The 65,248-nt window shown below is 38.7% G+C and overlaps 1 protein-coding gene across 1 annotated transcript; it reads left to right on the top strand.

Moving 5' to 3' along the window:
• Window positions 1-11,196: 11,196 nt before the first annotated feature.
• Window positions 11,197-61,298, top strand: MOSPD2 (motile sperm domain containing 2). Its single transcript, XM_075196994.1, has 14 exons — window positions 11,197-11,249; window positions 12,872-13,027; window positions 16,874-16,960; window positions 19,145-19,299; window positions 24,768-24,828; window positions 25,604-25,642; window positions 31,136-31,260; window positions 33,836-34,012; window positions 47,475-47,587; window positions 47,988-48,084; window positions 49,819-49,915; window positions 51,924-52,053; window positions 57,091-57,190; window positions 58,212-61,298. The coding sequence occupies exons 2-14, from the start codon at window positions 12,982-12,984 to the stop codon at window positions 58,356-58,358; spliced, it is 1,374 nt and encodes a 457-aa protein (XP_075053095.1). The 5' UTR covers window positions 11,197-11,249; window positions 12,872-12,981; the 3' UTR covers window positions 58,359-61,298.
• The last annotated feature ends 3,950 nt before the right edge of the window (window positions 61,299-65,248 follow it).

Genomic DNA, 65,248 nt, shown 5'->3' with positions numbered 1-65,248 from the left:
TGTAGTTTAGCTAAAAATGTTAAAGGATTGTTTTTAATTGCTTTGCATATTAATAATCTGCGGGGACTGATGCTATAGCAATAAAGAACAACATACCAATACAAGAAACCAAAATAGAGCACATGATGTTGATGTTGTTATGAGGATATTGCGGTAAAAGGTTTACAAAGCAATATGCATATATTACATAAACTAGACTTTTTATTTTTTTTTAATCCTTTATTGGGTCTTATTTATATGAAACAGGAAACCGCAACACTCCTTTGATATGTCTTTTGTTCAGTCCCTATGAGTGGCCATAATACTTGTAACCTCACGTGTATTAAAAAGGGTATCCACCTTTTGGGTGCTAATTTGTAGCACACCATTCACTATTACCCTGACTGGTAGTTTGTATTCTCCAGGCTCTGTTAACTTGACCAGTATATTGTAGACATCCAATCAGATGCTGCGTCCTCCAGAACATCGCTCCCCCTTTGAGAATTCCGCTATTTGAATGGAGATGGCCAAAGAAATATTAAATTATTTTTTTTGTCTTTTTATTTATTTTTTTAACGGCAGATTTTGCACATGGCCGATATTCTGCGACTTTGCAGAGGAAATTTAAAATGACAATGTCTTTAAAGGCAAAACTTGCCATTGTAAATTTTCCCTGAAAAGTCGCTGAATGTCGGCCATGTGCAAAATCAACTATCCCTATGCTCCATAAGTCTTTATTAATACCCCAATGTTTGATGTGTTTAAGGTTCAGTGGTAGTTTAATTCCTACATTAAAAAGACTCATTTTTTAAAACAATTTTTTTGATCCATATTTAAAAATGTGTGACCATAGAGAAACTGAGGTTAGCACAATTGGTAGATTTCTCAGATATCCGTTGCTTCATATGCTGTCCTGTGACTTGACCATTTCTGTTTTTTCTGGCTCTGGATATAAATATGCAAAATTGCATTGATGGTCACCTCTGTACTAAGTTAAAAAAAAAAAAAATAGTTTCTCAAAGCCTCCGATATACTGTAGTATGTATATATATATATATATATATATATATATATATATATATATATATATATATATATATATATATATATATATATATGTATATATATGTATGTATGTAGCCCTGGTGACTTTCACCCACAATCACTCGCATGCAATAGCTTGAAAAAAACAAATCCTTAAACCTGGTCCCCTATGGGACAGGCTACACATGCTGTTGTTTACTGTGACTGTTGTATGTAATCACAGTATCCCTTCCAACAGTCACGTGAGACTATAACGTACGGCTGGACACGCTGGTGCTGGCTGTTGCACGCTTCTTATCAGACTGATTGCATGCAAGCAGGTGCAAATCTCCTGTATAGCACAGCCTTAAACATGTTAGCCTCATTTGCCATTTCTCTTGATTGTTTTTTCTTGCCTAAATTGCTAATTTCTACAGATAATTATGTAGCGAGTTACTGTCCAGTTCTGTGTTAATAGCATTTTACATAATTTTGTGCTCTTTGCAAAGATAATCTTCCGAAGCCAGAATAATATGTAAAAAAAATAATAGTAAATGGCCAATGACAATACTGATCCCTGTGTAACTTGTGTCTGAATACTACACATTCCATTTATAACCCTTTCCTTTCTACCGTTTAGTCAGTTTTCCCATGTGCTTACTTTTTCCGACTGTATGTGAAACAGTATCAAATGCCTTTACAAATCATCTCTGGCCCCGTGGACTAACCTGCACTTCTTGGAACAGTATGCAATATGGTTCAGCAAATCTTTAATTAGCAAGGCTTGAGTTTCAAATGCCTTTTTGTGCAGTGGGGCACAGCAAACCTTTTTAAATGTAGCCATTCACCCAAATGGACCCATTATAGCAGCACGGTGGCTAAGTGGTTAGCACTTCTGCCTCACAGCACTGGGGTCATGAGTTCAATTCCCGACCATGGCCTTATCTGTGAGGAGTTTGTATGTTCTCCCTGTGTTTGCGTGTGTTTCCTCCGGGTGCTCCGGTTTCCTCCCACACTCCAAAAACATACTAAAAAAAAAAAGTAGGTTAAGTGGCTGCTATCAAAATTGACCCTAGTCTCTCTGTCTGTGTGTATGTTAGGGAATGTAGACTGTAAGCTATATTACCAATGGGGCAGGGACTGATGTGAATGAGTTCTCTGTACAGCGCTGCGGAATCAGTGGCGCTATGTAAATAAATGGGGCTGATGATGATTATGGTGATTAACCAGGTTTAAGCACCACAAGAGCTACAGAAGACGCACAGGTTAGGCAAGTGCTTCCGGAAGTGTTACTGCAAGTTGTTTTGACTACAAACAGTCTCCTAAATTCAGGATGAGTGATTCATTTTCTGATATATCTGTTGCTACTCCAAATCCATCTCTGCTATTCATTGATGTCAAGCTTTGATAAAGAAGTCATCTATAAACATATTCACATATTCTGGGGAGCGAGATCTGTATTTCCTTAGAGAATTTTTATAGCTTTATTTATATTCTGCTACATTTATTAATAAAAGTATCACTAGAGAGGTTTCAAAGAAACATATTTGTATATTCTGCCTTTATATGGGATGTTTGTTGAATGGCACTGTTATGTAACATTTGGTTTTGGATAGACAAGCTAAGTCAACCTGGCACATTATAGAGTCTTGACAAAACAACAGACTATGGATTAAAAATGTATGTTGTATACACAGGGAGCGTGCTTGTAAATCAAACACATTTGATGTGTACAGTAACTTCTAATATCCAATCACCACCACAATTATTGACCTACACTGATTATTTGGTACTAGCTCTCCAGTAAAAGTGAAATCAGCATGTTCAAGGCTCCTCTCTCTACATTTTAACCATAATGTAATGTCACTAAACTTCTATACTTTGTGTTGACCTCTTTAACTTAAGGTGAAGGAACGTTCCAGTCTCTTCAGGCCTTACATAAGTGGTCTTAATTCTGTTTTTATTTTTAAAGATACATGTAAACAGGAACTCCATCAATGATGCTGGGTATATGAGTGTGGTTCTTTTTATGAGCGACGCTCCAGCCTTCAAGGTGTCGCACAGTGAACTCCCTCCTCTTCCGGGTATGCTGCGTGACCTCCCTGCACTGTGCAGCGGAGGTCATGTGACGCGGAAGTAGTCTGCCCCCGTTCTGATGAGATCTGAAGCCGTATCCTCCACTGATCTAGTAATACATTAGAAAATGATAGGTAGAATCTGATTGGTTGCTGTGGCGAACGCTTTCTCTTTTCGTGATTGAAAACATCAAAAAAGTTTTCTGTGATTTAATATATTCAAAAGCAGAAACAATTAGATAAGAGCACAACGAAGAGAAATTGTAGAAATAACACAAGTTTAAAAACAAACAAAATATCATGTATATTTTTTTTTATTTATTTTTTTAAACTCATGTTTCCATAGTCTTATTCATTTTTCTCAAACCCACCACTCCAGTTACACTGTGGGCTTTGTTCCCCAGGTCACTCGCCGTTCCTGACTTGAGTGCTTCTCCAATTAGCTGCGTTCCATAGACCTGCTTAAGTGTGTTTTAGGCACTGAAGAATAGTGGAGGGTGGTGTGTGGGCAAAACAAAGCGGATACTCTAGTTGTTGTTTAAATATGGATGTTGCCCTTGTAATGTATGTTTTAGTGAATTTCCTGGTTGGTGAAAGCTGTAGTTATAGGCTGTGTTCTGCAGTTGATGTGTGTGGCTTTTTAATGTTTATTCTTATATTCAAACTGATGAAACAGATGTTTGAGGAAAGATAAGTGTATGTAGTATATCTCCACTTCCGAGATACAGATAGCTCCAAGTTGTTTAGTGACTGTATTTGTGTAATTTGTTTCAACCGTGATGTCTTTACTTTTAAGTTAGGTTTCTAGTTAAAATATTTCCCAGGGGACCTGTTGTCTACTCACAGTGAAGGCAGCCATACTAACAAGCTGAGACAATATTTATAACCTTGGTGTCATTTCTGAGGCATGTGATACATAGCTCCTAGAGAATTGATGGGCTAAAGGCCTCTGTATAGGTGACAGATACACTTTACATAGTCTACATAGCTTATGCTGCCAATACTGATGCATTTTATTAACATTTTCCTAGCACATTTGTAAGACAATAAGGTACATTTTATGAAAACTATCTTCGTTTCATTTTCCTTAACCCAGTGCCATGAAACTATGTAAATTTTGAATTGGGTGCGACTTATGTATAAAATGTTGCACCTCTTCTATAAAACGATCCCACCCGTGTCTAAAGGAAAACAAGATGGATGTATGAATGTTGATCATATACATGTATAGTCTACCTATATCCGCTTGTCAGGTGCTTTACACCACTACTCTGTGCTATTGTAGAACCCTGCTCCTTCCTTACCTCCATTCCTCGTTCTCCATCATGAAACTGTCCGTACAACATCTGCAAACTCCTTCTCCTCATTAAGATGATCCGATTGACTAGAGATTGTTTTATCTGCAACCACTTCTAAACTGAGAACATCTCAGACATGCAGGCGATTAAGACCAAATATTTGTTTATTATTATACTTATTTATACAGTACATACATATTTAGTGTTTTTGCAGAGAATAATTTACATTTGTCCCATTGGAATCCACTGGCTAAGTACACACACACACACACACACACACACACACGTACACACACGTACACACACACACACACACATTTTGTATGAAGCCCATTAACCTATGAGTGTGTTTTTGTGTTGTGGGATGAAGCCCACTCAAACACAGGAAGAACATAGACTCCCAGCAGATAGTGCCCTAGTTGAACCGTGTCTCCATCACTTTGAGGCAGCATTGCTAACCACTGTGCCATGCATCCATACAATAATATGATTAGACCCTAGTCTAACATAAAGAAAATTCCCCCAGCACACCTTTAAAACAGCAATCAAGCAAAATAAAGCTCTAGCATGTGTCTGTTGCTAATAATTACTATTGACTTTTGTGAGCCTATTTGTACCATTGGAAATGTTTGCATTTTACTCTACTCTAAATGTTACTAAATTTACATCCAGAATCGATTACAGAGCAGTGAAAATGGGACATCTCCACATATAACTGCAGTCAGGCCCCCATATTACATAACCTGGATTGTACACTTTTTGTTTGCACATAAAATGTTCCCAGATACAATATACTTCACTGTTATAGCGTTGTACACACAGCTATGTGTTTTGTGTTCTTGTGTATAACAGCAGGTTGATGTACCTCAAGTTATCATACCATTTTAGTGTACAAATGTTTTTGGGGTTTTTTCTTTACATTTTGCAATAGACCCTGTTTTCTGTAGTAAATCACCATAATGTGTTTTTCCTTACCTTGAAGTTTGGGTGACTTTAGGCTTTTACCCTCATTTTACAGTTTCCGAACGTTTATACCAAATTTTCCTGGCCTTGAAATATGTGAAATGAGGATTCCCACTATTCTACATGTAGCGTGCATCTGTTTCTATGAATTCTCCTCAGTTAGGTTAGCCAGGTGTTCTATCTATAAATAGGTCGCAGTGCAGATGTGCACAGTCACATATGTTTTATTCATGCAATGTTTATTGGTTTTAAAAGCATGAAGGGCCCTGGTGCACAATCTCCTTCTTTTTTTTTTTTTAGTTTTGGGTATTTTGGAATTAAGCAGGGAGCTCCCATGCACATGTATTCAGTGTAATGGAATCTAGATAAATGTGAGGGAGATTAACACATGGGTTCATTGGTTGCAACAATGCTACTGATATTTACATACTTAGAGATATTAGTAAACCATTTTTTCTTAGATTCTGACTGCTGAAGCCCAAACCAAAAGGTAGCACTATATTTACTACATGCGTAACCGTACATATATGAGCAAATAAGTATTCCAGGTGAACCCATTTACACCATTGTATAAAGTAATCAGCTAGTACATGCTCTCTTGGTTTCTCAGTTCTGGAAAAAAACCAAAAAAACAACAAAGAGCTAAAATAATTTAAAGTTCTTTCCATGTGCTGCAGTTAGACGGTGTCATCTTTGGTTTATTTGCATACTCAACACATAACACTTTACAGTACAAAAACATTTTTCTCTCTTCCGTTCGGCCTGACCGTATCAAATTTAAACCGCTACCCTCTTTTCCTACTCTAAAGAAATCAAACAAACGAAAAAACAGCCCAAGAATATTTATCATAAGCTAAATTATGGATACACTACACAATACACTATGTGAACTTTTTAGGATCACAGTTTAACCCTCCTATTTGGTTAAAGAAGTATTTTGATTCTGTTTTGGTTGGTTTTCAAAGAATTTAAATTAAATCTAAATTTTGCTTACCCGCTCATTTGTTCTTCCGGGGGTAATGGTTCTATGCCGCACTCCTTGTCTGTTCCCACTCAGCCTATATTACTATTAGATGCGTTGGTACACCATTGGTTCTAGCACAGTAATGGGCAAGCTGATATACTGCAAGAACAGCATCACTCCCCAGATGCCCATAAGACCTCCCCTCATGCCCCCTACTTGCCCAAAAGACCAGTGTCCGGTTAAGTGATCGTTCAAAGTAAATATGATAATCTTATGTTAAAGGAAATGTAAACTTTATTCTTTTTATCATTTTGAAGTACTTAAGTTGATGATAGGAGTTGACTAATTGTAATAATTTTACTGCCGTCATGTGATTGAAAAACATTAACGATAGTGCTGGCTTCTATCATAGTAAATAGGCAAGAATGGCTGGTGTTAGAACCTACTGTCTGTACAACGTTATCTGATACTGGTCGGCTGAATTCTCCAGCTAACCAGTAGTTATGTATAAAACAAAGCACAGAAAGTAATATTTACTTTATAATAACAATAGTGTGCAGATCATATATTATTCAATGAGTGATATGAATTTAACGGAGTTCCATTTTATACCTTTTCTACAATAGGGGTCCTACTATTAATGTATTGTAATCCTGTCTTCTCCAGCACAGGGAAAGGAATAAAGTTATCATTATTTAAATAGAACTTGGAGAGGCAGAATAATGGTTTATAACTTGTTATGGATCAGTTGGTTTGAATCTAAATGTAAATGACCTTCATTTATTGTATATCCTATGAAACAACACAATTCTGCCTGCAGTTTTGCAGTTAATCTAGTTACCATGGGAATTAAGCAATGCCCACACTCTCTTGCCAGTTTCAGCTGGCTTTCTGTGCTCATTGATGTCATTAGAGGTTACATGGTACGGAGAGTTACTGCATAATGATGCACATGGTGCCTCACTGTTCACCCCAAACTAAACAAACATTGCTTAGTTCCAGGAATTCCAGATCATATGGGGACAAATAGACTAAAGTATGCATGCCATCATCTGGGTTTATAGAGTTATGTGGGCCAGGGGAGAGCTGAAATCCAATATATAGCTTCCATTGCTGGCCCTATCAAGGAGAGGGTGGCCATAGGGAAAATGGCACCATTGCCAGCCCTCCGTTGATCTGGACTGCATTTAGTAATAGATTAGGAAGTAAGAGTTGAACTAAACTGCAAATACTTTTCAGAGTTCACTTCATTACTTTATAATATCCAAATCCCCTGGGATAAACTTGAAATTGAATATATATTTACAGAGATGCATGTCCTAACCTCTGGAATTTCTCTACACCCTGTTAGAGTAGTTTTTATAACGACTATATAAATACTAATTGACAGTTTGTGTCTTTCTTTCTGTAAATGTTTCTTGTTGTATCATTCTACGTACTGTATAATTGACTGTAATAATGTGTAGTATGTCATTGGTATAAGGGCTGTACTCCCCCACCCATGACATGACCACTGAACATGGTTATAATGTAATTTTACTGTATTGTATTCAGGTCTGTTAAGTAAATATTTTAAGGCCTAAGAGAGAATGGTATTCAGTGTGCAGAACGAGAGTTGGTGCTCTTCCAGAGGCAAAGACTTGGCACATTCGTTGGCAATATATAGAAATAATGTTTCTGGGAAAATTGTTGTTAGTTACGCTGCCTAAAGTATGATTTGGTGAAGAGATCTTGAATTATTTGAAGCATTGTGCTGTTGTCTCTGAGCAGGAAACTTTGCTACATTCGGACTAAAATCTCTCCACTAGTTCTACCCATTTCTATGGTCCACTTTCCCACCATAGATCTTTATAAATGCATCCTGCACTGACTTTCACAAATATCTATTGTCTATATTTAATATATTAATTTGTTATGAGTTTGTGGTAATTGCGGCCTGTACTGTGTAGTACGCTGTCTTACGTGTTAAGTATGTTAATATTGTTATTGTCGCTGATTTGTTACGGGCCAAAGTGCTCTGCAGCGCTAAAAGACAGACATGCATAAAATAGGGACATACAAGGTAGACAAAATATGTACAGACATGAAATCAAAGGTTAGGGGGGCTGTACTTATGAGAGCTTACAATCTAATGAGAACAGGGCACAGCTGAGACCAGAGGAGTAAATGTAGTTTGGAGTAGAGATTGGGATAGTTGTGAGGGTATACCAGTCTGAATTATATAGGATCTAATAAAGTCTTGGGGTTTCAGTGAGCGTATAAGATTTGAAGACTGGGGGATAGTCAGATTGGGTATGACAGAGAATTCTATAGGTGGGTACCAGCATGGATGAAGTTTTGTAGGTGGGAGTATTTGATGCGGAGGAGGTCAGAGGTAGATCTTTGAGTGCATGATGGAGAATATTTAAATAAGAGGTTTGAGGTGTATGAAAGGTTGGTGGTGCTTTTTTTTTGTTTGTTTAAGGGCCATGTGAATTGGCTGAATGATGTGAGGAGTCTGTTTAGGAATTTGCAGAGTGGTTTGATGCATGTGGAGTGGTGAAATAGTAAGATCTTGTATAGAGAGATGGTTGATGGGAATAGCAGACAGGGTGAGCCTTGGCCAAGGTGGGAGGTGAAGAGAGAATGGATACGAGTTTTGGTTCCATCGTAGGTAAGAAAACAGCACGTTTTAGTAATAGTTTGAAGGTGAGGCAGCAGGACTGTGAGAGAGATTAAATGTGAGTAATAAAGAGAAGTCAAGTTTCATATTAAGACAGTGGGCTTGGGAGACTGAGGAATTGTGGTGGTTTTGGCAGTGACCGAGATTTGAGGAAAATCCATGCAGAGGTAGCAGAGAAACTGTTGATCACAAATTTTTTTAGAAAAAGGGAGAGTTCTGGGGAGGAGAGAGAGAGTTTTGGGGATTCTGGTGGCCAAATAAGCAAATTAGTCGACTAATAGAAGGTATGTATATAGGAGACAAGGAGAGGGCAGAAAACAGAACCTTGTGAGACCACAACAGATAGTGGGAGTAAATGGGAAGGTGTGCTAGCTGTAGAGACACTGAGGGAGCAGTTGGATGGTAGGAAGTGAACCAGAAGGCTCCCCTGTCAGGGCTAATGGAAATGACAGGCTCCACAACTTGGACACATGGCCGGGACAATGAGAGCTGAGCTCATTGGGTTCAGCAGCGGAACAGAGATGTCGGCAGCAGTAACAGTTGAGCTGAACGGGTCCAGTAGATCCTGTTAATTATGTGCAGCTATGTTGTGTGTGTTTCTGTCTATTTTAGATGGCTGTGAAAGCTGTATGCTCTTCCTGGTCTTATGACGATAAAACATGCTATGTATACAATACATTTATTTATTTTGGCCCGGTCGGCATGTAGTTTATTGAGGAGTCTATTGTGGCCGGCAGCAAAGGTTCTCAGCAGCCCTGATTGTCTGCTAGCAAGCAGCCCCCCCCCCCCCCACCCACCCCCCCTTCCCTCTTCACTGACAAGTTTTCTAAAGAGCTACATCAACACCATCCTTGATACCTCAAGGACAACTAAATATAAAAGAACACTAATAAAACTCAGAGTGTGGTCAATTGCAGCTCTGATAACAGTTAGTGTATTAGACCCCATTCACTACACGTTTGACAAACCAACTTCCACACAATTCCTGACTTAAAGGCTGCTGGAATCTATGGAAAGCAATACATATTATTCCTGTTTAAATTTTCAGTGGGAAAATGTTTTGTGCTGTGCCTATAAAGAAGTAAATTGGGTCATTAGATAAACAAAAACAAATTTGACATATTGTGGATTCCTCGAATTGTTTTTTATTGTAGCCTTTTTTTGTGCTATAATAAAATTAAAACATTTCTAACTCTTTTTAAACTTTTTATTCATTCAACTCTTCATTTTGTTCCACAGGAAAAGGAGAAGCTGGTTCATGAGACCAGAAAGAGATTTACTCAAGAATATTTACAAGGTTTGCATATATACTGTGTTCATATGAATGTAGTGTTTACCACATGTTCTATTTCTGCACAGAGAAATTGATGCTCGCACTATCTGTACCAGTGGTGCAGAACAGATACAGGGAGACCCAGGACAGAAATACTACTACCTGTTCCGTATTGTACTAGGTTTCACAGTGAAATCAAAAACAGAAAACACAGCGCTAGGAATACATACAGGTGTAGCCAATTAAAATAAGTACAAAGACCAAGGCAGAATAAATGTTAACAATTTATTATAAACATATATAGACATCCAATATAAAATAAGGAGATATGACTCCTAATGTAAAAAGGGTGATTCTGTTGGTTCTATGGCAATTAATTGCAATGTAGACAATAGGGCATAAATAATCACACTAACTCGTCATATTGATTAGCACAGTTGCAGATATGTCCTGGGAGCAAGTATAGAGGTAATGAACACTCGGATATCCCGGTATAGGAAAGTCAATTGTTAAATCCAGCATATAATAGAGAGTGTAGACCATATGTACTCACGGCCCTCTTCTATGTTGTTAATATGCGGCTCTCCGGAATAAGATCCCCTACAGCTATCCGCTGCTAGTGTTGGAATCCTCCTGCAAGTGAGTCCTCCTAGCGGTATAAACCGCAATTCTCCCGTGATTGGGTAGTTGCCAACATGTGACAGAAAACTGTGCATTCAAAAAATCTGCCCAGGCAGAAAACGAAGAGTAGTGTGAAATAGTTCCTCAAACAGTAAGTCCGTTATGCCATATATCGATGTATACTCAGAATCAACAAATAAAATGGATAAGTAGATGACTAGGCGGCGACGCGTTTCGTCTCAGGCATGAGACTTTTTCAAGCCAAAAGATGGATGAAGATGTCATGTCTCGGTTCATTCTTATATATATTCTTATATAGATGAAGGAGGAGGGGAAAAGGAGAAGCTGGTTCATGAGACCAGAAAGAGATTTACTCAAGAATATTTACAAGGTTTGCATATATACTATGTTCATATAAATGCAGTGTTTACCACATGTTCTATTTCTGCACAGAGAAATTGATGCTCGCACTATCTATACCAGTGGTGCACAACAGGCGGCTCGCGGGCAGCAGATCAGATACAGGGAGACCCAGGACAGAAATACTACTACCTGTTCCGTATTGTACTAGGTTTCACAGTGAGACTCTGCATTCGTTAGTGAGGTTCGTCAGGCAGGGAATCGGAATGAAGGGCTTCGCTCTGATTCGCTGGTCAGCTGTGCCTGTATGCTGAGCAGCTTAGTCTTGAAAGAGACACTGAGGAAGACAAATACTAAATGTGCAGGGACTGTGTTGCTACAAGAAATTACGGGGGATCCTCTGCCCCATGGGGACTTTTTAGGTATGTCATAACAGCAAAGAGATTCCTCCTTTTCCTGTAGTAAACCCTACGCATTTTACTTGTTTAAACAAGTTGCATGTTATTGTGGCCCATTCAAATGAATACTATCTAACAATGTAGCCCAAGGCTGGACAAATCCCAGCAAACAAAGCAACTGCGCTAAAATACAATCGAGAGTCAGTAATTATAAAAAAAAATCAAAAACCAGGGCAGAAATAAAAACAATGTATTTATTGCACATAAATTAATTGTATCCAATATTAAACACGGAGACAATATCTCCTAAAAGCAGTGACATATATAAGGAGCTCCTGAGCAAAAACGAAACCTGTCATTCGCACATATAGCGGCAGAAGAACTGATCTTTAGTGTCCGGATTCAAAGTCACATAAACATGCATAAATGGCTAAGAGCATCAATGTGAATGAGTTCTCTGTACAGCGCTGCGGAATTAGTGGCGCTATATAAATAAATTGATGATGATGAAAGGTAATAATGCAGAGTAGGTAGTATCAGAATTAGCAAGCCTGTTATCAGTCCAGAAATAAGTGGGAATGGTGAAAACCAACGATACTCATAATCCCCTCTTTCCTGCTTGTATCACGGCTCTCCGATATAGAGACTAGGTTAGCTGAACAGCTACCCGCTGTTATTAGTGTCCTTAAGAATATGGAGCTGAATCCTCCTAGTGCTCTTGCTCCACAGCTATCCGATAAACCCTCTCCTGCAGCTTACAGCTGTCAGCATATAGCCAGATATGCTGTGTGCAGGAAATCTGCCCGGGCAGAAACATGAAATGGCAATGAATGATTCCTCATAAGATTCTTCCGCTATAGTATTTTGAATGAGTGTCCAGGTCCATAAAGCTAATAGTAAGTAAGTTCAGAAAGACTAGGCGACACATTTTGTCTCTGCAATGAGACTTTTTCAAGCCAAAAGACAAGTATGGGTTCCTTATAGCGATCCATTCTTATATAGGGGAAAAGGAAATTCCAGGTTTCATTAAATAAATGTCCGACTATGAACAGCTTGCAAGGATCTACTAGCAGCAGCATTAGAGCTGCTCTGTGTCATTCCTGCTGAACTTGGACATCTCTCCATATTTCCAATGCAAATTAAATGGGTTTTTTCATGTTGTTTTTTTTTTGTTTTGTTTTTTATTTAACTGGTCCTCTGTCCCCTCATGTGTAATTTAATGGGGTTGATTTGTAAATCATTGTTTCACTTCTAGAGGGTTCTAGTAAATATGATTCCCGTGACGTGGAAAGACTACAGAAGGATGATGCCTGGGTGGAAAGCTATCTGCTGTGGAGGCATAACGTGGTAGAGGAGACTCTGAAGATGATCGATGAGAGCTTCAGGTGGAGAAAAGACATCGCTGTTAACGGTATGAAACCCTTAATGTTTGTAAACAAGTGATTCTGCACTCAGTTCACTTCAGATTTGCCAGTGTGACAAAAAATATTAAGTATTAAAGTAATCATAGTTGGGCAGCACGGTGGTGTTTTGGTTAGCACTTCTGCCTTACAGCACTGGGGTATGAGTTCAATTCCTGACCATGGTCTTATCTGTGGGGAGTTTGTATGTTCTCCCCGTGTTTGCGTGGGTTTCCTCTGGGTGCTCCGGTTTTCTCCCACACTCCAAAAACATACTGCTAGGTTAATTGGCTGCTAACAAATTGACCCTAGTCTCTCTCTGTCTGTCTGTGTGTAGGTGTATATTAGGGAATTTAGACTGTAAGCCCCAACGGGGCAGGGACTGATGTGAAGGAGTTCTCTGTACAGCGCTGCGGAATTAGTGGTGCTATATATGGCGGAGCAACTTCATTCACATTCTAGTGAGTGTCCCAACAGAGCCTGTATTTATATGTACACAGCTGTGTGACTAATGCTGTGTAATATAACATCTGATTTGTAAAGTAATGTGAAGTCAGACTCCATCTCCCTGAAAGCATGTGTACAGTATCTGTAAGAGAGACATTCAGTATTTCACCAGACAGCAAGGCCGCGATTGCTGGGTTATAACATTAAATTCTTCTGATTTGTTCCTCCTGTACTAGGGTGTTCACAAGAGAACCTAATTCCCTGCTGGCATTAATCATTAAACACACATTTTTCTTTTATTCAAAAGGCAACTCTCATTCCACAAGCTGGAATGTTACCTTTCTTTTATTATGTTAGTCATTTTCTTAACCTCCAGTTATCCTTGCACACAAAAGTGCCCTTAGAGAATATATTTGCTCTTGAGAAAGTTGTGGTAACAAATACTAGATTTTTCTTCATCCCTTGAAGTAACATGTTTTACCTTTAGCTCAGACATCCTCCTTCTGTTTATGGATTGGTTACATGAAATTGCTTTATTGCACATTTGGCAAATTTAATATTTTTGTTATTGCCTTTGTGTTGTGCTAACATATTATGCAGTGTTTTAAACCGTTCATTATGCAGTGCATTATGCATGTTATGGATAATAAACATTATGCATGTTATGGATAATGAACATTATGCATGTTATGCAGTACTTTAAATCGTTTAATCATTCACATCAGACCCTTCCCCAGTGGAGCTTACAGTCAAAGCAACAGGTGGCTTTAGAGTCGGCTGCGGCCCACCAAGCCTTCACCTGTGACCCCCCCCCCCTTTCATTCCAGATTTGTCCTCTGGCTTAATCTCTGCTTTATTCCTTGCCAAGCTTCACCGATGGAAGAGCTGGGGCCACAAGTGGCGCTGGGCGGGCCATAAACAGAGAATGAGATTGAATGTGAGTGAAGCAGTAGACAATGCAGGGAGATCTCGCACCACAGCAGGAAGAGAGTGCAGTCTGCACTATGTGGTCTCCCTCCTTCCTCCATGGGAGACAGCTGCTGATGATGTGTTTTCTGGTTACTTAAGGGATTTTTAGGCAGGGTGGTATTAGTAACCATTTAGTCATCAGTAGTGACCTATGGAAGGCCTGGCGGGTAAATGAGTGCCTGATTTGTGGAGATATGATGGTCATCTTGGCCATTGTAGATGTTTTACAGGACAATGAGATGTGCAAATGTGAGAGGTTGCAATAGAAGAGCAGAGTAAGAGTGGAGGTGGGTGTATGGTCCTATTGAAGGTTAGAGGTCCATGAAGTGTATCTGATTGCCCATCATTTGTCTCAATTCTCTAACACACACACACACACACACACACACACACACACACACACACACACACACACACACACACACACACACTGTCTGTTTCATCATAAATCAATGAACCTACCAGTATGACTTTGTACTGTGGGAGGAAACTTTTATTATTTCTTTATATCTTTATTATTGCTTTCTCAGCTCACACAGTGATCATAGCTGCTGTGTCTGACCTCACAAATCTTTTTAGGTGTCTTTTTATGACTTTGTTTGAGATGCTACAAATCTGCACGTCTCTTAAATGAATTGGATGCTCTTACAGAGGAAGTAATATTGTTGAAGCTCGTGCTTAATTTTACTTTAGTTTGCTAAATACCTGAAGAAGCCTCCTCTCCAGGATGTTCCAGCTTGATGTAATAGTCATGTGTTTTTAATTGTTTAACTGGAAGGCATCCAGGAAAAATACAAGAGGTATGTGCAGATTGCCATTTGTGTAGAAACGCAGGTCACAAGAGTATGCTTCTTACCAGGCTGCTTTATATCTGTAACTTGCATTAGTTTGGACCACTCAACTGCTTCCAATTGACTACTCATTTTGAAGCACTATTATATAAAGGAGTTGGCCACAGAAAATAATTTTCCCTATTCTGTCTACCTGCAGAAAATTCCTTATTTTAATAATACATTTCTCTTTAACTAATATCTAAACCAATATACAAAAAACAGAAGCCCCAAAAATAGTGTAGTAAATAAGACAGTAATTGTCCGCTTATAATGTAGATGAATAGCCACGTACCAAAACTATAATAAAATGTAGCTTATCTGTAGTAATTGAACACTTTTTTTTATTGTGCGACCATCTTCTTCAACTCTATAGCAGTGATCCATGTAGGAAACTTTGTTCCATAGGGAGGCGGAGGGGCCGAATAAAATCACAGAAATAAAGAGAATATATTGTAATACATTTTTGAAAAACACAAGCAGGGCAATATACTGTAAGATTGTATGCATACCCCAAATATCACACGTTCAAGCATAAAGTATGAAACCAGATAACTGCCAGTGAAATAATCCCAAAAAACTTTAATACATAATGAAAAGGGGCATCAAAATGCTCATACATTTAAAACAAAAGATCTTACCTGTGATCCATAATAGTAAAGATGTCCATATTTGGAAGAAAACTCACACAAATATTGAAAGAAGATCCACAGGTAGGAACTGACGCGTTTCGTCTCTACCTTCCTCAGGGAGTATAGGGAATGTCCAAGATATGGCAATTTAAATAGTCCTGGTTGCTTAAATGGAGCCATTCAGGTGCCGCACACCCAAACATCAGAGTGCCAAGGTACAGAGTCACTTCCGCCCTCAACATTACTTCACATCTAAACAGAATTGGGTTAGGGAAAACAGCGCTGCTCTGAAATGTGTAAATAGGGCTGCCAATGTGGGGGTGTGGGGGATGAATTCCAGAAAATTCCCCAAAAGACATAAATTAAAACAATATAATACCACGGTGCACGCCACTGAAATAATTTATTCCTATTCAGTCTTCCGTCAGATATTACCTTATTTTAATAACAAACTTTTATATTTAACTGCTTCTGCTGCAAGATCTGTTCCTATACCAGGTTTTTGTTGTAAGTTATACTTAGTGTTTGACGTTCCTAAGTTCATGCACTCCTCACTATATTGTGATGGCACATTCTTATGTGAGCAACACTAACTGGAAAACGTTGGCTCTGTAAAAGTATAATGGCAATGGCAATATTCTTCTTACACTCAGGGTCTCATGCAACTATGATTTAATATTACAAAAGCTTTATGGAAAAACTAATATCTCAGTCCATTGGTCCGTTGTCTACCAGAATCAATAAACTTGATGTGATGTGGGTAGATCACAGGACCATGGCATAGACTTCTCTGTAAGCCTACTCGGGTTGATTGCTGGACATTGGTGTAGTGGATTCTAGAAGTTTGCTTTGTTTCGACCCACTGGTTTAGTTCTATAAACATACTGTATTTTGGTTAATAAAACATGTTCTATTTCGGTTGATCTCTGCTCTCTAGTAAGTGCGATTACTAACATACAGGTTTCTTGTATGTTTTCAGATCTGAGTGAATCTGTTATTCCCAGGTGGTGTTTTGATGTTGGCGCAACCTACCTGCACGGCTACGACAAAGAAGGAAATAAACTCTGTAAGTGTAAAGGCCTCTATGTAATATGTGCCTCTACTAATATCCCACAGTAATTGTAAACTTGCATGTTTGGGCATTGTAATGCAGTAACATAATTTGTATTTGTAAAATTCATGGGGGTAAGAGTTTTGCATAATTACATGAATATTTAATACACTTATACATGTAGATTAGAAGCTGATTCTCTGTCTCATGGCTAACGCATTTCAACATTTGTGTAGCTCAAAATAAGACTCCCCTCAAAGAGGCATGCTTAACTTATAGCTGTCACACCATTATTGTACAGCACTTGCAAGATACATGGATCTCTGTATGACAAGTTTTGCATAGTGCATCAATTTTACACAGACACATCTTTACATCGCACAAATGACAACAACATTGCAGTTCTTTGCAAACATGCTAAATTACTGTCTTTATGGGGCATATTCAATTGACGGTGGGATCGCCGAAAACCGTTAATACGGTAATTTACTCGCTGGTTTTCAGCTCGCAGCTCAGGGAGCTGCGAGCTGAAATCCAGCGAGGTAATACCGTAATAACGGTAATATGTTTTGAGCGCGGGATTTTCGGCAATCCCGTCGTCAATTGAATATGCCCCTATTAGTCTAACTCAGTGGATTCCAAACTTTTTCGGTTCAAGGCACCCTTAGCGTCTCAAAAAAATTTTCAAGGCACCCCTAAGCCAAAATAATTACCAAGTAGTCCCCCGACTTGCTTACCACTGGCCCTGGCTGAGGCACCCCTGTGAGATCTCCAAAGCACCCCAGGGAGCCTAGGCGCACAGTTTGGGAACCACTGGTCTAACTTAATGATACTTGTCCATGTCTGCTTAGTTATTAATAGTTCTATTTCTTTTCGTGTTAATGCCATGAGTGGTAAATGAGGAATGAAGAATGTGAGATGAGTGAAGTGTGATGCTATGTGTTCCATTCAGGTCCAAGGTCTGACGACTGGCTGACACACAGGACAGTGCAATCAGTGGTGTTGTTTTTAATGCTGTTTAAACAGCATGCAGTTTTATAGAGGCATTGCATGCTAATCTTCCACTTGGTACAGAACAAAGGCTGTGTGATATTTCATAACAGCCTTATTTTATCTTGGAATACACAATAGTCTTGTGACTAGGCCTTAGGTCAGGCCCTTGCTCTCCAGGCTGACTAAGTTCTTTGTTGTCCAGCAGTCGGTCACGGGAAAGCTGAGCTTGTATTTTTCAGTTGAAATGTACGTGTTGCAGTTCTGTAAACCTCTCATTACAAACCATAAAATCTATTTAGGGCTAGATTTACTAAGCTGCGGGTTTGAAAAAGTGGGGATGTTGCCTATAGCAACCAATCAGATTCTAGTTGTCATTTTGTAGAAGGTACTAAATAAATGAAAGCTAGAATCTGATTGGTTGCTATAGGCAACATCCCCACTTTTTCAAACCCACAGCTTAGTAAATCTAGCCCTTAGTGTCTTTTCTGAAACTTCTTTCTTTGGCTTGGTATGAAGGAAATCATTATTATGAGGTAAAAATTATTTTGCAGTGTCAACTTTTCAGCTCTATAAGGCCCCATCTCACTGGCTAATCAAACCATGCCAAAGACATTTACTGGCAGGGGATATGATATGGACTACTTGGCCTTTAACTTCTGCTTTTAATTTTCTGAATGAAACCACAGCACATGCTGTATTTCACTTCCACTAATGTTTTGTATTTGACTTCCACTAACGTTTTAGGTCAGCAGTGGCATAAGTTGATTGCAACCTTAAGCCGCCCAACGAATGATGGAGCCCAATGAATGATGGAGCCCATTGTGACATTATTTTTGAGTGGGATCTGGTGTGTTCACAAATGTCGGCTGCTTTGGGCTGTGCCAGAGCTGCTTTTTGGCCCCAGTACAGCCATGATTGTTAAATTTAGTGTATTTCAGAACAGCAGGTGTCCCGGAAAAAGGAACCCAGATGTTCTATTTGGAAACAGGGTTCTTTTATGTTGAAAGTTTCCCCAGGTGTTCTCTATAGTGAGAGCAATTTTCACTAGAAATGATATTTGGTATTTAGTGCTTAGCTCTCCTGTTTGTAAATGACCCTTTGTGTATTTTTCATTTCATGCTTTTTCTTTCGTATTTGTATTACTCTTCTGATTTCAATCCTATTAATGTGCACTAATTGACCTTCTATTTATTTCGTTTTCTGTAGTCTGGTTCAGAGTAAAGTTCCATGTCCGCGATGCCAAAACAAGTGACGACAAGAAGAAATGTGTAGCGTTTTGGTTTGAGCGTTATGCCAGAAGGGAGCCAGGAAAACTCCTGACAGTGGTGTTTGATATGGCCGAGTGCGGACTTAGTAATGTAGTAAGATCTATCATTAGTACATATATTAAACCTGTATTTTTTTGGCAAAAAAACATATCCATCTTTCTTATATTTCAGAATTACCTTTTAGAAAAAACTACAAGCATAAAAGACAATGTGTTGTGATGTTATTTGATACAAACATCTTTGTACAATAAAGTAATGCTTTCCTTGTACATAACTCACCGTATAACAGATTCCCCAAGAGGAGGGTGCCTGGGGTGTTTATATACACTGTTGTTTCTCGGGTAATCTGTATTGGTTGCTATGGCATCAGAGGTCCATACACCCAGCAGGATGCCCACGGGCACCGTTAGCAGAACAGTGTGATAGTCAGGGTAATAATGGTGGTCTGCCAAGGGACTTTATTTACACAATTGAAAGCAAATATTTTTGCTAGTTATAAAACAAAAGTGTTTTTATGTTCGCACTTTTATTTTCTTTCTATGTTTGTTCACCCATTATTTACATACTATTATGTTACTATATACTATATTGAGCCCCAGCAACGCATTGTAATTCTGCAACTGCTACACTTAGCTGTGCAATGTTCACTATGTTACAGAGGGTCTGGACACATGTACGTGTGATTAGCCTGTGGATGCCTAAACCCAAAGCAGGAGAGGATCACAACCAGGCAGAGAGCATAAGACACTTCACTGTGTTGTAGATGTCCCGACCCTGCCGTTTTCACTCCCCTGTTATAAAATAGTAATAGTCGTATAGACCATTATTGTACCTGCTTTTCCCCCATGTGATGCCAAGCCTCTCAGAATTATGATTTAGACTGCAGTTTAGACAATGGCATTGCAGAGAGAAGTAACACAAAAATGCTAAAAAAAATCAATAGGCTTGTCTGACCCCCATTCTAAAAGCATACATGAGTAACTGCCCTGTCTCACTGAGCTGGGTGATAAACTCCTGTAGCGAGAGGGACATATTAACATGTGAGCCATGATTTCTGGTAGTTAGGCTCACATGTTGTTCAGGGCTCAATTAATCGCAGAACCAAACTAATCACCTTCCATGAGCACTTTTAAAAGAGCAACAGAAATGTATTTTGCTAATCAGTCTTTTCCAGCCACCTATTTTTTCCTAATAAATCAAATTAAAACCCGGTCTCTCACCATGGCTCAGAAAACATGAACTTTAAATGAGTCCTTGACTTCAGTCTGTCCTTTCCCAACACAGGGTGCGGTGAAACAGGAACGTAGAGCAATAGAGTCTGATGGATGACTTTGTAAACACTTCTTCTTTTTTTTTCTTCTGTAAAGTGAGAAATTTTAAGTCCTTCCACATTGAACATAATTTAAACCACACAATTGATTTTATTTTTCTGCCTTTTTCAATGTGTTAATAGTTTGTCTTTTTAACCCTTTGTTTAGATTTTAAAACCATTTTGAGAACCGTTTCATTTCATGTCATATGCTTTCCTGGAAGTTTTTTAAGAAGCCAGACTGTTATCTCAGTAGACCAGTATCAAAGCACACTGTATGAACAAATCTTGGTTGTCTTCAAAGTATCTCTAATATAGTTAGAGAGGTGCTTTGTGCCAGTCTTGACACAAATCAAGATTTCGGAAGACGTTCAAACCTTTAACAAAGCGTATAGTTTTTAAAGATCAAAAATCTGACGGAAATGAAATGCTTTCAAGTAGGCTTTTTTCTCTCTGTATGAATTCATTCCCACTGAATGAATTAATGACCTTTCTCTATTCTATGTTTCATCTCGCCTAATAATTACTCAACATAATTGGACAAATGGGAAGTAGTTTTGCACTGTACAATTTTTACAGTTCTTCCTTTTTTCCCTTTATATCAACATTAAATAATTTATTGAGTTGCTGAATCCATTAACTTTTGTATACTATTTTCTGGCAAAACTGTAACAATGCCTATTTTATATGCAGTAGCACATTCGCTCCTCCCATGCCAGCAATATCTTCCGCATAGTAACAAGCAAACCCATATTAGATGTAAAAGATATAGAACATAGTTTTCATTGCAAGTGGTTTCATTAGAAATGGTTGTTCTTCAGATAATGTGAATTTGCATCTGTAATCCTCCTGGGTTTTCAGTTCGTGAAGATTGTGAATTTTTTTTTTTTTTTTTTTTGCTTCTGTGTTTTGAAGTGGAATTAATTATATTTAGAAAAAGGACAGTGCCTCAAGGACATTCTTCTTGTAGAGTTGGTTATACTTTGTGTGTATGGTGATGCATTATTATCAGACCGCTCTCCTAGTTCAGCTTTGGTTTTATATTATGTAATATGACATGAGGCAGCAACTGAGGCGACGTTGTGCAGGAAATATATAAAAGAATATGGGGCACACTTGTGGAAACTAAGACACCTGTCGCTGTACAAATAAAGGTTTGTAGCCCATAGCAAGCAATCCAATGCTATTTGTAGTACAGTAACAAAAATCAAAACCGATATCTGATTGGTTGTTATGAATTATAGCACCATTTCTTCTCAGTTACCACTATATGTTTGTGGAATAAGAATCTATGTTGAAAGGTTGCTAAAGACAAACATTCTACTGTTTTTCATAATTTGACCACAGGGGGCACTGTTCTGTTGGAGTCAACAGTTTCAGTGATGCATTTCTTTTCAAATGGTTTTATTTCATTAAGCAGTGCTTTTCATGTATTTTTAGCATACCAGTGTTCCCCTCTGGATTGTTAATTTTTTCAATTTCCTTCAACAACAAAGTAGACAATCTTAACAATTTTTGCCATTGATTGATTTAGGGAAAATGTCAGTATGTTAATGAAACACTTACTGGACATTGACATTGTTAGTAGCTTATTAGTGGGCATTTTTGTGGCCATTATACTGGTTAATATTTTTATTTAATATAATCATCATCATCATCACCATTTATTTATATAGCGCCACTGATTCCGCAGCGCTGTACAGAGAACTCATTCACATCTGTCCCTGCCCCATTGGAGCTTACAGTCTAAATTCCCTAATATAGACACTCACACACACAGACAGACAGAGAGGGAGACAGGTAGACACTAGGGTCAATTTTAATTGCAGCCAATTAACCTACTAGTATGTTTTTGGAGTGTGGGAGGAAACCGGAGCACCCGGAGGAAACCCACGCATTTGTAATTTCAGGTAAATGGATTATAGATTTTCTTGAGCAAAAACCAGAGAGGGCCAAACACACATTAGAAAAACGTCTGAATCACTGAGGCAAGAGAGTGTTACAGAGCGGTTATTACAAGAGAGTATGCATCAGAACAACTGTTACAAACATAAACAGGGATGGACAACCTGCTAGATAATAATAGTATAATAACTTTGAGATAGTAAAACATATTTTCAGAAACTTAAATACTTTGCTCAAAATTGAGACATAGCACTGAGCCCCATAAAACTCTTTATTATTGTTATTGTTGAATCTGATTTGCAGTGACACTATACAAACTATAAGATAACACCTGGGAAATACAGGCACGGGATTCTTTTCTAGAAAGGGCAGTGTTCAGGGATTTGACCCATTCTTGTCACATTCTAACATACTGTGGGTACAGCCCCAATGTATGTAGATTTTTATTTATTTATTTATTATTATTTTTTTGGGGAGAGTTGATTTAACATTTAGGGGCATATTCAATTATCTACGATTCCGCGCTGCTGCACAAGTACTGATACTACAACATTGAGGATTTCTGTGCGCACCCCAAAGGGTATGCGAAGGGAAATCCACTATGTTGCTGTACCGTATAGTCTCTTTACACGCGCAGCTGCGCACCAAAAATCTAATTGAATATACCCCTTAGAATCCAATTCTGGAGCGTAGTGTTTCTGGGACCAACCATTTTGGACAGTGCCCTGACTATACCAAGGAGTGTGTTCCCAAATTAACCCTAAATCTGCAAAAGGACACCTAACAGGCAGGGGCCTAGCTCAAGGGCCTGGGCATCCCATGATTCAACTTGGGTAACAAATAAGGTCTCCAAAGGTCTCCAGATTCTAGGGCAATGCCATAAAAGATGAATATACTTCCACGGGGCAGTTAGACATTTTGTGCATGCAAACAAAGTTGTAACTACCATTGGTAGAGGGTTCCCTTCACTGTCAAATTCCCTTGGTGTATATGTGAGGTTTTTTTTTATCATTGGGCGGTACATAGTTTCCCTTTAAAAAAACAATGATCCGCCCAAGCTACTGGCTGAATAGTAGGACCTATGCCACATGAAAAATTGTGACTCCTATTGTAATTTGTGCAGGACATTCACAGGATTCCAAGACGTCTTAATCTAAAATAATAGGACTGTCCCTGATTGCGCCTTTCTCCACTATCTGCTCTCTATATGGAGAAGATGACACTTATAGGGCATCATATATTACTTCCATCTTTCGGGTCACAAGCCTTTAGAGCTCAATTTTGTGACATAGAAACAGATTTTCTTTTACTCTTTGAACATCTTAGACTTGGGTAAGCCAAATGCTATTGGCTGTTGTCACCACAGTGTATTCCTGCTCCAGGAATTTTAGTCCATGTGGAACACATTGGGGACCTTTCTTACTTATCTTGGGATTATGCTTTAAAGGATGCATTACTTGGCATTAGTATTACTACGGACATTATTGTGCATTAGTAATACTGGTGGCTGATTAATAGACATTTCTGCTATTGCTGTTATATTATGCGCTACTGTTAGCATATTACTGGACATTGCTACTCCTGATGACTTGTTGTGTATTACCAATACTAGTGGTGTTATCACCAAGTAATACTGTATCTGGGGGAATACAACTTCTGGTGGAGGAAGTGGATAGGTTCAGATACTATGACAAGGGGGGGTGACGGCCCAATTACTAGGAGTCCACTTGCAGTAAATAATGCTGGCCTGGAAGTTGAACCTGATATCGGGCCTCTAACCTGGATTTCTTAGGAACACAATAGCATCAGCAACACAAAGTTATCAGGTGGTTGACAAATGTCCTAGCGAAGATCCACAATAACAATATTAAAGTTCAGTAGAGATCCCCAAACAGTTGCAGGTGAAATTTTACAAAAATATGAAATGGATTCTTGTAGCTCTTTATTTTTTCAAATCGTAAAAAATACATAAACAACCCTTTGGAGAAGTGAGGGGCTGCATATGAGGCCCTAATATCTAGCAGGTTGTCCATCCCTGTTTATGTTTGTAACAGTTGTTCTGATGCATACTCTCTTGTAATAACCGCTCTGTAACACTCTCTTGCCTCAGTGATTCAGACGTTTTTCTAATGTGTGTTTGGCCCTCTCTGGTTTTTGCTCAAGAAAATCTATAATCCATTTACCTGAAATTACAAATCGAGAAGATCAAGTCTGGTTTATGTCAAATTGTAATTGTTCTTTGTCTCCAAAAGAAACTTTTTTTTTTTTTTTTTTTAGTTTTTTTTGTACAGTTTTGTCAACTCCACAAGCAGCCTACTAACAAATATATCATGTACTTTTATTTTAGGATATGGATTTTGTTCGCTTTGTAATCAACTGTTTTAAGATCTACTATCCCAAATACCTGTGTAAGTAGCATCTATGTACTTTAAGCAATGTTCACATCGCATAATAACATTCCATGGAAGGGTCCACAGCTATGACACATTCTATCTACTGACACATTGAAGTCATTGTTATCCAAACTGTTCTTCTAAACCCCAAAATGGATATTTTTATTACAAATCATAAAACTCAGGTTATTTTAAATGATTCCTATATAGACACCAAAAAGACTGTGTCACTGGGCAGCAGTTACAATGGTACACAGAGATGTAATTTTGCTCCATAATTGCCCTGTCTTCAAAGTGATATTTTTCTGTTTTAGCCCACGTGCCCATAAGCCAAATTCTACTTTTCCTTTAACACACAATTAACAGTTCTTTAAACGGAACAGTTTGTTTAGTGGATGGGGGTTTACGATGGACATAAAACTATTTCAGTGGTTGTGAGTGGCTCATAAACAATCCTGTGTACCCATCCCCTTTCAGAATGTTGTGCAAAGCAATAATTGCCATTAAACAGTGCAAAGTAAACCCCCTTTATAAGTGGAATATTATCACAGGTAGGCAGCTACCAGTCTTATTTTAGACCTTGGACTGTTAAATGTAATGCCAGCATATTCCAATGTGTTCTACAACACTATCCTTACAACCAAATAAGAGCTCAACGTTCTTATTGCAAGTTTCTGTTCTTGGTGTGTATTCCTAACCTTTACGGTTATATTTTTAAGGAAAAAAAATTGTTACTGTTAGTATTGCATTACTATTATTTATTGATTATTTACTTCCTGATCTTTTGCAGCAAAGATTGTCGTATTTGAAATGCCATGGATAATGAATGGTAAGTCCACTTTCAGTAAATAAGTCTTGACTTAAATTGGTTTATTGCTACCGTATGTGTTAAGTAGTATTCCTGTGTAGTGAGTAAAACGAGTATAACCAAGACTTCAATGGCTCCAAACATAGCAAGTACAGTGACTTAGGAGAAGAAGAAATGGTATTGATACAGAAGGAAAGAGGGCCCTGCTTGTAAGAGCTTGTATAATAAAGGGAGGAGAAACAGACAGCAGACATGAGGAGTCAGTGGAGGGGATCAAGTGCAAGAGGAGGTGTGGAGAACAAGGATGGAGAAGGTTAGGAGGATGGCTGATAGGCCTTGAGGAACAGATGGGTTTTGAGAGCCCGTTTGAAGGTGCTAAGATTAGGGGACAGACAGATGGAGGCAGGGAGGGGGAGGGAGGGAGGTTGTTCCAGTCTATGGGGCAGCATGGGTGAAGTCTTGAATTCTGGTATGGGATGAGGTAATCATCATCAGTGTGGAGGAGAGGAGACAGTCATTGGCCAAATGCAGGGAATGGGTGGGAGTGTGAATGGAGATATATACGGGGCAGTGGAATGGGAGAAGGTGTTGTAGGTGACGGTGAGGAGTTTAATGAGATTTCTGTAAGGGAAAGGGAGCCAGTGTAAGGCAAGGTAGCGAGGGGAGGAAGAGTGGTGTGAAAGAAAGAGAAGTCTTGCAGCTGCATTGTGAATAAAGCAAAGGGGAGCGAGATGGGAGTGAGGAGGGCCGGTGAGGAGTAGGTTACAGTAATCGAAATGGGAAATAATGAGAGCGTGGATATTGGTTTTGGCAGAATCCTGAGAGAGTAAGGGCCGGTTGTGGGCAATATTTCTTAGTTTGAAGCAATAGGATTGGGCAAGAGATTGAATGTGAGGTGTTGTGAATGTATGTGATTTTTCTCCTGTGTTTATCATAATCTTCAGGATCCAGGTGCACTCTGTTGACGGACTGTAGAATAATATCCCTTTTATAGACTTTTTCTGAGCATCTTAATGTATTAAGTCTTAGGGGCATATTCAATTGTTGGCGTTACAGACAAAATTAATGCGCCCTGCACACTAGTGCACGTAAATACCGGTATTGCGGTACTTTTCTCGCTGGATTTCAGCTCAGGGAGCTGCGAGCTGATATCCGGCTTACTATTACCGTAATACCGGTAATAGTTTTGCCGCGACGGAAACCGCGGACAATTGAATATGCGCCTTAATGTGCTTGTTGTCTGTGATGTCCTATAGTTTTGTAGTGGGCGGGGTAAAACAAACTAGACAGTGGGATCATTGGAATGTTCACTGCAGCAGAACAGGAGTTCTAATCCTGTGGGAGGCATCAACCTATCAACTCCTGTATTTATGTGACTGAGGACAGGGCTGCATGTGAACAGAAGATGTATCATGGAAGCTGCAGGGATCCCCAACAGCACAGCATTTCGAAATGCGGCTCCTATCAAACTGGAGCAGGAAAACTGTGGTTTCGGATGCATAATTATATGACACAAAGTTCATAAACCCAACATTCTTTTTATGCATGAAAATCAGCTGAAAAATAATAGTTGTGAATGTTCTTTAACAGTCAGCCATGACTCAACACTTATATTTACTTAACAAAGTGCTGTAGTCAAGGATCTTGATCTGGGTGGTATTTTAGTGACCTGTAAAAAGTGCCCATCTAATTAATTGTAGAAACCTAATAGATGTGCATTTGATGTGGTAACCCTACCTACAGTGTATCTACTAATGGCACCTAGTGCACCAGTCTGTAGGTGGCACAATAGATCCCAAGGCACATAACTTTTGAAAAGTACTGCACTAAAGATTTGCCTTTATTTCATACTCGCATACTTTTTAAATCTGTACTCCGGGAGATCCAGGAGGGGGCGTGATGACGTTGTTTTGTCACTAGCCCCACCCCTACTTTACATAAATTCAAGGTATTGAATAGTGGGGGGCGGGGCTTCATGACGCGATTAAGCCCCCCTGCCCTATTCAGTTCCGTGAATTTCATCATTATACAGGGTCCAGGAGGTTTGCCTACGAAATTCGAGAGCCTCCCGGAAATTACGGGAGAAATGTATGCTTTAATTTCATTGATAGTGGCATTGAGTTTGGAAGCCATGGTCTCTTTATGAACAGAAAATGTGGTCACATTAAAACTCTTTGTATGATTACAGTGCTTGCCTATTCAGATGGGTCCATTCATTACATACCAGGCCATGTAATGGTAATTATTTACATGAATAGACATGTTTGCACTCCGTAAAAGAGTATGTTACTCAAATCCTTTGTATGATATTCAAAATAATATCTGCTAATTAAAATAGAATCTGTGTTAAGTGGTCAAGTAATTTGTTAATCTACAGACCTAAAATAGCTACTTGTTTAGTCTAATCTTGCATAGTGTTGCTGTAAATCACTGATGTGCTCCAGCTTGCCTGATTGGCATGTGCACATAAGATTGCAGTGTCTTGCATTGATATAAGATTCATATTTTAATAGGACCAAACTGATTGATGTTAATATACCTGTTTGCCCTGCAGGAGTACATAGTTGTAAATCGTTAAGTCATATTATTAAGCTTATATGCATGTGATGGATTTTCTATAGAACAAATAGAACTATATTACCCAGCCAGTTCCATATAGAGGGAAGCCCAGAGGAAGAGAAGTCTGTTTATGATATCATGAAGTCAAATAAACTTATTAAGTGCTTGTATTTTGCAATTAGAAGATTTCTGGGTGGCTTTAATGAATGAAGCCTACCAGTAAAATGTGAGGCAAGTTCTATGAGCCATAAATCTGTCTCCTATCCACACAATAAACCATGAATGTTAGACAGCAAACTTGCACTTAACAGCCACTTGGCAATTGTCTTTTATTGTTATAATGCAAGTTAGATGGTGAATGCAAATCTTTCATTGATTTCATTACTATATAACACGTCATAGAGGTTATATAGTAATTACCTGTCTTGAAGCACCTATTAACTTGGGTGAGACAGCCATAACAAGTCTGTCTGCACCCTCACCTGTGTCAAATACATCATGTCATGGGGTTTGAACTGAGTAGCACAAATAGTTTTGTACTGGTCTGGTCAAACCTGCTGACCTTGGCAAGGTGACACATAAACTGGATTCTACACTCATCTCAACAAAGATGGCAAGAGCTTCAGTAGCGGTAAACACTGTATATACTCTACTGTATATTGAATCTATTTTGCATATTCTTAATAATTTTTTTTTAAAAAAGCTCCAAAAAATAGTTAACATTTTGAAAGCAAATCAATCACAAAATTAAATAAATTGAAAGTATATAAATTTTGTTTTACAACAGAGACTTAATGTACCAATGTGTCCGTAGCCTCTCATCACTACTCCACTTCCGACACACTGAACCAAAACTAATTTTGAAATGCTCAATGTTTTCTGAGCGCAATCGCTGCCAATGTGACAGGAGGAGTGTCAGAATTAACCGCCTCTGTGACTCCCTAATGTAAAATCTTATCATATATTCAAACACTCATACAATATATCGCCATTATTTTGTCAGGAAACTCCCCTAACTACCTTTTTATCTGTCACGAACCGCACTTTGCGCACTCGTGACTTGAAGTCTTCACTGCAAGGGGGGGACACAGGATTCCAGGCTAGACCTTGTGCTCACCTTTCCCTTAGGCCACAGACTTAACTGGTCCGTTTCCCAACACAGACTCCCCACTTCCACAATTCTTGCACACTTAGGTTCTGCCACAATCTATGTATAAGGCCCATAGAATGCCTATGACTACATTACTCAATTGCGCACACTCTGGGGGGAATTCAATTCCCCCCAAATTTGCGCTGCATTAAAACTATAAATGTTATTGCGGTAGTTTTGACCCAGCTTTCTGCTCGCAGCTCAGGTAGCTGGGAGCAAAAAGCTGGCATTGAAAATACCGTAATAACGGTAATGAAGCGCATTATTACCGTAATAACGGTAATGAAGCGCATGCGCATTACTTTTACCTGTAATGCGGCCAATTGAATTCCCTCCTAAGTGCTCTGTTAGCGAAAATAGTTAACACTTTCCACACTGGTGTTTAAAGGTTTAACACAGCCAAGCACTCAACCTCGTCTAAACACAATAAGGACAGCACTTATTACATTTTCAATTTAATATACAAGAAGTACAATGCATACAGGTTATACAAACAAATAATAAAAGATGGCATAGCACACACAGCAAAACCTTACATATGAGTTGTATAATTTGTGCCAAGGGAATGGAAAGCTTATCGATATTGATTGATTTCCCAGAAGTCTGACAATTTGTCCCTTCACAACACAGGCTTTTTAGCCAATTCAAAGGGAAAGCATTCAGCTGTGCTGTGTTGATGCTAATGTGGGGGAAGAAATGTCCCTGGGTGTCAACTATGGTTTGCTCAAAACTATTCCTAAAGTTTTGACCTTTCTTAACTTTTCAATAAACCAGTCATAACCTCCCGCACATTTTAAATACCAAATATTTTGGAATTACAACATCAGATCTCATTTACAGCTGTTCCCTGTGTAGTTGGTATTTATACTTTACAACCCTTGTGTAGTTTTTGCCCTGGGGTACAGAGTAGCACACTGATTTACCAAGATATAAAATATGAAGGCATGTTCTTTGAAGTTCATATTTCTATATACCTGCATAGATAGGCTTCATGTTTTGCATTTTTCTACAAAGTTCTCACTTAGCCTAAAGCTTCCCTAATTTACACTTAGTAGTTGTTTTGTTTTTACACTGGCTTATTAGACCGTCTCCTCTAAATAGGAAACACAGGATTAAAGACGATGCATGGCGATGGTCTGCATATCTTAGCATCCTGACAGAATTTCTGCTGAACCCAATTACCTCTCACTGGGCTAATTGACCAAATGTTTTAAAGGGAAAAAAAACTTTTATCTGAGGGAAAATCATGTTCATTTCTATTTATCAATTTGTCATTTTATTTGGGCCCTGATATTTAATATTCTATCCTGACAAGGAGCATTCCCCCTTCTACTTGCGATCGTTTTATCGCTGTGAATGCTAGTGCTTTTCTAGCTGGAAAATACACTAGCGCCACATTAGCCCTGATTGACTGATACTTAGGGAGGTGTATCTAACAATCTTGCCACTAGTTTACTGTTTGTTCATTTGTAGCGATGCTAAAACACTAGTATTTATAAATGTTCTTTATCAGATTTACTACAGATATTCATAGGATATAGCTGCTCATTTGTTGGTTGTCTTTGTATAAGCAGTGTGATATTTTATAGCTAAATTAACTTCTCTCCACACATGACATCAGCTGACCATTTTGCTGCTGATTGTGAGGAGGTTTAGTGTTTAGCCAGTAGCTTAAGAAATCAGTAGGTGCTGGCTCAGCATACAATTAAGGATGTAAAAATGTTATTTCTTGAAGTCGAAATAATGCATGAAAACGATATATAAATGTGAAAATTATAATACTGTTCCCTCATTTTTCTTATTAGCTGCCTTTAAAATTGTGAAGGGCTGGCTTGGTCCAGAAGCCATAAATATGCTGAAATTTGTGAACCGAAGCGAAATTCCAGACTACATTAGTTTTGAGTACTTACCACCACACATGGGAGGAACCGTAAGTTGTGTGCAGGTTATTTATGGATTTCATTGTAAGATAATTTCAAAATTGTTAATTCCTTCAGGCAATGAATAAGTAGAACGTTATCTCACTAAGTAGAATTCCTATAATAACTATGTTATCTCTTTCCCACACTAAATAAACGTAAATTACTTGACTACCCCAAATTCTATATAAACAAAATCTATGAAACTATCTTATTTTTCTACTACAAATATATTGTGCTGACCATTCCGAGAAGACATTTTGAAGAAGTAAATCTGTACAAGTGTTATATAGAAGCCCTTTGGTATACAAATATGCACTGCAGTCCTCTTTTAAACCTTATTTAATTAAAAGGAGCTTAGAGAAATGATTTGTGACATGCAAACTAATCAGATCAGCCAGACTAACACAAGTCCGTGTTTGAATGATTGCTGTTGGTTACAATACTTGTTTTACTTGCATTATTTTATCACTACCCTAAAATCTTGCATCAATCTGATCTGTTCTACTGAGAAATAATTATCTGTAGTATTGCTAATAATTGTTGCTAAGGATTAAATGGTGTTGGCACAGTATGTCCTTTCTAAGTTGTATGCAACTAGGTCCCATTATATATAGATATAGCTATCTATAGATGTATATCATAACTTTTTGGACAAATTCTTCATTTTATTGGAAAAAGATACAGTCCTGATTATCTATAATGCTGATTAACTTCTATTGGTTTTCCTTCACCTGTTGGATCATCTGGCGTAATTGTCCCATTACTCATTGTCAGTTTACTAGAACTTTGATACAATGGTCTAGAATTAGAGAATGCTCTGGGGTATTTGTGAGTTCTGTTTTGTGTTAAGGAGATTTCTACTTTTGTATATCTGGGTCTGCGTCTCTGCACCCAACCTGAGTGTGGGGACTAGAACTGCAAGTTGCTTTTATTCCTCCTTGCTGGAGAAAACTAACTCTAAAGTATCATGTCACTGATGTCACCAAATTTCAGTGAATTATTAACTCTAGAAGTTGATGGTGTCAATGAAATGGCCACACACACAGCACACTCAATACTTTTACCTTTGCAGTCTAGCCTGGTCCATTGTGCAATATGATGTAGCACATGCCCTTGTGTTTCTAACTCCCATTGTCCCATAGATTATAAGCTTTCAAGCAGGGTTCTCTTACCTCTCTGTCTGTATGTATTACCCAGTATTGTCTTATCAATGTTTGTTCCAAATTGTAAAGCGCTACGGAATTTGCTGGCGCTATATAAATCAACGTTGATGATGATGAAATGGTACAATGAAAAGCATCTTGTTTGTATTATCTGGTCCTCCATCCAGTGAGAATGGAAAACTGCTCCCAGATTCAGTGCACACATCTAGTGGTTCCCGGTGAGGTGACCCAACTTCACACATGTCAAGGGATGGCCACTACTTAAGAAGGAGATGTCCTCTGGTGGATATCTCAAATTTAATAGGTTGCCTGTAGTGGTTTTGTCACCCAATGCACAGGTGCCAAACTGCCCCTTGACCTCTCATGGGAGAGCTCCATACTGACATGGTATAGTCAGTGTCCTATTAGTCTGTGGGTCCCAGCAGTCAGAAATCAATATAAAGCTGGGTACACACTACAGAAATTTCAACCAACTTTTTATGCTGAGTGATTTTACATGCGATCAATGGTCCGATCGCTCGGTCCATGGACTGCATACAAACTAGCCTTGTTTAGGACGATAAAGGGAAGAGCGGACTTCCCTTTAGCGACTTTTTACAGCCATGTTGTCGTGAGCAATGACTGTAATTTCATACTCACTGTTGTGGATCGGTCGGAAGTTTATACACACTACACAACGGAAACGAGATTGGAACGAAAATATTTAACGGTACGACCAACCAAATGAGGTGACAATCTTCCATTTGGGCAGACTTTCGACCATCGTGTCACTACACACACTGACCCGACTTTTGAACAAGCGGTCGTATGTCGGCTGATTCAGCCGATTATTGGACAAAAACCGTGTAGTGTGTACCCAGCTTTAGACGGCATTGAAAAGCTAGATATCTGGTTTGGAGATGAATGTGTGAAAGCTAAAATTGCATCCCAAGCCTCTTAATGAGTTTTTGACACCTTGTGTTTGGTCACAATGACACCATTACATACCTTATTAAAAATACAGCTGGTCTGAAGGATCATTTATCCCTATGACCACCACCTCAAGTTAAAGCTACACTTTCACATTTCAACATTCATTAACAGTAAAAGAAACTCAAGATCAACATTTTGTACAAAGGAATTATATCACCTTTCTTGACATTAAGCAAAAGGTTGTCTGTGGAACCTATGTTCTTTGTTTTACTCCCATAATCCTCAAACTCCTCCTGATTGTACTATTGAACTATGTTTCTTTCTGTGGGCTAATAGTCCTAAAAGGAATTGACTATTCATTAGTGCAGTCTGTCAATATCTATTTCTTATGGTATTTTGTCTGCATTGTATTTTATGTCTGTTTGAAATTAGATAAACAAAGTATGTTCGATCTTAGAAGTACTTGAGCAAGGACAAACAATATATATATTTATTTTTTCCATTTTAGGACCCTTTCAAATATAGTTACCCACCATTACCTGATGATGATTTCCAAACCCCAATGTGTGAAAATGGGCCAATAACAAGTGAGGATGAACTGGAAAGTAAAGAGGAGAGTGAAGCAGACGCAAGAGACTCTGTGGATTCATTTGTAACGGAGGAGAGCGCGCTGAAGCCTAAAAAGGTAATTTTATAAGGTGCACTTGTGGTTTTCAAGGCTTCTAATATAGATCAGACAAGACCACAACAAGATCAAGCGCTTACAATACCAGCCACGGATATATTTGGACTTACCATATCTCTGCTTTGTCTGTTTGCTCCAATAATTTCAGCTCCTCATCAGGGTCTTACGGTTACTGCCAGTCAGCGAAAGTGTGTAAAGCCCTTTATTACAGTTTATTAGTCGTTCATCGAAAAATGCTTTCTGGAAGGTACAAGATATATTCCATTAAAAGTATATGAGTAGACCCTGTGTGCACCTCATAGGTAAAATGTAATCATTTTGTAGGGAGAAGTAACAGCTGTGTGCTCACTCATAAAGCAGACGGTACCCCTATAATGTGCCCTCTCCACCCCTTTATGTAATTTAATCAATCTCATCCTGGAGGACTAACCTAGTCTTTGTATGATGGTCAGTGATCCTTTTGCATCCTGTAGATGCCGCCGTATGCGTCTTTGCAAAGTTAAGTGTATGTGCAAAATGAGCGTAACGGCGCAAACATTTGCATTGCGGGTTTCCACTCTTACGGCTTTTAAATGATCCTTTAATGTCTTTATAAGTAAGGGATTTGGTTTCAAAACATAGAACATGTCTGTAGACACCAGGACCTGGGGCAAGTAGTGTACCAGTATGTGGAAACACTCCTATTTACAGAGGCATTTTCTTTATGATTTTGATCTTGTATCTGGGATCCTGTAATTCAGTTCTTTTATTGCTGCTGCTCAGTGTTAATGTCTTACACAGACATGATTTCTTGTACGGTCCTGTGATGCACATTGGTTACCAGTTTAATGAGGTGTGTAATACTAGGGGCATTGTGGGGAAAGCCTGGGGTCATTTTTAAATCTAATACAGTATAACTTACACATGTTGCTCCTAAATTACAATAAAATACTTTCTCTGACAAACTAATTCCCAAGCATTCCGGAATATAGATCCCAAAGCTGTAAACATTTATGTTCTATTTTCAGCACATATTGGCCATCTAGTAAGAGGTATGTGTGCTATAGTAGTAAGTCTGATGGGATTAATAAAACTACTATGTGAATACAGTCTCCACATTTTAAAGCCAACACTGATGCGCGTGGGGAGCGAACCCTAGCCTGTCTGGTCCAGTTCCACAGAAGAGCTATTGTAGCACAAACTGCTGAATAAGTTAATGCTAGATATGAGAGAAAGGTGTCAGTACACACAGTGCATCACCGCTTGCAATGTATATGGGGCTGTGTAGTTGCAGACCAGTCAGAGCACCTATGCCGACCCCTGTCCATTACCAGATGCGCCTACAATGACCAAGTAAGCGCCAGAACTGGACAATGGAGCAATGGAAGAAGGTGGCCTGGTCTGATGAATCACATTTTCTTTTACATCATGTGGACGGCTGGGTGCGTGTGTCAGAATGGCACCAGGATGTACTATGGGAGGAAGGCAAGCCGACAGGCAGTGTGATGCTCTGGGCAGTGTTCTGCTAGGAATCCTTGGCTCCTGGCATTCATATAGATGTTACTTTGATAGGTTTCACCTACTTAAACATTGTTGCAGACCAAGTACACCCCCTTCATGGCAATGGAATGGTTTGAGGAACATGACAAAGGGGTTCAAGGTGTTGACTTGGTCTCCAAATTCCCCAGATCTCAATCCGATCAAGCATCTGTGGGATGTGCTGGAACAACAAGTCTGAGCCATGGAGGCCCCACCTAGCATCTTACAAGACTTAAAGGGGCATATTCAGTTGTCCGAGTTACTCACAAAAGTAACACGGCTTGCGCACTATTAACGTTATTATGGTAATAGTGCGCGTAATTACTGTATTACGGTACTTTTAATCACCGCTCGGGGAGCTGCGAGCTGAAATCCGGCTTAGAATTACCGTAATACCAGTAATACTCTTAACGCCACGTTACTTTTGCAAGTAACGCGGACAATTCAATATGCCCCAAAGGATCTGCTGCTAACATCCTGGTGCCACATATCACAGGACACATTCAAAGGTCTTGTGGAGTCCATGCCACGACGGATCAAAGCTATTTTGGAAGCACGAGGGGAACCTGCACAATAATAGGCTGGTGGTTTTCATGTTGTGGCTGATCAGTGTCTATAATATAATATATTTTACATTGGTAGTCTGTATATTAATATTGGCTGGGGTACTTTTCTTATCCCACTCCGTTATTGAATGTAAACATGCTTGAACAAAGTTCACATTTTGATTTGTTTGACGTTGTGCACTTTACTATAGAAGTCTGGTTTATTAGGTTTGTACTTGCATACTTTACTGTATGCTGTACTGTTATAACCTGTTAATGAGAGTCTGTGTGGACCTCCTGCAGAAAATATCTATTTTTGCACTTTTCAATGTGGCATTACTTGCATTTCTCCTCACATGCTTTTTTACATAGCCCTTTCCCTGTTGTTTTTTGCATATTTTAGCACTGTGCCTACGGTAATGTTATTCTTTTGTTTACTGTCTTAGACATTGAGAAATAGTCACAGGCATTGTCCACAGCATTTACAAAAACTGGTGCAAATGAAATAAAACCGCTTCATCTCCTGAATCTGAGTCCACAGTATAGGAATGGACAGACTTTAGCTTGCATTCTTTATCACATGTATTGCAGCGGAATGTTGTGCTATAACTCAGAGCAACCAGTCATGCCTTTGATTTCTATAGTCTGGAATAGTCATATAAGTGAAAACTGATTGGTTCCCATGGGTTACAGCAAATCGTTGCCATTTGTCCCATGCTTTTAAATAAGCCTTATGTTGCACTGATGCAGCCAACTCTGTACATCTTGTCCTCATTTGAAGATGACTGATTTATTTAGAGGTACAAGATTGAGGATTCGATCATGGTTGAAACTGATGTTTAAATGTCAATCCACAATCAAGTACAACACCAGGGTTCCAATATATTTTAAAATGATTGATTGCAATCTCCTTCTCTCAAAAATCTTTAGAAATGATATATTGTTCTATAGTGCATATGTATTGCCAGTGTCGTACATGCTGTGTATAAAGTTAAAATGTATGCATGTTATTCATTGTTCAGATAACCACTGTAATTTCTGAAGATTATTATTTGCAGCAGATAAAATCACTACATTTAAGGGGATGTTCAATTTCTTATAAGTGGCAGTTTCATTTACGATTACATAAGAGACCGTTTTCAATGATGTACATGCAAATAGGTTATGTTAAGGGTTTTGTTCATCAACAGCTATTGTACAGTTATAACAAACAAAAAGAACATCTTGTTTTTATATGCAGCCAGTATGTTAAGATTAAATGTGAAAGATTAAATCCGTACAATGGGTAAAAAGAACACATTGTATTTTCTGCCTATTTCATTTCCTATCCACTTGATGTAAAGGCCATTCAAATTTTCATTTTTAATTATTTCATTAACCTTTCTGCACCGCGTTTGTGGATTACATAGATGTACTAATTCACAGTTTTTACTCTTATTAAAGTCTGATTATTTTCAATTATGCCTTTGGCCTCCACGGCAAAACTTATCATATGTGAAACGAGTAGCACTCACACAATTTCCAGTAGCTATCTAGCTGAATAAATAGGGTTTCCTTTCATGTACTAACACAGTAATACGGATCAACATTTATTGGACTAATTGCTATTAATATGTATGCGTGCCTGCGTAGAAGTTAACAAAATGTTTAAAAAATTTCGGCTAACTGCGGATAATCTTTTCCACTCTTGCAAAGAGAAGAGTAATCCACTTTATAAGGCGAAGCTTCTGCTAAGAGTTCAAGAAAGCCGTGAATGGAGCATCAATTTGGGAAGACTGCTGGTGAAGCACAGAGTTGAAAAGAAGGATACCTTTTGCTGTTTCCTCCTCGGTGCAAGCTTCCACACCTAACACTGGCACTGCAAGCCCTTAACATTTCTTCCCTATATCTACCTCTTTGACTTTACTTGTTAACCAGCAATGGAACGTTGGAAGTTTATCGTTCTGTGGATCAATCTGTAAGTGTACAGAAAAGAGTTTATTTGTTTTTGATAATTATATAAAGGTTCATGTTTTTTTTAAAAAAACAACTCATAAATAAATATTTTATTATAATCACAGGTTATCGGACTTGCTAGCGGTCTGTCTGCTGATCTGAAAGAAGAGGAAGTGCTCCGTGAGAAGTGTCACATGGGCAGCATGTGAGGATGAATTGTGATCGTAATGACTCAAGCTGAAAATATACTCACAGGCAGGCAATGAGGAAGCTTTCAGGATTAGTTGGTCTAGCCTTAGTAGAGATATAGCCTAACTTGCTGCTGAAAGCAGAACTGGCACAGTGAACTTTCTTTTACACATGGTACAAGGACACTATTTGTGTGTGGTTTGTGCACGGGTGTTTCTAAAAAAAAACAAACCCAATATAGCACTATTTTTTTTTCCTTTTTCTTTCCATTCTTTAAATCTTCAATGTGCATGGATCCAGAGAGTTGAGAACTATATGCAAAGTATTGGATTTGTATAGTTTACAGATGGGCTGTTAATGATTTTATAAGCGGTACACACTGGTGGCACCCAGAGAAACCTATATAAGCTCTGAGATAACATACAAACTCCACGTGTATATATAGAGACTTGGGCTGGAATCAAACCCAATACTAAACTGTGTTCCTCCATGCTGTCCCACTACACTGTTAATCATATAGCCACCTTATCTGTTTTGAATTGTGTTTGTTACAGTGTAGTGCTTGCAAGTTGGTTGTGTTTAATTAGTACAAAGTAAGTCATTTGTTGCAGTAAAAATATCTGGGTTAGCTTAACAAACCTGTCTATTTTTGGCCGTTTTGTTCCAAGGCTGTATTTCAGCCCAATTATCTATCAAGACATTTAATTGCATTTAAAACCCTAAGTTTAGAGTTTGGTTTTTGATGTGGCTTTTGGAAATAATATGTCATGCTTACTCATGTCTTAAATTACATTTTTCTCCTTGAGTGGTTTACTTAGAGCCCCAGTAACAATTGCAGCATCCTTTTTGCTATTGTGACATTGAAGGTTCCAAATACACTGAAGGCTTCTTTTTAGTTTCATTTCTGATCATTACGAGTTTGTCAGAGATTACATAATACAGAAATTAAATCATTGCACAACTGCTGTCCCTCATAATTATTGACAGCATGGGGGTGCTGGAAAACAAAACACTGCTACTGTTCATTGCCCATAATGTCGCACAAAGAAGCATATTGCTTTTGTATTTAAACCAGTGATGGGTAACCAGAAATACTTGGCCCTTCAACCTTCAAAAGGGCCGCACATTATCCTTAGCTTCAACCTGTGCACTCCCACCTCTCCCATCCAAAAATCTTGCATATTACTCTCACTGCAAACTTCCACCACCTAAAACACAGACATCCCACTTGATCCATAATGGCCCCACATGACCTTCATAAGCCCTTAGATCCCGCTTGTACTCCAAACCACCCCACATGTTCCCCTCGTGCCCATCAGACCTCCCTCACTTGCCACTCACAACTCCCCCACTTTTATTTGCTTTGGAGCCCCCAGAGGAAGGAGTGAGAGCTCACTGCACTCTCCCCCACATCCTCTGGTATGATGCGTGACCTGCGATGTACAGAGGAGGTCACATGACGTGGAAGTCAGCTGCTCCTGTTCAGTCTTATGCTCCTAGCTGTATAACAAACCAGAGCAGCTTGCTGGGGGCAGCCGGTGACGGCTCGGGTCACGGCCCACCTGTTACCCATCACCGATTTAAAACCTCAAAAAAATTTAAATATATTATGCTCACCTGATTGTTGCAAAGATCAATGCTAATTATTTTCCAATGTTCTGTTATCTATTTTGTATTGATTTCTTTTTGCTTTTTATTTTTACAGAATAAAGAATTTTCAGCTTCAAAATAAAAGATGGAATAGTCTAATCATAAGTGAGATTTTATGAGTGTTATAGTAGATTTGTAATTGCAGAATTGCATCACAGATAATTCTATGAATGTTTAAAAATGTCTTCCTGATGTATATAACATTTTGTTCTAGACCTTATCTTGCTTAATTCCTTTTGCATTATTTTTACTACTTCGCTTGTGTTTTGTTTTTTAAAAAGTGATTTATGCAGCACCAAACGGTGAAGAATAAGTTAAAGCCTAACAGATGACTTGTGGGTCATACAGTATGTAGAGAATGGAGAAGAATACACAATTCTCTAAATCCTGCATTGATTCTTCTATCTTTACCTACAGGCTATTCTATGTTCTTAGTCTTTACAGCTCAGCTGTTTTCATGTTGCATTTATTGTCCTGTCCTTCTACCAATCTTTACCATATTGGCATTGAAACTCCTAACTGACAGCCATGTGAATGTACTATGAAAACAAGCGGGAGCACTGAATACAAAATAGCATTTGAAGTGGGAGAGTCAGCGCTGGATCTTCTGAATTGTAATTTTGTTTTTATTATTTTCTAATTGAAAAAATGCCATTTTAGAGTGGAAAAGAGTTTGTTCATGTTTTTAATGGATAATTCCACTCGGCACTAAAAAAAACCAAACCTTGGTGGCCAGAATTTGATGAGATGTGTAAGATGACAAAATGTCGCCTACCTGCACATCCCCCATCTTCATCCCCTCCCCTCCTCTCCCCTCTGATTCCCATTATACCGTTAACAGTTGGAACAGGAGATCCGCTCTCCTGTTCCGGGTGGGGATTTTCTCCAGCTTCCTAGAGACATAGGGCTAGATTTACTAAGCTGTGGGTTTGAAAAAGTGGGGATGTTGCCTATAGCAACCAATCGGATTCTAGCTGTCATCTTGTAGAAAGTACTAAATAAATGAAAGCTAGAATCTGATTGGTTGCTATAGGCAACATCCCCACTTTTTCAAACCCGCAGCTTAGTAAATCTAGCCCATAGTCTATCCATGTCAGTCTGCCACATGAATAATCAAGGGTCAGTGACATTTTCTGATTTTATACATCTCACCTAATTGCACCGAAAGTAAATGTGTTGGTTTTGGACAGCATTATCCTTTAAGTGTGGCATCACACATAGATATTCTTACAGCCTTGGCTAGATTTTGTACCTCTTCTTGCAACAACTATTTGCTGGCAGCTAATATTTTTAGAAAGTTTTTGTTGTTGATTTTGTTTCTTCTGTTTACACATCAAATAAAACCTGTGCAAAATAAGTGTTGTCTATTGTTGATCTGTGAATTGCTGAGAATGTGTTGTGCATGCAGTTTTTAGAATAAACTATGTTTTTTAAATAACACCCGGGTCGATGGCTAATGCCAAAATGAATGTACTCCCAAGGCACTTACAAATCTGATTTTTCCCTGTGCGTATTGCAACATGGGCCGTTCAGATTAGCTTAGCTGAGGTTCGTAATGATATAGCCCAGTGAACTTTAACACAATTTTATTATTGCCACATAAGATATCTTATGAAGAAATGTGTAACTTAGTGCGGTATTCCTACCGTACAGTTATATCTTCTATAGCAGTGTACAAAATTGTAAACAGATAACCTTTTTAGAACTTTTTTTCAAATCTGAATTTTTATTACATTTTTCAATGCGGTTTCAAAATGTTAACAGTGGCATTATAAGTATAAGCATTAATTTATTATACATTGATCACTATACAAATCTATATGTAATACACGCATGTAGTACAGGTGTTGGACATTAACAAACATTCATTCTTTCTCTTTGCTGTGCAAATATGCTGTGTTGCTAGAACTCCCATCAAGTCTGTGATGTTATGCATCTGCTTATACTCATCAAGTTCTCAGAACATTAGATTAATGTAACAAGTCATTCCCAAATAAATGTTATTGGCTTAAATCGTTTCTCCATCAGCATATGAAATGAAACCAGAATTAAAATGTCCACGTATTTCCAGAATTAAAAATAAAATCAGTAATTATGGCTGCTGATATACTCTATGGTATGTTCATTGGGTGACATAAGTGTGTAATAAAAAAAATCAAGGAAAGACTCTACATGACCCCTGACAGATTGCATAAGATGTGGCCGTCACAGACTAGGGCCTGTTGGCGCGAATGTGGGGAAGTAGGGGACATATTCCATGTTTTCTGGAGTTGTCCCGTGGTCCGTGTTCTCTGGGCAGAGGTATATGTAATTATATCTAAGGTCATACGAACTCCGATCCCTAAAACTCTGGAAGTAGCACTTTTACACTTTTTCCCAACAGAAGTTCTACCAGGGGATCGGTATGTCATAGGTCACATTTTTATAGCTACCAGTGCGGTGATAGCCCAAGCGTGGAAATCAACTACGCTACCTTCAATAGCTAAAATAATCTCTAAGGTTCAGTTGAGCTGTGACATGGAAACTTTGGGAGTACTGTACGCTTCTTTTGCCTCCTCGCCCCACATTAAATGGTTTGACCTGAACCGATATGTCTCCAAAGCATCAGTTCAGTCAGTCTCCTTGAGTTTCCCCCTCAACCTGTCACAGTAATATCTGGAAAGGGGCCTCTCAAGCTGCATACTGAACAATTTGTAATCTGTTAAAATGTTGGGATTTGTACATGTTGTTGCTATTGATGTGTATTGATATGTACTGCCTCCCTTCCCCCCCCCCCTTTTACCTTACCCTTCCCATACATTCCCCTTGTTTTTTGAGTGTGTAATTTTCTTTTTCTTTTTTGTGTGTGTATACCCTGTAATTAAAAGCTTTAATAAAAACCATTATTGAGAAAAAAAAAAAAAATTAAGGAAGACGATAACAAATTAAATCTTTTAACAGCTTTTTATAGAGAATAATATACACCTCTATGGTGAGAAATTTTTATAGTGTAATTCATCACACTAAGCTGATGTATTATTTCATTTTTAATCCAGAATAAATGGTTGGCAATTGGGACAATAGATCATTTGAGTTTCTCTATTTTCAGTTCTAAAGGGTTAAGTTTACCATTCCAAATAGAACGGGGCACTAGACAGGGATGCCCATTGTCCCCGGCCCTGTTTGCGTTCGCAATAGAGCCGCTGGCTTGTTTGATTCGTCGTGATAAAGATATTAAAGGGAGGGGTGGAGGGCTAAGGTTAAGCTCAGCTCGCTGTGCAGGTCCAGATCCTCTGGTGGTCTTGCGGTCCCCAACTTGAAATTGTATTATATTGCCCCTCAGTTGGCTCATCTTAAAGCGTGGGTTTCTGATCCTGACTGTCATGATTTACACTGGGTGTTAGTACACCAATTCAATGTCAACCATACACCTTTGCAGTCACTGTTGTCGGGACGCCTTGGCTCATGGGCTCCCCCGCTCCTGATTCAGGCATCTAAGATCAGGGCAGTTAGTAATAAAATAATGAGACATATCAATATTGACCCATGTACTTCTATTTGGGGTGCAAAGATATTAAAGGAGTTAGACACAGTGGAGGGTTCCAGGCGGGGGTCCCAGTTGGGTGTAGTGGCTGTAGGTCATTTGTATGACACGAATGTGCTCAAATCCTTTGAACAGTTCTCTAGGGAATTCTCCATGCCCAGAACATACCTCCAATTGCGACATGCTATAAACACCACAGTTCAAGGGGAGGCCGTCGGTGATTGCTATAGCCCCACTGAGAAAACAACTACAGGACCTGGGCCACAAAGGTCTGATTTCACATATGTACTCGTGCCTCTTGTATGAATCCACAGTGGATGATCTGAATGACCGGAGAAATCAATGGGAAATAGATATTGGTCCTTTAACGGATAAAGACTGGGGGATGGCCCTGGATAGCACTAGTGGGTATACAATGTCATTAAAGTTTCAACCAGTACAGGTGTTTGTTGTACACAATGCTTACTTGACTCCCATTAGAATGACAAAATTTCGCCCGAAGAGCACTCTTAATTGTCCGAAATGTAATTAAGAGAATGGTAATTTTTGGCACCTTCTTTGGGAGTGTCCTCGTATACAAACCTTTTGGCACAGAGTCACGCGCTGCATTGAAAACACTGGAATTGAAGTGTCTCTTCGCTATTAAGAACTGGAAAGCTCTGGTTAACACCATGAGCGATTTGTGTACACTAGTAGACAGCTCTTGCAGACATTTGAGGGTATATGGTACAGGTGATTTGAGTCTCCATTTTCACATGTGTCCTCGAGTCAGTATGTCCCGAGTACATGAGTTCTGGGTCCCCCCTGGATCCTACGACAAATGATAAATGCTGAATCTTGTAATTGGATTTCATTTGTGTATGAGCGTGTACGATAACTGTCTCTAAACAAGCTAAGCGCCTATGTTGGAACTCTGTGATGCTGTAGTGTGAGTAACTCGTGACTTTAATATTTGCAAATGTTTTTCTTTATGTTTTTTGTTAATGTCTTACTTGTATGTACTTTGGAAAATCTCAATAAAAAAAAATTCTGGATTAAAAAAAAAAGGGGTGAAGTTTAGTTGTTCATTCTTTGGTTCTGTGGGATAATGCTGGTTGGCATAAAGTACTGCGGGTATTGTAATATCTATGTTTTATAAGAATGCATTTTCTGCTTCATTTATAGGCTTTTAATGAGGTCGGCTAAAAGAAGTCTAAGTATGCAGTGTTTGGGTGTACTCCAATCCATACATAGTCAGAGCCATTGATCTTCATCTTTCAAGGATGAAATCTACCAAGATCAAAACGGCAATACTTCTGTGCCTTTTGTCTAAGATCAAATGTAGAACTGTCTGTGTCCATGGGGTTTAGAAGTGCCCCATTAAGGTGAAGCAACATCACTTGGTCCTTTGGCCTCAGATTGAAGTGCTGGGAGCCCTATGTCACTGGAGCTGTAAGGTCTGGTGACAAAGTAACGTGCATCATTGTTTTTGTTTTCTTTCGGGGAGGGAGGGGGCTTCCTCATCACTTTACACTCATTTTGCCCTGGCCTTTTAGCCTTTTTTTTTTTTTTTTTTAATAATTCTGGCTAAAAGACCAGAGCTATTTTCACCCTACTGTTCATCAAGTCGTCACCCTACTGTTCATCGAGTTGGTTGTCTTTTTATGTGGCACATTTTTGGTGGCTTTTTTTGCACGAAGGAGAGGGGTAGCAAGTCTGGCCCATATAGGACCCTTTACCTTTGCCTAAGGGATCCCACTCACACTACTCTTTATCTGAAGCTCTTTCTTAAGGGGGGTGCGGAAGAGAAACTTATCCCTGGTGAAAGCTTTGCCAGAGTCTAGGGATCCAACCATCTTCAACACCTTGTGGGAAATGAAGGCCTGCAGACCCTTGCTCCATAGCAGGCCTTATGGCTCCAGGGTCTGGGGAATAAAGTCCTTCATGCTTCTAGAGAGCCCATGCACACTTTACACACAGCGCAATGGAGCGCACCACACCTCTGGTTTAAAAAAAAAAAGAAAATATCAAAACAGGATTGCTTCTCTACCTTTTGGCTGAGGTCAAGTACAGTATCTTATTAGGGGGTGTATAAGTTGCCCCTGATAAGCAAATTGCCTTGGTCCTCTGGATAAAGGGCTTTTGCTGGAAAGGCAGAGGTCTTGCATGTCCCTATTCATACCAAGTTGGGAGTGCTTTAACATGCATAGTTCAGGAAAAGTACAGCACCTAAGCACAATGAACTTATCTTGCTCTTGTTGGCAGCACTTTCTTTTTCATTGCCCAGGCCTTTACATAATTGCTTCACCAAAGTCTGGGACAATAAGGATACTTATTTAAATGATTCACCTTTTTTCCACGTTGGACTTGGGTTGCGAGCATACCTGTATGGGTTTTCTACTCCCTGAGTGTATGGGTGGTTGGTGTGGCTGTCAGTTTCACACCCTCCTAAACTACTTTGAGCCATCTTCTTTTGGGGGAACCAAAACCTTAGCCCATGGGGAAAGCATTGGTGGATCCTAGTGAAGGAGCCTTCCTTAACCTTGTGGCAAAGGAGGCCTAAAAACCTCTACCATAAGGAGGCCTCTGGTTAGAGTATAAATGCCATCACTAACCTTAAGGCAAACTGGTGCCTGAAGACCCTGCCTCCTGTACCATTTATGGCTTAGAAAGTCAGGGAGTATAGGAGCCCTTTCCTTTTGTAAGTGCTTGAAGACTTGCACCCAATAGCCATTGCGTTTGGTGACTGAAATGTGCATCACAGGCTTTCTTAATTCCTTAGGTAAGAGTTAGGGGCCTATTTAAAGAACAAGTAAAAGCACTATTTGATGATCTTATCCTCTATATAGAATATTGTGTATTATTGAGCTAAGTAATATATATGAAATATGTGGAGTGTTTGAGTAATAACTTTGTTGGCATTGTGGATTGGTAGACTTGTACACGGGGGCAGGTCCTGTAACTCAGCATTTTGACCTTTTTTGAGATTTAGGACACTGTGCTAAAGGTGTGGGAGGAGCTTCAGCTGCCTTTAGTGTAATGTGGAAATACTTTTTTAACAGAGCTGCAGTAGAATGTCAGGTCAACACTGGACAATGTAATGTACCACCATGGTTCCTTTCTGAATATGTCCACCACGTGCTGTTTCTCTCCTCGGCAGTAGGTTGCCATGGTAGAAGATAGGTGCTTCTCTAACAGGGCATACACAGTATGAATGACAGTTTTTCAGATTTCTTTCCAAAAATGCACTGTATGGATTAATTGATTTATATACATGTGATGTCTCAGCAACTCAGCCGGCTGCATTCTCAACTTTATGACCTATATAAAGTCCCTCGATATTCAGCTGTCTGTAGCGTAGCTGGGAGGTAATACTCTTACAAATTAACAGATCTGCAATAAAATGGAGTAACACTGCACAGTGTATTTTACCTTCATGATTCATATCTGAAAATGTAAATTTGCTGGTTTAGTGGTCTTTTTAAAAAGGAGTCAAAACAATAGATTTTCGCTTTTGATTTTATTTGGTGTTCACTGTACCTTTTATCCATCTACCTCATTTATCATATATAAAGCAGCGGAAGTCTGACATCTCTATATGTAAGTTCTGTGTAAATAGGCTCCCTGACTTTGCCAATAGTGTGAAGTCCGTTGTTTGAATGCATAAGCTAAATGTGTTCCCATCTTCTACATAAGTAATATAATACCGAGTCCTATGAATGGAAATTATTTCCTTTTGCTATGTTTACAGTTGCCCAATTGATATCAATAGCAGTCGTTTTCCCCGTAGAAAGACGTTGGATTCATCTGGTTTGAGCAGTCAACCACAAACAAATTAAGGCCAATTAAGTTAGAAGCAAATGAACTTGCCAGTAGGTTTGCGACCTGTTGGAGGAAGCTGGAACACCAAACGGAAGTTCACGTAAACACACGGAGAACATACATACTCCATGTAGATAGTACCATGGTCAGATTGGAAACAAATGCCCAGCACTATGTAATATACGGGCATTCTGTAAATTAAGAGTAATAATCAGTGAATAGGACCTTGCAATGCCATTATTTTCCTATACTGTATGAGTGCTCTATTAAAGTTAATCCTGTATATATTTTTGTATTGCAGGTGAACTGCACTGAAGATCTATTTAAACATGAGGATAGTGAAAAGACAGATACAAAGCTAAAAAACAACAGGAGGACATCAACAGTTTTTAAAGGACCTTTACTGCACATTAGGTAGGGTAAAAGGTCACAGATTGCTTAGAAAGTTTACTTTTCATGACATGTGTCTGTGAAGATTGTGAAACAAGTCTCTTTATACTGCTGACATCAACCATGCTCCATCTCCCGAAGAGTGTTTTCTCGCTGATGTGAGGGACGACGTTTTGCTGATGTGTCTTGTTTATGCTCCAAAGTCACATCTTTCTGTTGATGTTTTCATCTGTTTCTTCTAAAGTAAAACTCCCAAAGGGCTGACACGGCTTCATTTTGCTTTCTTGCAAATGAGAATGGGGAAAGTTCTGTAATAAATGATTATGCAACATCTGTCACTTCTTATTACAACAAATATATCTTCTTCTTTTTTTTTTCTTTTTTTTTTTTTTTAACTTCGCACTAATGACTTCTTTATTGTTAGTCCTGCAGATGAATTGCATTTTGGATCCAAGGAAAGTGGAGAAAGGAAATGTATCATTGTCCTTAATAATATAACCAAAAATACAGTGGCTTTTAAGGTAACTTTTATGAATTAAAGTATATGTGCATTTTATTTACAGTTCTCTCTTTAAAGCTCCATTTGAATGTTTACGTATTTTATGTTCACATAGTCTCCAATTATTTTCTTGACGGTAGTATGCAAACACATTCCCATATGCAGTGTACACTGCATATGAATGACTCAAAGTTGGGATTACTGCCTGAGCTAAATTCTTCACACTTGTATCAGATAACTTGTACTGTGACCCCGTATTTTTCACTGATTATAAATCGCCAAGCTACTGTTTTCTGTTGCCAGCAATCCATTAGCTTGTGCACACTCTCCAGATTATACTAGATACATTTCATAAGAATTCAAATAAAACTAAAATGATGTGCTCATATCTATATCTATAGGTTGCATAAACATCCAGAAACCATACATTTTCTATGTAAACATAGATTTTATTAACATGTAAAACAACTTGGGTCAATGGATAACCAGTCACAGGAGGAGTGTGTCCGTCAGTCTGTCTGACTGTCTGTATGTTAGGGAATTTAGACTGTAAGCTCCAATGGAGCAGGGACTGATGTGAGTGACAAATATTCCCTGTACAGCGCTGCAGAATTGGTGATGCGATATAACTAAATGGTGATGATGATATTGGGCAGCACACGGTGGCTTAGTGGTTAGCACTTCTGCCTCGCAGCGCTGGGGTCATAAGTTCAATTCCCAACCATGGTCTTATCTGTGTGGAGTTTGTATGTTCTCCCTGTGTTTGCGTGGGTTTCCTCCCACACTCCAAAAACATACTAGTAGGTTAATTGGCTGCTATTAAAATTGACCTTAGTCTCCCTCTGTCTCTCTCTCTGTCTCTCTGTGTATGTTAGGAAATTTAGACTAAGCTCCAATGGGGCTGGCAAAATTGGTAATTTTTTTAATTTGCACATTTTTATTCTTTATCTATGTTTGCATTACTAATTTGGTTTTTATATACTTCAGCTGTAATATTTAAAATTGTTTAATGGAATACCATATATAAATGCTTACAGCCTGATATTACATGTAGAATGTGTGCAAGTTTATCATAAGCGTTTAGCCAGTAATGCATCAGTGATATCACTCATTTCTTTTGAATTAATAGGCTGTATTCCCATATTGATGCATCATATAATATTCTCCCTACACTGTGTGTTGGCCCCAGTTTCTCAACCTGTGGTACGTGTACCTCAATGGGAACCTCCCATTCACCATCTACTTCAGTCTGTGAATTAGAACTCACAATAACATGTAGGGCCTGAGTCATTAAGGAGAGCAAGGCAAAATAAAAAAGGAATGCATTTGATCCTGGACAAACCATGTTACAATGCAAGGGGTGTAAATTAGTTTATTATTTTGCACATAAATAAAAATACTGCCTTTTTTTGTCATGTAGCACACATACTTTATAATTCAGTGTAAAAATATAATGATGAAGTACATCTAGGACATGCCCTACCCCAGCTATAAATCTGTACCCACATTTTAATTTTATCTCCTTTTCCAGTGCAACATGGTTTTGCCAAAGTGCAAATTTCCTCTTTTTTCTTTTTTCCTTTTTTTGCTCTGCTTAATGACTCCAAATGTATAAAAGGGGAGTTCTATGTATTGCTTGGTAAATATTTTTCACTTGTGGCTATATATTTAAAAAATAAGTAACAAAACAAAAGTTGAGAAGCCCTGGAGTTGTAGGTGATGGATGCATTTTAGCTTATCATATATGTTGTTCTAGGTCAGAACAACAGCGCCAGAGAAATACAGAGTCAAACCAAGCAACAGCAGTTGTGAACCCGGCTCCGTTGTGGACATTGTTGTATCTCTTCATGCAGGTATCGTATTCTGTAAAGAGATTTAATCTCCAGAACTTTATATTACTTTATATATTATGTGTTTTTATAAAATATTGTTTATAATTTATCGACCGGCCTGCTAAATGTGAAAAGACGAACACTATCCATAGGAGGGTATTCAATTGTTGCTTTTAACGTGCTAAAACAAAAAAAAATGAGCGCTCGAAAAATATTACAGTTTATACGGTAATATGCGCGTAAATACCGTTAATACGGTAGTTTACTTGCTGAATTTCATCTCGCAGCTCAGGGAGCTGCGAGATGAAATTTAGCGAGTAATTACCGTATTAACGCTAATATTTTTAGAGCGCTCGTTTTTTTTTGTTTTAGCGCGTTAAAAGAAACAACTGAATACCCTCCAATAATTCAGGTAATCGTGTCTAAGGCTATACTGTTGGAACAATGGACAGTCCTCAGCAGCAGAGATATTATCTTGCTGTTTTTGTAATAAAGAATATAAGCAGCAGGAGGTGAAAACCTCATGTAGCTCTCGATGCAATGCTAACTACACCTCATTTTATGTACTCAATCTTTTAAAGAGGAGCATGAATTACTCGACACATCTGCACAATAGCACTTACATGTACATGTATGTAGGATCATGCATGGTCAGTCTATTCAGTGTGTGAACGTGGCGTCCACAGCGCGGCATTTGTAAAAGTTAAATGGTCACATACTAATACATTTGAACCTCCCCTATTAGTAAGTAAAATGTCTGTTTTCTCCCAATTTGCTACTTATCTGACCTTTATTCATGTTTCCAGTAATTCCAGGCAGTAAGTGGTCATCAGGTCGGGTTTTCTTTTACATGGAAAATATTATATTTTCCTTTTAATAAATACCTTGTGTGACATCCACATACCTACGTGCATTGTGCCTTATTTCCAGAATTTTCACACTTTCATGTCAGAAGGCACTTGGTTAAAATACCATTAATAGCACCGCTTTCTGCCATCTGAGGTTCTGGAAGTTTTCATGCATTTTGCGCAGCTTATAGGTAGCACATAAATTAAGGAACCTTTCATTATCATCATCGGCCATTTATTCTGCAGCGCTGTACAGAGAACTCGCTCACATCAGTCCCTGACCCATTGGAGCTTACAGTCAACATTCCCTAACATACACACACAAACAGACTGACAGACAGACTAGGGTCAATTTGGATAGCAGCCGATTAACCTACTAGTATGTTTTCGGAGTGACTACTCTAATAGCTTATTTTAATTTAAAAACATATTCTTGTTTATACAGGTAGCAAGGTGTATCAATTTATCAATTTATTTGTACGATATTTTGCTACGCATAGCCGCTTACTGCTCCATAGAAATACATGCACTGACTGTAATTAGACTTTTGTGACATCACACGGAACGTCCAGGATATTTACAGCCCATCACCAATTTATAAATGACCTTTAGTGACTTTTAAAGTGGGAGAAACATTTCAAGTGGAAAAATGACAGCATGCGGTGGTCAACTACCAAAATACCTTTATGAACTTGACAGATAAGAAAGTAGAACTGTGCAGGTAACATTGTTCAAGACTAATTTAAATTTAGTGCTTTACTAATACTTTCAACTGTTATTAAATTAAATCATGTTTTCTATTTTAGTTTTTTTAGACAAGTACAGTAGGAAAATGATTCCTATTTTATAATGAGATTAAAACACCCCCTGTTTAAGAAACTGTTTCTTTTAGTAGAAGGCGTTAGAGGAAAGTTTAGGTGTGTTTTTCTCATCCCATAGGTTTGATAATGTAAGGAAGGCTCAGGACCTTGTCATGATAAACCAAGCTTTTGATTGATTGCACTATGCATAGATAGAGCATCCATTCAATTAGACGGATTTCCTAGATAAATGTGCTCCACATTCATTTTGATTTGGCATGTGCAGAGGAAAGTGTATGCAGCACGTAATCTCCATATATTCCACTTCTTTATACATTGTTATCTTTCTTGTGTGCGTTTTTATTTATTTACTTCCAAAAGCATCTACAGCATCACTTCAAGATCGCTTCTTGGTAATGGCTGCAGAAATGGAGCAGTCCTCAGGTCCAGGAACACAAGAATTGGCACAGTTCTGGAAGGAAGTGCCCAGAAATAAAGTCATGGAACACAGGTAATGCCTGCTTAGGTTTATAATGCACCAAACTTCCATCCACTGTGGATAATTTTAAGAGCATCTATTTTCTTTAGACAGTGGATGCAGCCATGTTGTCTGCTTAACCAATGTTCATCAGAATGCAAACTGAGGTAAAAAAAAATAAAAAATGGTGTAGCCCATAATCCTGGTTTAGAGGTGACAGCATTTTCTTTAGTACACTTGTTGTTGGCATGTGCTAATCTGTAAATAATTTATGCAATAAAATGGCATCCTAATAGTATAGTATGTTGGTATAAATTAAACCTTAAACCAAAGCTACAACTGGGTGTGTGCCAAAGCGTAGAGGTATAAGTGCTGGGTAAACTTCCGATTCGGCAGAATGGAGAAAACTTTCTCCCCTTTTTCAGTCACATGCGGATGCGCGAATCGGAAGTTTACCCAGCTGCGGCCGCGGCCTGACGTCACTTACGCCGACACCATCGCCTTACTGGGAGCATCCAACCACCGTGTAGATACTCCATGTAGGAGAGGACGCAACATTCACATCACCCAGGATCGGGTAAGTCCCCTGCAATCCGGCACCAAATAGGTGTGGAGCACTACCCAGGTTGGATTACACAGACTCTCTCATCACTGCAGCTTACCGGCTCATGCTACATAATATTTGAGTGACCCATTCACGGATACACCCACTGTCATTTACTGACAAGAAGCTGGATGTCATTTCCCAGCCACTACATTTATACCATTGCTGAATGGAGTACTGCACCATATGATTGGTGACACTCCTTACCCGGCTGCTGTTTATCTACACCAGCAAGATATTGCCATATGCATATTTGCGGGACACGATTGGCACGTATTTTTCTGTGCAGTTTCTTTATACTGACATTGATTCTACACTATTGGGATCTACTACCTTTACTATTGATGTTAAAGATGTATAACATTCATCTGCTTTGCCTGTGGCAATTGGACTCTCCAATATGGAGCTCACATATTGATACATATGTTTTGGTGCATCTATGACATATGCCACTTTACAGGTATATATTTACCCATCGCAACGTTACGTATTGAACCTTACGTTGATACTTTGATGTAGAACAATTGTTTTATATTGGCATTCTATATTGCCGAATTGAAACCAAAGACTACGATTCTTATCCATATCCTTTGTGGTGATCGAACTCTTTATCTCCAGAGTCCACACATGGGTTTGGCCTGAATCACCATTATTGATATATGACTACGGATATCAAACAGGTTCAGCAATTTATTGTTTATTTTTACTGAACCATAGTTTGAAAATAATACCTATACTGCACCGACTTACACCATTAAAGTGGTTGTCCTACATCTTCATTGTTTGTTATTTTTGGCGCCACGAGAGTGTTTAATACCTTCTATGTAAACCCAAATAATGATTTCTCCCCCTGTATGTTGGCAGCAGGTGCTCTTTATTAGTGGAATAAAAATACAGTTATTTACTTACATTTATACTAAGCTGTTAGGAAGCAAACTTGAAAAATGTTATTAAAACGAAAATGCCAGAAAACACTAAGAGTAAATTCTATTATTTATAATTAGTTTGGCATTTAGAGTGAATTACTGTATTAGGTTCAAAAAAGCTTTTGTTCTGCACAAAGTGCACATACTTCTGAAGTTTAATGAGGCACCAACTTTACAGCCAAATGGTAGTTAATTAAGTTGGAACTCTGAGTTGGTTCCCATTATATAATAATGAATAGAGTGGTAAGCTGGAGAAGCTGCTTATTTATGTGTTAGGCTGTGTTGTCAGGTTAATTAATATTCCCTTGGAAGTTCAAAGTGTGAAGTATTATTGTTTGCAGTACTGTGCACACTGGTGCTTTTAATTACATTGGTTACAGGCGGTAATAGAGTTACACTTGTGGAAGGGAAACATTTCCATGTTGTACATGTTGAATGTCTAGGTTACTGATTGGATTGCAGATCACATGCAGGACCTATTGCTGACCTGTTTGTTCTATTTGTAGATACTGTTCCGTTTTTACTATTCTCTTTAGTATGTGTGCTCTGGTAATGAGAACCATTATGTTACATATCACCCTCCTTCCACCTCCAATAGTGCTTTCAATTTAGATGACTGGATGGCAGCCATGTACTCAGCTCCATCCATATCTACTATATTTCTAAAGTTTAATTTCAATCTTCTCTTGGCTTCCAGCCTGGGAGAAGTGACCTTTGTAGGTGATGGCAGAAGCTCACCACTGTCGCCAGTCTTGAGTAATGGACACTCCTTGATTTATACTACTTGGGGAGAGGAGGGTTTCTCAGCAGGTTCTTCGTGTAGCTTTCAGGGTTGAGTTCTCATTCATTTAAGCTCTCAACCACTTAAATTCCAGAGTGCTTAATTTAGACGCAAAAGTGCATATAACATATGTCATTGTTCTCGGTGAGATCCTTTTTTCTAATATTGACCTTCTCTTAAGCTGGGTACAAGCTACAGGTCTTTTACCCAATTATTGTGCCAATTACATGATAAACGATGGCAGCCCCCATAGGCTTATCAACTTTTCAGTATATTATTCCAGGAAATTTATTCAGAACCTTAACACACTCTTTATTAAAAGATTAATGTAGACAAATCACCTCAGTATCAGCTGTTATCTGTACATGGGATCTTGCTGTTGCGTATACATATCTTGACCTTGACAAAAACAACGTACATGTATTAATTGTATATAAGTGGGTAAGTGGATTTATAGGTAGGGCCCCAATGCACCTCTGTTAGGATGGACCTGTGTGTGTACGCTCCCACGATCATATCTTATACTAAAGCACATTGTATCGTTTGATTTTATAAACTGACTAAAAATCTAAAAATCACTATATCAATGATGGCACGATGTCTGTCAAATTCTGAAGTGTGTAGCCATATCTCTATGGAGATTAGAGTCCTGATCTTTTCAGCAGATGGTTATGACCGATAAGGAGCACAGGTCTGGAGGTAAATGGTGTATGTGTGTACACATGAATCGGCATGGTCATCATGACTTTGTCATTGGTAAAATCGTTACAGATATCTGATTGGGAGAAATTTTCTGTAGTGTGTACCCAGTTTTATAGATAGATTTTCTATCTAAAATCAAGTGTTTCATAGTAATATAAATTACACATTTCTACACATTGGCATGTCCTATTAACTTTGATTTATAGTTGTTTTTTTGTCTACTGTTAATATTCAGTAGTTTAACTTCATGTATAAATAATTTTAAATGAATGTTTCTTCAAATATATCTGCACCACAGTAAACCTGTAGCATTTTCTTGCACACAGCTGTATACCAGTTATAATACAGTCATGGCCAAAAGTTTTGAGAATGACACAAGTATTGGTTTTCACAAAGTTTGCTGCTTCAGTGTTTTTAGATCTTTTTCTCAGATGTTGCTATGGTATACTGAAGTAACATTACAAGCATTTCATAAGTGTCAAAGGCTTTTATTGACAATTACTTTAAGTTTATGTAGAGTCAATATTTGCAGTGTTGACCCTTCTTTTTGAAGATCTCTGCAATTCGCCCTGGCATACTGTCAATCAACTTCTGGGCCACATACTACCTGATGGATCCCATTCTTGCCTAATCAATGCTTGGAGTTTGTCAGAATTTGTGGGTTTTTGTTTGTCCATTCGCCTCTTGAGGATTGACCACAAGTTCTCAATGAGATTAAGATCTGGGGAATTTTCCAGCCATGGACCCAAAATTTTGATGTTTTGATCCCCGAGCCACTTAGTTATCACTTTTGCATTATGGGAAGGTGCTCCATCATGCTGGAAAAGGCATTGTTCATCACCAAACTGTTCTTGGATGGTTGGGAGAAGTTGCTCTTGGAGGATGTTTTGGTACCATTCTTTATTCATGGCTGTGTTCTTAGGCAAAATTGTGAGTGAGCCCACTCCCTTGGCTGAGAAGCAACCTCACACATGAATGGTCTCAGGATGTTTTACTGTTGGCATGACACAGGACTGATGCATTTTTCCCAGATGCCCCAAACAATCTGAAAGGGGATTCATCAGAGAAAATTACTTTACCCCAGTGCTCAGCAGTCCAAACCCTGTACCTTTTGCAGAATATCAGTCTGTCCCTGATGTTTTTCCTGGAGAGAAGTGGCTTATTTGCTGGCCTTCTTGACACTAGGCTATCCTCCAAAAGTCTTCGCTTCACTGTGTGTGTGCAGATGCACTCACATCTGCCTGCTGCTATTCCTGAGCAAGCTCTGCACTGTTGGAGCCTCGATCCTGCAGCTGAATTAAATTTAGGAGACGGTCCTGGCGCTTGCTGGACGTTCTTGGGAGCCCTGAAGCCTTCTTCACAACTATTGACCCTCTCTCCTTGAAGTTCTTGATGATCCGATAAATGGTTGATTTAGGTGAAATGTTACTAGCAGCAATATCCTTGCCTGTGAAGCCCTTTCTGTACAAAGCAATGATGACTGCATGTGTTCCCTTGCAGGTAACCATGGTTAACATAGGAAGAACAATGATTTCAAGCACCACCCTCCTTTTAAAGCTCACAGTCTGTTATTCTAACTCAATCAGCATGACAGAGTGATCTCCAGCCTTGTCCTTGTCAACACTCTCACCTGTGTTAAGAGAATTACTGACCTGATGTCAACTGGTCCTTTTGTGACAGGGCTGAAATGCAGTGGAAATGTAGTTTTTTGGGATAAAGTGTCATTGTCATGGCAGAGGGACTTTAAAATGAATTGCAATTAATCTGATTACTCTTCATGATATTCTGGAGTATATGCAAATTGCCATCATAAAAACTGAGGCAGCAGACTTTGTGAAAAATAATATTTGTGTCATTCTCAAAACTTTTGGCCATGACTGTACAGGTGCAGCAGTATGTTATGGCTCTTGCTGGTGTGTTATCAAGTGCCAGCTTTTTATTGACACCGTTTCTTCACTAAGTGCTATCAAGTGGGAAAACTCAGTAAAACGTTCTACATCAGCAAATATTTCTGTTAGGTTGTAGGATTTATTATTGCCGTCCTGTGTTTTTTGCAGATTAAGATGCCACGTTGTGGAAAACATCAAGCCCGCCACATTATTATTAAAAGAACACTCGTTGAACAGATCATTAGGCCACGACGACCTGCACTTTAAGGTAGTATTTACACTACTCAAATGTAATTAATGTAGTGCCATATATTTATATTTTTCAACATGACACATAGTATATTTTAATATGTGCTAATGGACCGGTTTATAGGTGGGAATAATGTAAATATATCAGATCTTTGAGCTGTGTTCATATAACTTTTTTGAATAGAACTGTTGCTAATAATTCAGAATATTCCATGTGGATAAACATTAACTTCTACAACTGTTCTAAGGTTCTTGTGTCATTGAAGAGAGATGCCAGTTCTAATCGGAGACATGAGGAATAATTGCATGCCTCATTATGTCAGTTATTGATTATATCTATTTCCCACATGAGCACAGCAGACGTGAAAATCGTAGCTCTCCAGCTGTTGAACATAAGCTAGCAGTGCATGCTTGGATTTGTAGTCCCACAGGAACCAGAGATTTACAAGTGTCCTAAGCCTGGTTTTGACAGCAGAAGGAGCTAAGCATAGTGACATTAATTTAGCATCATAGGGCTGAGTAGCTGCTGTCGTAACACCTGAGAGCAATGGGTAAATACTTCTACCTGTCGCACAAGAGTTTTGATTTTTACTTTTGTGACATCATTGTTAACCACCATGTAGTTTCCTATAAGGTAATAAATATGTGCTAACACCGAGCCGCCAATCATGTATGAACTGTGTTAAGTCGAATGTAAGATTCCCAAAGCACAGGGGCAGATACAGAGGGACATTGGTAGTCTTGTATTCAGTCTACATGGGCAGTTAGCAGGTACATGCACACCAGGTAAACACAAAACAATTGTTCCCAGGCCAACAGCTGTTTTGTTGTTGTGGGGTTTTATCCTTCGTGGTATAAGTCTGTTATCATTTTTAAATGTTGTCAAATGTTTTGTTTGTTTCTTTGCTATGTGTACTGTTTAAATTATGTTTTAAATAAGTCTCTTAGTGTTTGGCATTGGTACCACTGGCACCAAAACCATGTAGCACAAAACTGAATGGGTTTACTCACATCTGTCTGTCTTTTCATTTTTCTTTCAGCTAACTCAATTACTACAAACAAACCGAAGACTGGAAGAACAGATCGGACACTGTGTCTGGTACCAGCACATAATAGCCATTTTATTGTCTATTTTAGTCGCCATAGTCTCTGCAGGCATGTACATGTTGAAGGACCCAAGCAGATAAACGAACTGTGTTTAACATTAGACATTCTGCCTGTGCCGATTAGTCTACAAAATGGATATTCTGTATGACTTTCCTGCAAAAGGTATCTTCTGACACGACCAAAGTTGCCTTTATTGGTTTGCAGGAAACAGAACTAATATGATTAACATACTTATCAAGACAGCAGAGAGAGACAACTGGATATGGAGAGTTTTATAATACATCTGTATCACAATTTGGACATTGACTTAGCTCAGTGCTTTTGTTTAAACGTCATGATGATTCTTAAACATTTTCTGTTCCAGCCGAATGTCACCTGCATATACTGAATGTAATCTTTCTTTGTTTGGGACACAACTTCTAGGCTGGGTAATGCCTAGACTATTCTATAGATGCCAAATGCTGTGCCCTAGCTGCCAGAAGACTAGACTGAGATTGATTTTATTGCTGATGTGCTGTCAGCAAACTGAAATATCAATTTGTTTTCAAACTCTATTTTAAGACTAAATTTACTAACAGATTGGCATTTGTTGTGTTAAAACAACTTCACAGCTAGGTTATTATAGTGATATTGGTATACTCTGTAAGGCAAGCCTGCCTTGACAGCTATCAGCTGGCTAGCTACCGGCAAGTCATGCTGGGATTTGTAGTTTCACAACACCTGGAGAGATACAGGTTGTCCAGTCCTGCTGTAAGGGAATTTTGTGAGATAGAGCATGTGAGGCTGCTCAATTTCCTCTTCAAATACTTGCAACAGTACTGCAATATGCAGTGTTTAATTTATTGGCTCTGTTGGGAATGCTTCCAAATGAAGATAAACTTGACTTATTGATGGGGTACTTAAAGAGAGGGCTAATAGAAAGAAGCAATACTGAGCCTGATATACTTAGAACCTCTACATCTTGCATGGATTTAACGAGACATGTCCTCTGAAACCCCTGAAAAATGCATCAGGCCTAGTCACCGTTGTTCCCTATGGCAACATGCTGTGTACACAAAGTTCAAATTTCTTTCATTTCAGTGTTCAATTTTCGATTGATGTCTGAACATGGCTGTTGCCATAGGGATCATTGCTCCCTATGCGATCTGCATTTTCCCAGCAATCTCCCTGCATATGATGTGTACACAACTTTTATTGTGAACCCAAAATGCAAAATCAATATACCAAGTCAATAGTTAATTGGTCATTATTCTATTTTGAGAGTACGTATGCGGCAGAGAGGGTAAACAGCCAAAATAATGATGGAACTAGATACTACGCACAGTGTCGGGCATTGTAAGTGTTACAGTCACCAGTGATCAGGTGCTGCTTATTATAAGTTAGGTGAAATACAGATTACTTTGTCAGTTTGTGAAATACAAAGTAGTGTTCAAATGTGAATTTCTGTAAGCTTTGCTATATTGCCAATGATTTGCTTTATTTCTGTGTTAGGAAAGTGACTAGGAGAGGAATTGCTTGGTACATTTTATGTTTATTTAAAACAGAATACTCAAAGGAGGTAATGCCAAAGAAAATGTGTCTTTATTCTAAGTTTGTTTTGTAATGTTCTTAATCATAATTTACTTTTATTTCTTAAAACAGTCAAAATAAAACATGAAGAGTCTGAGCAATATTAATACTTATTCTATAAAAGTGGAGTACATTGGAAATAGTCTTAAATTATCTAAATAACTTCTCTAATATGACATTCATCTCCAAAGACACTACTGTGTATTTATTTCTTATGTGAGATATTTATAATCATGTTTTGTGAAAATAAAGTGTTTAAAATGTTGGATTTAGGTAAAGTAACTTAAAAATGTTTTGAAGCCCAGGATCCAACTAGCTTTGCTTGAGAAACCCATGGACCCAAAGAGGTAGGGAATTTCCTGACCTCGAGGCTTACTTCTGGGCAGCCCACCTTGGTTCTTTGGTAACCTCCTTTACCCCTCCTGCCTCCCACTCATAGGCGGTTATAGAAGTGACTTATCTCTCCCTACCAGACCTGTCTAGTGTCTGGGGCCTACCTAAAACTTCTCGGACTGCCCTCATTAAGCACTTCCTTTCCTTACTATTTGCTGCTCGGACCTGGGAGACCTGTAAGAGACATCTCTCCACCCCCCCAACTCCCTCTGTCTGTGGCACAACCATGCCTTTCCTCCTGGTATGCTTTGGTCTTCCCCTCAGGTTTGGATCACGTTGGGTATTCGATTCGCTGGGGAACTTTTGGATTGGGGAAGCCCATGGCCTATGATGTCCTGCGCTCCAGATAGCCTATTCTGCACCCGCTCTGTTATCAGTACCAACAGATCAGACATTTCCTCCACTCTCTCCTGCCGGGAAACCCACTTCCTCTTATCTCCCCATTTGAGACCCTCTGTCTCTACACCCCCGGAGGGGCATGATTTCATCTCGCTGTAACTTACTTAGAGAGGAGATGCTGGTCCTTGGGAATAGCTACGAAAAGGAAAGGGACCTTGTTTCCCCCCCTCCCCCCGAGGAGAGGGCTGCTGCAAGACCATCAGATTGAATGTAGCCTCCAGTTCTATTTCTATATTAATTAAGGAACATGCGTACAAGATCCACTACAGATGGTATCTTATGCCTGCTAGACTCACTAAAATGTATCTGACTGCCAACCCTGCTTGTTGGCGGGAATACGGTCATAGAGGTACCTTCTTCCATATCTGGTGGTCGGACCCTGTCATTTCCTCCTTATGGAAAAAAGTTGCTGACCTAATGTCCTCCCTTCTCCAATGCCCTATCAGGAAGGACCCGTGGTCCTTTCTCCTCTGCTATCCTATACAGGACGCTGATGTCCACTCAACAAAACTGGCATTGCATATATTGGAAACCGCTAGGTGTCTGATAGCCAACTGTGGAGATTTGCAGAGTCTCTTCTTTAATGTCCTATATCTGGTACATCGCTAACATGCGATGGAACTGGCTCCTCTTGTGTCTGGTCTGTTTACCCTCCCTTAGGATGTAAGCTCGTATGAGCAGGGTCCCCTCCTGTCTCCATACCTGTTCTTCTGCTCCGTCTTTACTGCATATGACTAGCCGGAGTTTCTGAAGTATTGGTACTTTTTGTTCATTGTTCTGTATGGTTTCACCCTGTATAGTCTACTGTTAGTACTGTGTGAGGCGCTGCAGATACCTTGTGGCACCTAACAAATAAATGATAATAATAACATGGAGAAAATCACCTTCTATCCACGTGATAAAGACAAGTTTCACCAAGTGAGTTCCCTCTTCCATACCTACAATCCCTGCTCACTGCTCTCCTGCTCTGAGTCATTACTTTTACTTGTCCTCGACCTCTGAGGCTCTTCCACTACCCTCCTAATTATACTGATATTGATTGCTTCCGTTCATTTTGTTTTCTCACCATGTTTTGCTACGCATAGCAACTCTACCATGTAGCATGACAATGTTTGGTCTTTCTTTTCCTGGTGTAGCCTACATGCTTATTGTCATCCATGTTGATTTAGTAAAATCTTGAGTTAAAAAAAATATGTATTAAAGCCAGAAATAGCAATTTATAATGTCCCTTTCATCTTGTTCTTTTTCAATGATTAACTGGAGTAATATATTACCATTTTTCTGTATATTTTTGACACATTTTTAATTTGTACATTTTTTTTATCCACTCCTACTTTTAATGATCCTACATTTTGGCAATCGCTGTTTTTCAATAAAAAATATGAATTTATTTTTATGGACTGGTCAAACAGAGTAATTTTAAAGTCAATATAAAACACTTTTTTTTGTATTCCACTTTCATAGAACAGCTTATGGCCAATGCAATCTCTGAAGAAGTTAAAGAGCACTTAACAATTTCTGTATCTATTAAACTCTATGTCTGGCTGCTTTTTATAATGTTATTTTATGAATTTGTCTAAAATATATTTGCTACAATGTAATGAATGCAATTGTTTCCTGTTGCCAATCTCTTTTAGTGATATGGACAACAATGTTAGGTTGGCTTCTCTTAATGTAACATTATTTAGCCCATGAAATGGCTGAGCCATCTGTGTGTAGAGGATAGGTGCTCTTTTAGATCTACTGAAGGCCAGTGCTATAATTAGGCGCATCTAGGGCGCCAATGGTTAGGGGTAGCCTAAAACACAGAGTGGCATAATGTCATCCACTGCTTTTAATGTTCCTACGGCACCTCCACAAGGAATGCCAGCAGGAGAAGCAGACGGCAGCTTTTTACCTGTGAAGATGTTGGCTGTTGCTCCTTAATGTTCGTGATTGGCTGGGAGAGTGGCGCTGGGCTATGATGTCACTGCCCATCAACACAGCACCAGACTGAAGAGAGCAGGAGATGTTGCCCCCACTCCTTGTCGTCATCCACTGTCCCTGTTTATACCTACTTGTGAGTATGTTGTGTTATTTAATTTATTGGACTGCCAAAGGCACATATTTCCTAGATTTTTCAGAAAGTGTAACATCAGATTAAATATCACAACCCCCCCCCCCCCCTCCTTCCCCCCTCTCTGAAATCAGTATTGAATCATTTATGTTAAGTGACTTCATTAGTTGCTGCAGGGAAGTTTATGTTGCCTAAGCTTAAGATGTGTAGTGGCTAGTAGTATGAAAGTCCAGGTTAGGTGTAAAGAGGGATCAAGAACCTCTATGGAACATGAGCTGGCTCTTTTATCTCATTAACATTTAATAGATTTTACTGCTGGTGATCTTTGTTATTTTTTTGCTTAATATACTATGTAGCTAAATATATTTCACCCTGCCACTTACGTAGCTCAAACTTTGCAATGTCCCATTACAGGATACATCTAGTAATTGATAGGATGGGTGTTTTTCTGTTATTGTGATGCCACTTACCAAAGCAGCAGCAGACAAATACCGTTTCACCTGTGAGCCACAAGAGTATCACCATCTGCGTCTGGCCACTATGCAGGAATTCGGAATATAAACAGGTTTTTGCCTTGCACCTCCAATTATTGATGCACAGAGAAACTAGTCCGTAGATGACTCCAGGAAATAATTTGGTGTTGAGGGGGGTGCACCTAAAATGCTCTGCACCAGTAACATATTATTGGACACATTGTGGTGATAGAAACAGATGACAATTTCTATTTTGAAAGGAGGTGGAGGAATATTGCCCGTGTTAAACCGCTACCTATAGGGAGCAACTGAAACATTGGGGGTTATTCAGAAAACCAGAACGAATGTGCTGTAATACGTACTACAGCAGCCAGTGAGCAGCTGGGATTGGTGTAATGCGCCTCTAATAACTATTATGCTTTCTGCTGTATAACGCTTTAGGAACGTGTCATGTGACACACACAGATTGGAAGAAGACTGTACTTTTGTCTTAAAGATAGACATAAAAACCGACTTGGTTACAAAACATGCTACTGGGTGTAGGGGGTGAAATTCAATCTTTCTGAGAAATTATCACCATCCGATTCCTTTTTATGTACTGGCTTTTACATGCCCTCCTGCAACTCTTATTAAACACATTACTTTTCTATCTGGCTTCATTCTGGGATTTTCAGCTGTGTCTTTATATGAGCAGGCACAGTTCTTTATTTTTGTTGCCAGGGATACAACACAACCTGCTGTATAGCTACAGCTGTATCAAATGGAGGGAGCACAGCACAACAAAATTGAACAACCCTGTGATATAAACACATGGCTAAAAGCATACCAAAAAGACAGATCAATATACTAAGTAAATATTGAAGCAGGTCATGTGAAGGTGGCCCTCTCCTTTAATAACTACATACAAATAATAATTCTGTTTCTTCCAAGTATATTTAATATAAATTGAGATGTTGTGGTAGGTTTAATGCTTTAGTGACTTGTTTAATTTTTTTTCATCAATTTGGATTTTTTTATTTTTTTCCAAGAACCATTCAGTTTGTTTATATACATCAGGAAGCTAATAAAACCCATGCTGTGTTTTTATAAGGGAGTCAATTAAAATGAAATTTGTGTAGCAACTACTGCATGGCAAATAATGAACCGTGGCTGTGTGCTTTCAATTCCAACAATATTGATTCTACCACCGAGTCCTGCTTCTGGGAAACAATTTGTTAAAAGAACATCCAAAGTTAGTGTGTAATTCATTCAGTGTCATTAACACAATGCAATGTATCGCCAACTTTTTTCTATAGCAAATAATTAAAGACTACAGGTACAGAGGCATTTTATTTCTAGAAATATTTCCTGTAAATATATAATCTTTAAAAAACACCAGTGTGTCACTTAACTTAAAAAGAAATGTATTTTTTTACAATCATTGCTAATGTATGTAATTGGTGAAAAAAAAAAAAGTATTTACACGCCCTTATATATTTATAAATATATAATTCCAATGTTATATAGTATTTTGACATTAACTATGTATGTATTTTTATTATATGTATTTCAGAATACGTTAATGTAATAAAATAACCTTTAAAACAAACTTGAGTTTATTTCGTTTTTATACCAATGTTGTGCCTAATACACAAATGTAAATGGGTGAGTAATAGTTGACATAGCAGCAAGATAGTATGGGGCATCACATTGCAGGATAAAGGGAACTGCAACATAACAGAGCAGTTTATGCTTTTATTGGCGGCAGAGAGAGACCATATTTGATGTTGGCAATTCTTTCATCTCTCTTTTTTTTTTACTTTACTGCAGCTTGTCAGGATATAGCACTCAATTTGAAATGACAAAGTAATGTTTAATGTATACATACAAGAAAGCATGTCCTCTTACCTGGGAAGAATGTGGCTTCCTGGTGTTAATATCACAAAGGAGTTTTTTATGTTTATTATTTTGTTCCTACTAAGTCCCTAAAAAGGGTTGAAATGTACTTTGGCTCTTACCAAGTAGTAGTGCACCTCGTAGTTAGTTGCATTAAAAGCTAACTCCACCTTTACTGAAATTTTCAAATACACAACTTCCCACC

The sequence above is a fragment of the Mixophyes fleayi genome, chromosome 2 (assembly GCF_038048845.1).
Source record: "Mixophyes fleayi isolate aMixFle1 chromosome 2, aMixFle1.hap1, whole genome shotgun sequence".
Taxonomy (NCBI): domain Eukaryota; kingdom Metazoa; phylum Chordata; class Amphibia; order Anura; family Limnodynastidae; genus Mixophyes; species Mixophyes fleayi.
Note: the sequence above shows the minus strand (reverse complement) of the source record. Positions and strands in the feature narration are given on the sequence as shown.

Excerpts from the sequence above, each read along its gene's own strand:
- MOSPD2 (XM_075196994.1), top strand. The coding sequence starts at position 12,982 with ATGATCGATGAGAGCTTCAGGTGGAGAAAAGACATCGCTGTTAACG. Across the intron at positions 31,261-33,835 it reads CACCACACATGGGAGGAACC|GACCCTTTCAAATATAGTTA; the intron begins GTAAGTTGTGTG and ends TTTCCATTTTAG. Across the intron at positions 48,085-49,818 it reads AAAATACAGTGGCTTTTAAG|GTCAGAACAACAGCGCCAGA; the intron begins GTAACTTTTATG and ends ATGTTGTTCTAG.